This window comes from Dermacentor albipictus, chromosome 1 (genome assembly GCF_038994185.2).
Source record: "Dermacentor albipictus isolate Rhodes 1998 colony chromosome 1, USDA_Dalb.pri_finalv2, whole genome shotgun sequence".
NCBI classification, from domain to species: domain Eukaryota; kingdom Metazoa; phylum Arthropoda; class Arachnida; order Ixodida; family Ixodidae; genus Dermacentor; species Dermacentor albipictus.
Genome location: NC_091821.1, coordinates 109,956,916 through 110,022,145, shown reverse-complemented (window position 1 = coordinate 110,022,145; position 65,230 = coordinate 109,956,916). Strand labels below are relative to the sequence as shown.

At 46.7% G+C, this 65,230-nt stretch overlaps 1 protein-coding gene and 1 long non-coding RNA gene across 2 annotated transcripts; both read left to right on the top strand.

Annotated features, from left to right (window-relative positions):
* Nucleotides 1-8,085: 8,085 nt before the first annotated feature.
* LOC135907715 (zinc finger CCCH-type with G patch domain-containing protein) lies at nt 8,086-47,499 on the top strand. The gene is made up of 12 exons (XM_065439430.1): nt 8,086-8,394; nt 8,455-8,560; nt 8,625-8,719; nt 10,013-10,234; nt 12,287-12,775; nt 14,283-14,326; nt 16,144-16,208; nt 17,131-17,316; nt 26,174-26,268; nt 33,862-33,944; nt 44,331-44,477; nt 47,299-47,499. Exons 1-11 carry the CDS (start codon nt 8,338-8,340, stop codon nt 44,467-44,469), a joined length of 1,581 nt encoding a protein of 526 aa, XP_065295502.1. The 5' UTR covers nt 8,086-8,337; the 3' UTR covers nt 44,470-44,477; nt 47,299-47,499.
* Nucleotides 47,500-48,811: 1,312 nt separating this feature from the next.
* On the top strand, nt 48,812-52,049 carry LOC135907714 (uncharacterized). Its single transcript, XR_010566095.1, has 3 exons — nt 48,812-49,147; nt 49,353-49,442; nt 49,536-52,049. It is a non-coding gene; the product is annotated as an uncharacterized lncRNA (long non-coding RNA).
* Nucleotides 52,050-65,230: the final 13,181 nt, after the last annotated feature.

Below are 65,230 nucleotides of genomic sequence, written 5' to 3'. Positions count from 1 at the left end.
GCCGTTCTCTTCCTGCCCAGCGGTTGTCAGCGCTAGACAGTCGAGATTTTCCGGGCCATGGAGGCGCTGTTAAGAACGGCCAGCTGCAGTGCAAGTTTTGCCACCCAGTTGCGACTATGGCGGCAACATTCCGGGAGCGTCGCCGCACACCTCTAGCCACGGCGTGACTAAGTCGACTGTGTGTGAACAACAATACGTGCGTCCTCGACTCCCCGTCGTTGGAGCCGAGTTTGACGAAGTCGCCATTGTAACTAAACGGGTTCGGCGGACCAACTATTGTTACTGATCGAGCCGCGAGAACTTCAACTGACACCCCTTCCCACGCGCCGACCAAGACGCCAGACAATGGGCGCCCGGCGGGCGTGCTGCAGTTCGGGGAATAAATGCCCCTACGGTGCCTCGTTCTCCCCTACGGTGCCTGGTCAACTCGCCTACGGTGCTTAGACGGCCGTTTCCGTCACCTGGGTATCGGGAGAGGACCGAGTGTTTAAAAACCTCTGTTCTGCGGCTGCTCAGGACACTCTCTCTCAAGCAGTTATGTTAGACTGATGTACTTTCTCGAACAGTCATGTTAGACTGATATAAATACTGTAAATAAACCCATATTCCTCGTTCTCGATGAGAAGCAGTCCTCCCCTTCATCGACGTCCTCAGCGTGGATAAGTTGGACGACGGCATGGGCCAGCTACCTTCTAATTCGTGCCCAACTCTAATCTCGACAACGGATCACGAGCGATGGGATTGAACCCCCAATCATAACACCGCGCACCCGAAATACGAGACAAAAAAAGGAAAGAAAAAGAAAACCACCCAATTACTATTTAAAGGCAAAAAATCAGCAAATAAAAAACAGAAGCAAGCTCAAAGCATGCACAAAAACTTGTGATTTCGTCACCGCCACGGCGCCCCGAAAAGCACGTCCATTCGCCACAAAATCGAAAACACTTTTTTCCGCGAGCGGCGCTCGCAGCGCCCCTGTAGAGGGACCTCATCCTGTAGTTCGTTCTCGGGGCCTAATAGGTTCCAGCACGGAGGAAGAAAACTCAGGAGAGGCCCTGACGTCACTCTTTGTGAAGCTGAAGTGAAGCCGGAAGTTGACGTTGCTCATGGCGTTGCTCCGCCTATCGGGCCAGCTCTCCTCTCTTGTTTACCTTTCTCGCGAAACCACGCCGCGCTCCGCGCTACCGGGCTGCTCGGACGCGCGCGCTCCGCAGCAATACTAAACAAAAGAATCTAATCGCGATGTCTGAATGCATTACCGTTGCCGAAGTCATGTTGAAAGAAGTTCATAATGAACTTCGCAAATTGGGCCGTGAAGTCGAATCGGCTGCTTTTACCGGCTTTTATGAAAATAAACACACTTTATCAGGCCAGCCAAATGAGCGGTTCTCATCAACCGCGGGTACCGGCCGCTGCCAAGTTCTAGCGCGATATTAAAAAAGGTCCCCTTTATCTCTGCCTTCTACTTGCTTTTCTCTGCTTGGACCCCCTGGGGTTCTCAGAGGGTCTTGCGAGCTAGACGTCTGGCGATACGAAAAAAATGTACGCATTCTCGCCGCACTGCGAGAACACACTGGAGACACGTACGACACACCGACCCATTTCCGATCCATTTGGAATTTATGAGCACACACACATTCTCGCTTGAGGAATCGTCATGCTTTATTAAACAAACTTCGGGTGGCCGCGCATCACTGCGACAGAGCGCCGGCGAGGAGGCAGAATATCATTTTTGACTCGCGTTTAGGTTCATTGACTGCGGCCTCAGGCGCCTTCTTCCCATGGTAGGTGAAGCTTCACGGAACCAAAGTTTTGCGATAGCTGACGCACGGTGCAGAACAGTACGCGCGTAGAACCGGCCTACATGCGACCGTGGAACAGCCGTTTGATGTGTTCGCAAGTGTACGTTCTGTGGAGCCTTGTTCACTCTTGCAGCGCATCCGCTAACCTTCACTTCCGTATACGCTTCTCGCGCGCACAGATAAGATACGCCTGTGGTAGGGAGGATTCGTTCCTTAAAGGGACACTAAAGGTTAATATTAAGTCAACGTGGACTGTTGAAATACCATCCCAGAAACCTCGAAACGCTTGTTTCATGCGAAAAACAGACTTATTTTAAGAGAAAATGCGTTCTGAAGCGTCCGCGTACCTCTAGCGCAGTTCAAAAATTAATCGCCCGCCCTCCGATCGAGAAGTGGTGACGTCATGGTCTCATGTGACGTTGCGCCTTCGGTCAGTAAAACGGCGCCCACAGACGGCGCTACGCCTTATCTGCGCAAAACGCAAACGCGCGGCCAGAAACAGAGCCAAGACAGAGCCAACAGCAGCGCAAAAGCGGTGGTGGCTATGGCGGAAGGGAAACGCGCGAAGATAAACTGGTTCTTTATTTTATGACGCCAACTTTGGCGCTCGTTGCAACGGACGACCCCGACAACCGCACATTGGCTCGCGATGCTGGGCTCGACTTCAGCGATTTGAGCACGGATGAACGTGACCTGCTGCTGAGGGCTCGCGCTGACGGCGTCGTTGCGTACTACTGCGACGGAAACTGTATGTCATGGCTGTACATATTCGCACATTTGTAGCTTTTCCTTCGTGAAAACCAAATGCCGCACTCACCGCCCCGTCTTTGACGTGCAGGTGTTTTTGAGCTTCGGAGAATGCAGGCAAGACCGACAGGACAGCGTTACGGGAAAGCCTTGCTTTGAAAGGCACTCCACACGACTTCAGTAAATCGGCGTTGAACTCGTAATCCTCTGGGCGAAAGTGCAGCGAGCACACTATGCGATTTTTCGGTTCTTTTCCAACGCGTTGTGGCAGAGGTACGGCACTTAACCACTTCGAACGGAGAGGTTCACTCGTTGGCACACAGTGATAAGTAGCGTTGGATTCGCTGCTGCAACTGCCCTTGGCCAAATTCCGCGCACCGTTCGCGCATCCCACGACATCACATGGACGTGGCATTCCTGCTGCTTGTTCCGAATGCAAGTTTCACGCGATAACGAAACAACTGAAACTCCAAAGAACGCGCGGCGCAGTGTCGAACGCGCAGAGTGGAGCGAAAACGAAACCTTTCGACCACCCACACTACTGAAGGGTAACGTCAAAATGTTATTCTTTCTAAGAATCAAACAGAAGTAGACAAGTAGCATTTTCTTCCGTCTTATAACCCAATGAAATTATCTTTTTAATACGAGTAGTTGAGTACTAGTGACATGAATTATGATGAGCAGTGCCTTCATCATCGAGCTAGTACCGGGAATGTCGCTGGGAGGTCTCAAATCGTGTCATGCATTTACCTCAATTTCGCGGTTACCAAAGCTCTGTTGGCGATTATATTGACGCCTTAGACGTTCTAGAGCATTATTTTGTCACTTTAACTTGACTTCATTTAATGTCCCTTTAAGCCGCTTCTTTCCCATCTTCAAGGATGAAGCGTCGGCTGGCAGGCGCACGGTGCCGAGGGCAGCAAATTCTGCGTAACGCTCTATCAGCACGTGTATTGAGGTACACCTGTGCAGGCGTGCATGAACCTCGAACGCGCTCTGCTTAAAAGACTTCGTGCTGTCGCGAGTACTGCGAGGAACAAGCAACAGTTAAGCAACATGTGTTTTAATATGCACAAAAGCAAGTTGTTACTGAACACAAACTATGCATTCATAACGTACGTCTACGTGCCGCAAATGCACCATATGCGCTGTCAAAAGAAGGAATCACTGACCTGCAAGGCGTTCATTATACAGATTCTGAAACGCATCGGTTTCGGCCTGCGATGGCAGTTAGCATATGATTCCGCCAAAGAGGGCGAAATTTCCCGCGGATATTCCTTCGTTCATTGCCATTGCCGTGACGCGGTACATTGCGTACAGCGTTGCATGCGCGTTCATTTCACGAACTTTAGTGTCTCCTGTCCCACCTGGCCACAGCAACATCCGGGAGAGCACGGTCCAGATAACGCAACGCAACAAAACACGGAGACCAACGCAAACCTGCCCGCACGGCGTTTTTGCCACGGTACGAAACCTACGGAGCAACACCTAGCTGTGAGCGCACAGAACCAAAACAAAGCCGCCATTGTGGCCCGAAAGGCGTGGCCGCTACGGCAAAGAAATAAAACAAAAAACAGCAAAAAAAAGAACCTACTATGTCATTTTCTCCACACTTTCCTCCTTGAGCGCGGAGGGGGTAGGGCCTCTCCTCAATTTCTTTCATCCATGGGTTCCAGTGACTTTAGTCTTTAGTAAGTAAAAAGAGGAGAACCAACATGTGACTTCTTCCACACTTTTATCGGGGAGAGCTCCACCACTAGGAAGCCTGGCGCTACCGTCGGCGAGACGTGCTATTAGGGATCACGTGAACACAGCGTCCGCGTCGGCTGCTTCGGAAGCGCCGAAGCGAGCTGAAAACGGAAGTTTAAAGACCCACCTGCGCCGCGATTCTGATTAAGTAGTGAGGCTTCACCGCCTTGTGTGTCTGCTTGACAACACTTGAAAGTACTATAATAGGTAGTGGCTGCCTTTGGAGGCGTGCAGCATGGTAGGCTACTGCTCGGTGCCGCAGTGCCGGACGTACGCAACGGAGCCCGGTGTCAGCCTTATTCACAAGTAGCCGCAGGGCAAGGAGCCGCGTGAACCTTGGCTGGCGAAACTTAGAACCGGCAGAGAGCCATCGGCTACAACGTGGGAATGCAGCAAGCACAGACGCGAGGAAGATTTCTGCTACGGCGCAGGGACTGCGCGATGTTCGGTGAGTAGCAGAAAACGCTCACTGAGACGCTCGCCCGCGCCCGCTGCCCGGTTAATGTCATGGCGCTTTATTAGGTATGAACGTGTTAATACTAGATTCTGGCAAGTTCACTGGAATGGAAAGGGAGCGGTAAGAAGCGCATTAAAAAAAGGCGTGGCATATGGTCATGTTTGTGTTATGAATTAATGCACTGGATTACGAAAAAGAAGCAGAGGGAGATCGCACGCTGAGAAGACCGATAAACATACAGTGCGACGCAACTTGAGAAATAATATCGAAATGTCCAAGAATTTAGAAGATAAAAAAGATTGAATCATCGCTACGGCACATCACAGTCGTCGTAGGCGTCGAAGTCTATATATAACGAAATTATTTTGAACAGTTCTGATAGCGTCCACGCAACAATGGTTGCTAGTGTGTTGTCAAATGCTCATATGCTGCGGCGTAAAGCTCATGGCACGGTGCGAAAACCCGCTCACAACGAAAGCAAAATATTGTGCGCGGATATGCATGCGGACGCGCAGTCAGTCGCTGCAAACCTGTGCGATCGCTGCATTGAGGCTTCACTCTGTTATGCCCCATTTGCTTATACAGACAGCCCACTATAAGAACATATTTCACATAGCTTACTCTCAGCCGTTTGCCTACCTTTCACGCAATAAGCCGGTTCGGGAGACTCTATCGCGGCGACTGCGCGCCGTGGCGTTCATTGTACGCATTCGGTAAAGAGATAGCGTCGGTAAACGATTCTGTGCTTTCAGTTTGCCCAAGATTATTATATCGACAGTCAAAAACTTCCTTCGTTTTGAGAGCACCTACATAAATGTCCAGGAGGGCTGCCGCGTGGTGTTTTAAAGCGAGCGCTTTACTGGCCGCGAACTTGCGATTTCGCAGTGCATGGCCGTGCTCCGAGGAGGCACATGACGTCACACCGCGTTCCTAGTCGTTGCGCTCGCCTCCGCTCGCTTCGCCAGCTGCATCGCATGCCTTATAACATGTCGGAGGATTGAAAAGCAGAGCTTGCGTGCGTCGCAACCACAGTTGAGGCGGCAGTATGGACGGCGACAATTCTGATAAGCAGGAGGAGGCCTGGAATCGACATCGGAACGAGATGAAGAGGAAACGAATCGCCCAGGAAACAGACGAACAGTGCGCCGAACGACTGGCTAAACGTCGTAAGATAGCTAGACAACTAGACTAACCTGGACTTGCAAGCAAGATTAAACAAGGCTAACCATGCTATACCTTAGCTTTCGCTACGTATATCCTGGCATAGCAGAGCTAAGCCACTGCTAATTTTTTATTGAGCGCCGTAAGCGAAACCTATGAGGAGCGCGCCGCGTGATCCCTCATACTACGCAAGGGGGGCGCTTCCGACAGATGGCGCCTCCGTAACTCCTCGCCCTCACATAATACAACTCAAGTCTGCAATGAAGCCCCGCCCACGCCCTCATAACCGCCAGCCATTGTTCCGCCGCGAGACTGCAAATAGTTCGTACTTCAAACTTTCCCTATTACCTAAATAAGGCGGTAACCACAAGAATAAAATTATAAGCGCGTAATTTTGTACGTTTTCATTCGTATATTATAGTAGAACGGGGAAAGCATAATTGTTTATTGAACTGAAATAAAAGGCTTGCTTTGCTGCAACTATAATTAGTGTCAAGTTTCACTTCAGTTGGTAGTGAAGTTTCATGGGTAAAACGGGGACAGCAGTGAAATGAACTGCACCGCGGACATTTGAAGAGTGAAATGCTCAGACTCCATACACTTTGTTCATGCCATCCTCCACCGGACCGGAACAGCAACGGAGCCCCTTGCCCTCGATGGGCAACGATCACTCCCGCCTGAGGTCAGAGGCAAGATCAAGGCGAACCCGATACCGAAGCACATGAGTCATGAACTCCATATAGGACGACGCAAGGCTCGCGTCGACAGACAGCGCCGACAATTCAAGGGTGACCCGTACGTAACGTACGTGGACGTGGCGGCGTACCCTGTAGGGGGCCTCTTCGCGGTAGCCGCCGTGAACGGGAGAGACAACTCCTTGACCCTCGCGGCCTCCGTAAGGGCAGAGACCCCAGCTGCGGCTGAGACCATAGCCGCGGCGCTGGTAATAAAGCAAGAAGACAGGGTAGGCAGGGAAGTCCATGTCGTTACCGACTCGCAACAGGCCTGCCGTAACTTTACCAACGGACGAACACCGCTGCTGGCGGCTCAGATTCTAGGCCCGAGGCTGCAAGAATACCATCAAATCACGTGGACGCCGGGCCAAGTGGGTCTGTAGGGGAACGAAAGGGCGAACGCCCTAGCTCGAGCGCTAATCAACCGAGCGGGGCAAGACCAAACGCCTCATCAATCCCCACCCTTTACCTTCATGCCCCTGCCGTCCAGTTACTGCGACCGACTCGAGACCCAGCGACTCAACCGCAGGATTTATCCTCCGCCTCACAGAAAGATCAGCAGTGAAGATGCCGTAGCTCTCCGACTTATTCAGACCAACACATTTCCAAATCTACACAGATACAGTAAAATGTTCCCACACACATATCGCGGCATCTGCCCCTGGTGCGGCGACACACGCCCTACACTCTTTCACATATCGTGGGGGTGCGGGGGCAAACCTCAACACTTAAAGACGCCTAGCACGTCATTTGAGCGGTGGGACGTACAGCTGACCGGCGATGCCCTGGCGGGACAAGAAGTTCTCGTCCAGCAAGTACGTCGAGCAGCCATGGCCAGTGGAGTCCTGGAATGAGGACACCACCCACTCGACCTCAAGAGCAACCACCTCGATGGTCCGGATAAATGTTTTTTTCTCTCTCTCTACGACATGGAGGACTCTACAAGGACAGCAGACGCTCCGGAGCGCTCCGGAGGTATCAAGCATAGAGTTTCATACAATATGGTTATGGTATCAAGTACGACGTTATTTTGAAATAGTCGCATGACGAGAATTTTGTTTGCGTCTATGATTGGCTTGCGCAGTAACAACCTCGTGTAATAACCCCGCTATAGTGTACTAGAATAATGTCTAGTACACTATAAACCCCGCGCCATAGAGTTTCTCACTACAATGTAGTGAGAAACTCTATGCCCCGCGCAAAGTAGAAGTGAGGCGTGCAGACAGGACACAAGAGGAGAGAAGTGGACAACACGTGTTGTCCACTTCTCTCCTCTTGTGTCCTGTCTGCACGCCTCACTTCTATTTTGCATAATGAATCCTTACCAACTAGCTCAGCTTTCTGTCGTTCTATGCCCCGCGCACTCCGTGTGCCTTGGTTGCCAACTGCTGTTTGTAGGGCCCATGGGTAGGGCTTCTCCTCATATGGCTCGTGCAGGTTCATATTATGTCTGAAATTCAAAATTTTGTATTTGGTGAAAATAAGTGTGTGCACCACCGCACAAATAGTTGCTAATTTAGACCGCACCTGCTTCTCGTCTGGGGACATTGTGCGAAAAAAAAAATTAACAAGAAAGTTTCGGTTATGTTTCGGTTGGATTTTGGCTCTTGCCGTGTGAGATGCAGGCGTCGTGTATGTTTAGCTTTTACGTCAGTAGTAATTTTGATGTGGAAACGCAATCTTAGACATGGATTCCGGGGACGAAAACGCTTTGCATGAATCCCTAAAGCAATACGAGCAGCAAGTAAGTGTGTCAAACTTTCTTTCTTGATAATTTTCTAAAGAGTCGTCATTCATTATACAGCTTGAAGCAGTCGAACTCGCTCTATCGTCCAACACTAGTGAATCTCAAGCTGCTGACTTATTGGAATTAAAACAAAACTTGGAAGAAGTCATTAGCCTTACCAAAGGTAAGCGTGACAAACTGCAAGCCGTCGGAAAGCGGATCGTGAATTTCTTTTCCGCATCTTCTAGCGACGCTGCGTGGTGTGGTAGATGAAGACTCGTCCACACATCAAGAGCAAGTTCACGATGACACCGATATCGACGAAGAGTTTGCAAAGTTTCAGGTAAGCACTTCCATTTAATCCACCACAGCGACACGAGAGACACTAGAATCGTGACATCGCTTTAGCGTGGCGTCTAGAACGCAACGCGGGCGGCCGTGTTTCGAGACGGCGTTGTTGGTTATGCGAGCACTGTTAAAAGTTCTCACAGGAACTTTTTACTTGCGTGACTTCAGTGCACTCAAACCTGCTTATAGCTAACTGCAGGATAAATGGATATTTAAATCATATATGCAGTATTTAGATATATTCTAACCCATGTGTTAAGGTTTTGTTATTCGCTGCAGCCAGGTTCGTTGTAAAACAATAGAACGATGGATAAACGCGGTAGTGTCAGCTAAGTTGCTGTTTCTGGGAACTGCGATCAGCTCCTGTTTTTAGAAGAAAAATCTAGGTTGTGCCGCAAATTTTCGAGAAAAGCGATGTATTAATATAGAATATTTTGCTATTTCTAAACGAAGTGCAAGATTAAATTTGCGTAGGGAGGCTTTACGTTATCCTGCATGTAATGCTGTTCACAACTGGACGTACGGTCAACTAAGGAGCTTGTAAATTAGAAACAACCAAAAGGTGATCCAATCGGTGTGCCTTGACAATGACGGCAATAAAACTAAGGAGCATCAAGTCGCCAGATGTACTAAGAGTGCTGTTTTTATTGAAGGAGCCAAGTGTATTACTGCAACATTGTACATCTGTTTACAAGGATGAAAACATGGTGATACATGCTAAATTATAAATTACTTTCCTAAATTGAGACAATAAATTCTGAAAGTTTCTGAATATGAGGCATCCTTATTGAATGACTAGAAATTATTAAGCAGATATTATGTGCCCCTGTGCAACAAGAGGCTGCTCCAACGGCAAAATTATTCACAACAGCTACTTGCATTCATTCTTTCCCTCTTTATAGACTCAAGTAAGTGCTTTTTTCTGATATTCAAACAGAAACAGATATTTGAGAATATTGAATAGTGAATTTTCAAATTGAATACGAATCAAATAACCTGGAATATTCACTTCATATTCAGAATCTTAAATATTCACACACCCTTAAAGATACCCTAAGAACAAAACTTACCCAGAAATGACTTAATTTTTACATTTTAGTCACATAGCTTACAGGGCGGCCTTCTTGTTTCTTTGTTTTCTTTATTGTTATGCATTATTTGAATGGCCTTCTTTAGCTTGTAGTGATAGACGTTAAAAGTTTGCAAAGTTATTTCATTTGCATATGATTGTGCTGATATGAAAGCATGCTTGACAAGAAGGTATCACTAATTGTCCTATCTCATATAGGCAGAGATGGCAAGCCTTGGGGCTTCTTCAGAACACCAAGATCAAGCAGTCACTGCTGTTGAGGACCATTCTAAGGAGCTTGCGGAACTTGTGGACCACCTAGAAGGCTCTAAAGTGCGTGCACCATTTTCAAAAGACTGGGGACAGATGTCATACCACAGCGCCATTGTTCTCTCCGTCGATGCTTCAGACATCACTCATGTTGATGACATTAAAGTCAATGTGAGTATATTATTGTATATTAGTTTGCATTTATCCTAAAAACAAACTGTAGACTGTCATATTTTTATGTTGATACTGATTGAGCGGCTTGTTAAACTGCCAACACAGTCCCTGAATGTTCTTTTCTTTCCTTTTTCTCACTAATCAGCAAACTTCCCCTGAAGTTTCACATAGAGGGAAAGTTCCAGATACAAGCAGAAATTGTCACAAGGGTCTCCACTTTGACAGAAGGCCATAAGCAATCATTCATTAAACCATTTGTTAGAAACTGTAGAAAATATTGTTGTTGCTGAGTAAACCGTTCAGTGGCTTTTGATATAAAGAACTGCATTTTGTAATATCATGTGTGTGTGCATTTCTTTGTTTTATGTTAAGAAATGGTACTTCAGTTTTTGAAAGTTGTGAGAGCTGCACAACTTTATAGGTTAATTTTCAAAATTCCTTTGAGGATGCTTGCAGCACGAAGTCAAGGTAATCAGCATTACCAAGCTTTTTTCAACTGTGTCGGTACACTTGAGACAAGGAAGTCGCCAAGCTTTTGCTAAATTTTGCTGTTAACGTTACTAAAATTGTCACTTATGTTGGTGTTTTCAAATGCTATGGTACAGGCTGATATGGAGTAACACATCTATCGAAATGTTTGACATTTGTCTATTGTCCATGTAGGTGAGGAATTAACAGTGAATTTGTCAGCAGATTGTAGTGAACTTTTACTTCACGAATATTTACAAGACAACAGATGATAGCAGCTAAAATTCTGAATTTGTTTACAGATTGTAAGGGTAGAAATCCATAGAGCATGCACTGTTAAAAAAAAAACAGGTTTTTCTAGAACAAAGCCGCACTTAGTCCACATTATGTCTGTAAATTTTCTACTGCTCAACGGTCATGAAAGGAGAACTCGATTCTGTAGCATGTGCTTGGCCATGTTGCTAACACAGCAATAACAATTATGTGACCTTTATGCAGGTCAAATACTACCTTGCCTCCCTTTGATCCACCCGAGAGCTCTGTGCAGTAATCTCCAAAATCTGAGAAACTGGAGCAGTGGATTCATGTTTCCTTGAACGAGCTCAGGAGCTTTGACATGTGCACCTTTCTACAGTTGATCTGTCTTATTATTCACTTGCCGAATTCCAAGTCTCATCATAAAGCTATTTGCAATAAATTTTGGTACCATAATATACTGCTATGCTTGCGAACGCCCACCATTCGACCTGATATAGTGAAACTGCCAGAGCAGCAGCAACGTTAAGGCCCATTCTAATAGGTTTTATGATGAATTTAAAAAATGCAGTTCATTCTGTGAGCACAATATGAAGCCTGTTCCTGCAGTGCAATTAAATGCACAGTAGGGCCTCCATGAGTAGAGACCATCGTTGCTTCACCATGATGAATGGGGGGTATGGCACCCACTTGATGCACACCCAATTGTGGCTGCCTAATTGTAGCTTTTGAATAATAAGTTTGTTCTAGAAAGCCCACAGCAGCTGCATTTCAATGGGAATGAGATGTAAACATGCTCTAGTAGATTTAGGTGCACATCAGAGAACCCCAGGTGGTCAGAATTATTCCAGAGCCCTCTACTACAGTGCACAGATGATCATTTTTTGCTTTCGGTAGTAGAATGCTAGATTGCAGAAAAATTGTACCAGCTGAAGATTTATTACAAGTGTACTGCCTTAGACATTTCTTGTTCGTTGTTCGAGTTTGGAGGCAGTTGATTATCTCTTGAATGTTGCAGAAGCTTGAACTCCTCATTTTAAAGTAAGCTCTGCTATTTCTGTAATGCTGCTCCGAAGAAGCATTGCATTATCATGTCTATGGGAAAAGAGTAATAATCAGTATGGCTGTGTTTGGCACAAGCGGAATCGTATTTTTTTTTATGTCGTAATATGCTGTAACAGTACTCCAATCATCGCCCCAAACTTTTGAGTTGTTATGCCATTTTATTGCTGTTTTTTGCAACGTTGGCCTTTCTTTTTGCCTTTGTTCAGCACAAACCTTCATTCCTCACTTTGTGTCAATTTCACTATTTTTTGATCATTACAGGTTATGTTCACCCACCCCACTGTATCAGCCATGAAGCCATGTTCATTCTTCCTTGAAGGTCGCTGCAAGTTTAGCCAGGAACGATGTCGCTTCTCTCATGGCCACGCTGTTGCGCTGTCTGAGCTGCGGGAATATTCTGAGCCCAGCTTCAGCACTTTCAAACCTGGCTCACCGTGTCTTGTGAAGAGCGACATAGATGGCCTGTGGCAGCTGGCTGCCTTGGAGTCCATTGGACAACGGCAAGATGAGGTCATGGTTTGTCTTTCCCACTCTGGGAAAACAGTGTCCATTGCAGTTGAGGATGTCTTTCCCTTGGAAGGCAATAGAGAAGTGGAAAGCTCAGACTCTGATGGTGATTCTCAGCCAGCTGCTGATGCTGTGCCAATCACTGGTGGCTGCGACGATGAGCAGGAGGGCGTGCCTGTTGTTGCTTGGTCTCCAAGCACCGCATCTGGTTTGCCTCTAGGAGCTTGGGAGAAGCATACAAAGGTATTAGGCTTCACTTGCTTCAGCATATTCTAAATTTGCAGTGGCAGTGAGGGATATGTCAAGGCTCTGTGACATATACACATGTACAGTCTGTGGAAAAATAAAAATCGAAGAGAAAACTTAAATTGAGAAGTGAAAAATCTGTATGTTGTGCTTAAGGTATGAGTCATACTGGTGTGGCTGGTTTGGTTTAAGCGTTTCTTTGCTGGGGAAACTGATCTTGTTTTGCATGTATAAGCAATATTTTTCCAGTTTGTTTATGTTTGTGTTTGAATTGTCCTGTTTTTCATTTGCAACTGACCATACATAAGTGCCCACGAAGTGGCAAAGGAAAGTTACTGCTGCCACTCAAATTAGTAAAGCAGGGTGCATGGTATGCAGCAGGTTGTGGGTTCAGATGCTGCTGGTGTGTTGTTATTTGACTAGGTGAGAATTTCCAAACATTACACAATCATCACTGCTGTAACAAAAAAAAAAAGTTTTTTCATAAGTGCGGCATGGGACGGGGCAGCTCGTACTGTGCAAGCTATAACTTTCACTGAAGGCAGACACCTGAACTATTCTGCAGCTGGAGAGGCCATCAGCAGTTGGAGTTACCAAGTGAGCTCACTCCCGAAGACTGACCAAGCTTAATAGTGCTTAGTTTCAGTAATATGACAAAAATAAGGACTACGACAAAAAGAATTTAGTTTGACATGGCCAATGGCCTTTGCATTAACCCATTCTGCCTAGTCAAAATGCATGAAACCCAAGCCGAAATATGCCAGACAACTCGAAAGCAGCCCTCCTGGTAAAATATCTTTCAATTTATCACCCTTTTGCTTTATCATGAATAGTGTAGGACAAAAAAAAAGACAGAATCAATGCTCCCCTGCTGTTATAACACTTCAGTTCCTTGAGGCTTTCCTTGGCTTTACTGGCTATTGTAATCAGGGGTTTGACGAAAGTTCGTCTGGTCAGGCATGGAAATGAAGGGGATCACGGTCACTGACCAAGTCCGATGAATAATCCGGCGTTTTGGAACCGCATATGGGTTCCTTGTTCATTGAGTTGGACAGGAAATCGTCGTCACTTACATAGCCAGCACGTGAGATAACGAACATGCATAAATGGCAGGCATAGCCCCTGGTGTCCGGTTCATCGTAGCTGGCATCGATTCAATGATGGCAGCTACGTCGTCTATTGACGGCGCCAGCTATGATGAACCGGACACCAGAAAATATGCCTGCCATTTACACACGTTTGTTACGTGACGTGCTGGCTATATAAGTGACGACGATTTCCTGTCCAACTCAGTACAGGAACCCGTACACGGTTCCGTAACGTCGGATTATTCATTAGACTTGGTCAGTGACCGTGATCCTCTTCATTACTGGCTGTTGGGTATTGTGGTAGTTACTTCTTCCCATGAACTCCCTCTTTCCATCCTATTATTCTTGCATACTGCTCCTGCATGCAGCCTACTCAATTCTGGTAGATTCTTGAATTCGTTTTACGTTGCTTTCAGGGTATTGGTTCCAAGCTGATGGAAAAAATGGGCTATGTCTGGGGGTAAGTCGACATAAGTGTTTGCTTTGGCTTCTCTTGTACTATCCCCCCCCCCCCCCATAGCGAATAGCCCAGATCTTTATCAGAATTCCAGTAACACTGCATCTGTTATGTTTAACGTGTGCTTATTGAAATGTGAATACTTGAACCTTCTAAGGTTTCTACGTAGAGGTTGCAGTTCACCTCACCTTATATGAATTTTAATATGTGCCGTTTTACAAGACTTACGAGATATTCACTGTTTGCCATATATGGACTTTTGTCTAAAATTAATATGGTACCAAAGAAAAGTAAAAGTGGCAAAAAAAGTGATGGTTTGGCAATCACAGTTGGAATCCCTCTGCATTCTCTTTTTGAGCAGCCACTCTCGTTTCTATTTTAACCAGAAGTTTGTCCTTTCTGCACGCTTTGTCGTAGCACCTCATCATCTGTCATGGAACAAGCCTTATACTAAAAAGGGGAATAAAAACTCCAGAAGTCTTATCTGTCACATTAAAAAAAAAGTTTACCTTTTTTATTATATATTTTACCTTTTCATTCAATTTGCAGTTGGTTCCAGTCACTTAAAGAATTTGTTGAGTCTCCTGTGGGACCCTTGCCTAAAAATAGAGACATTGTTCATACTCTCGTTCAAGATTAAAATAAAAACGAGCACTTCTGACCTGCTTTCAAGAAAATTGAACTTAAATGTGCAGAACAAAAAGCTATCTGTAAATCAAAGCGTGCAACATTGCTTTAGCAATCTGGATTAGATCCCCATTGCTCACACCACAGGAACAGCATCTTATGCCAGGAACATCTAGGCGTTTAGGTGGCAAACTGTTTTTTCACGTTTATGCCCACTTGGTAAACAAAATGTATTTCCATTATTTGAACATTTAAATTGCAGCTCTCAATTTGTAATGCAAAGGTTCTTTTTTTGGTCACAGGGGCTCAAGTAATGCCTTGTAGCACCATGAGGAGTTGTAGAGAGACAAAAGAAAGGACAGGGTGGTTAACCAGTTCTGCAGAAAGCCTGCACTACAAAGCCATCACTATCAAAGCCACAGTGCTATCTATGGCAGATGACATGGTTGTCATCAGTCAATGATACAGTCGATCAAGGAAAATAATTGCATTATGCTGAAATTTTGGTAATTTATATTAAAGGAAAACAAAAATGTAACAAATAGCAGTGTAGCAAACAAGCTAGCATTTCTGTCATTTTTGTATTTAACTTGTGGACTACTTGCTAAGTGCTGCAATATTTTATTATTCCCACCATATACCACATATACTTGTGTAAGGGCCACACCCCCCACTTCGGAGGGTTAAATTTTCGAAAAAAAAAAATTCACAACATTCTGTCGTAAAGCAAAGTTAGTTCCATTTCCGCTAGATGACACTAACTGCTTTTCTGTCAATGCCGCTCATGCCAATGCCACCGCACCATTATTTCTTTGTGTGGCGCTTTGTCTCGGCTGTGTTTCCAGTAAGATTGGCGGCATTTCACCTCTAGAGAACGGAGCCCTGTTTGGACCAGCGCTGCTCAAGGACGATGTGCCAGCATCTGAGGTCGTTTACTGCAGCATTATGTCATTTGCGCCTCTCTTACCCTCTGTTGCTGTTGCAGAAACAGTACAAACCTTTAATGAGCCACCATCGGCCTGATTCCTGTAAGGGCTGCATGCAGCCAAGATTTTATAAAACAAGTGCGGCCTTTACACGAATATATACGGTCGCTGTTTCTTGTTGCTGTAAAGAAATCGAGCAAGTGTAAAGGGTTGACCTTTTCACTTCATTTTTCTTATCTAATCGTTGCATCCTTTTTGCATTCTCAGACAAGGACTTGGCATTAGGGGTAATGGTAGAACTGAGCCAGTTGAGGCTGTTGTGCTACCTGCAGGTAAGATGCAACTCACTTTTTTCTGACAAAGAAAGCATTGTAACACTTACCAGCACCAAAATAACATAACTAAGTAATATAACTGTACTTTTTACTGATTGTATTTCGACTGTATTTTTTGCATCTTTGTTCAAATCATTGAAATTAACAAGTCTTTATGTATCCCCTTATGTAATGCCTTTGGGCCTTTAAGGAGAAATAAATGAAGTAAGGGCTACAATGCAGAATACCTTGCATGCAGTATCATGAATTATCTGCCTGGCAAAATTAGCTGCTTGGGGTAATTCTGTCAACCCTGTGTACAGCATAAGTGGAGAGTAATTAAAATTATTCAAGGCTCTCTTGGACTTCGAAATACTTGATTACTACTGTTTATTACTGCTTATTATCATATATTTTATATCCATAGCTTCTAGTACCTACTTGGTCAGATAACGCATAAACATAGATTACATAGCTTTCTAGGGATTGTTCTGAGTCAGAGCACTGAAATATTTTGTTGATGCTTTTTTACTGAGCACTGTGAACTGAATTCACTGCCTTGACATTTTATTCAGTGCACAGTGGAAGTTGAAACTGTTTCATTCTGCTTCTTCCAGCCTCATTGTATCCAATGTACAGTGCTCACGGAATGAAACGCGACAACGAGTATTTGGTAGAACCCAGCATATGTGCAGAGAACTCGAGAGTACCATGTCATGTCGCTATGAATCTGGTCACTAAAGGTGACTCTGACTCCGCTCTAAGTGTACACACCAAAGTTACGTCGATGTGACACGAACTGCAGCAGGTACAAACGAAAGTCTGGGCATTAGTTAGCCCTAAATTGACGCGTTTCATTCCGTGAGCACTGTACATTAATGACAAAGGAAGCACAGCTGCACTAAAGTAATTGTGTTGTTCTTGTCATGTTATGTTCCAGGAAAGTCACTAGACAAGTGCATGGAGCTGAAGGAACTGGGCATGACACAAGATTCAGCCAAAGTGCAAAGAAAGATGCTGCTTAAAATGAAGAGAGAGGAAGAGAAGATTGAAAGGCGTTATCACAAGGCAGCACAACCTGAATCAGTGTTTGATTTTTTGAATGGTCAGATATTCTCAAAAAAGGGTGAGTACGCTTATTTGAGCCTAATCAAAGACATGTTTCATTGCTTGATAGCATATTTTTTATGGAGGCCTCAGAAAGGGCTCATATCATTGTTAGTGTATTTGCACAAACACACCACAATGTCTTTTCTTTTTTTTGTGATGTCTAGTTTAACATTGTACCTTGCTTTAGATTCAGGATCATAAATATGATACAGTAGCTTTCTTATTGTCCTATTCACTGGGCTTTACTGCAAGATACTTTTTAAGAGGAAGCCCAGCCTTAAACCTTATGTGATAAATGAATAATTGAGATAATTTGTAAGTGTTCTTCCTTACACACTGATACTCCAAAGTGGCGCACAAATAGTGGTGCTTGAAATATCACACTGCAATAGCAGCAATGAGACAAAGTTGGGGAGAACTTGACTACTTCAATAGGTTATGCCCCTTATAGGCAGTATGGATACAACTGATAAAATGAGCACCTTGCAGGCACCAGTTTACAAGTACTTGTGTAAATTTTTTAATATGTCGACATTAGAATGGTGATGCTACCCGTCGTGGTTGCTTAGTGGCTATAATTGAATCCCGGCCATAGCGGCCGTGTTTTCATGGAGGCGAAATGCGAGAACGCCCGTGTACTTAGATTTGGGTGCGCATTAAAGAAGTCCTGGTGGTTCAAATTATTTTGGAGTCCCCCACTATGGCGTGGCTCATAAATCGTGGTTTTGGCACGTAAAACCCCGTAATTTAGGACAGTCATGCAATGAAAACACGGCTGTCAGCTTGTGTACGGCCAAGGAGGGGAGAGGGGTGGAGAGAAGGCCGTTGCAGGTGAAAGGGCAGGAAGCACATGAAGGAGGCGGCATGCGCAGTGCACTGGAATGTGCACAGTTGGCACTCAGTCCTCAGCTGATGCACTTCACTCGTGGACAAGTCAGAACACTTGACCCATGTTTTGGTAGTTGCGTTAGTGGCTGTGTTTGTGTTCGGTGGGCATTACAGTTAAAAGTAGCGATGGACACCTTCTCTGGAGAAAACTAATGCTCACACATTACTGTCACATAAGTCCCATTGATCGCCATCATTTCTTGTGCATGTATGTAGTGTCTAGTCACATAGAAAACTGCAGTAGTGTTAGTACTTATAGGGTCCCTGAAACGGTTTGGACAAATTTTGTTGGCTCGTAGGGTATAGATAAGTAAAACATTAGCACCACAATTTAAGTAAAGCATCTCACATTAAGAGACCTACAAACAATTACAAGTTGCCCTCCTTTCTTGCCATGCTTTTTCTCCTCAACTCGTTTGCCCTGCAATCGGGGCTATGCTTCGCCTTCACTGGCTCCGAGTCGGGATATGACATCGTGTCGTCTACTTCCTGTTGCCTTGGAGCCAGCGTTCAAAGCCGTCGATCCCCTGCGAGAACTATCCAAGCAGCGTGCATTGCGAGCATTCTGTTGCAACACCAAGCATATTTGGTATTCTGGTAACCGCAGGTGAGCTGGGTGCTTTCGCAAATGGGCCGAGGCGTAAACTAAGGCCCCTCCATATTACTACGACTGTGATGAAAGGGCTTTAGCGTAAACGTGAGTAGCCTGAGCAGCCTGCATGGTGCAGCCAAGTGGGTAAGTGCAGCCAAGTGTTGGTGCTGACCTTAACCAGCCAAACACAGAGCTCACTATTGCTGTAACCAAGTGTAAAACATTTTAAACATTTAAAAAGACAACGTGCTCACAATTACACTCCTGCTGAAAAATTTAGACCAGCAGCAAAGCAAAATACACTTAGTTACTGCTATATTAGCTGTGTGTTTGTCTGGTTGAGCTCCGTGTCACCAGATGGCTCTACCATGCAGGCCGTTCACGTTTGCACCTCTGCTCATCCCGTAAAACACCCAGTCCGCTTGTGCTTGCTTTTACCCGAATACTCGATACGCTAAAACTATATTGTCGTAATCTTCCGACATGAAGTGAATGAAGGCTGTAATCGCGTAGATACTGGTGCCGATTGGATTGTTCTTCCTACCGTGAAAGAAGCCCGTGAATGCACGCAAAGGGCCTCGAGTGGCACGTCACGCGGCAATTTTGCATGTACTTGTGGGCTTCTTTCACGCTCGGAAGAGCACTTTTATGTAGCACATATTGAGAAACAGAAAGCTGTATCGGGAGTTTTTGATGTCACCGTACAATTTTCTCATTGACACTTTTTATCTAATTATAATATTTGAGAAGTTGATTAATTAAGACAAATTATGTAATCAGGCAGAATGCAAAAAATAATCTGAGCATCTCCAAACGACAGCAAAAAGCATTACCTTGGTTCTGTCCAGCTACATGGCATTTGCATATTTTTTACATCTTGGTGCATGATAGTTGGGACACCCTGTATAATGCAATACAGTGTGTCCCAGCTATCATGCATCAAATTTTTTAATAGGATGGGCCATTCTACGCAAAAATAACCAAGTGCGTATTATCGGTCGAGCAGAGCAGCCGCTAGTAATCTTTTTGTTCATGCAATTGAGTTCATTAATTAATTGCAATTTTCCACTTGTTTAATCACTGCTCTGAATGGCGTGCTGTCGATGTAGAATTTGTAGAAAATTGAAAGAAACTTCATACTGGCATGTTTTCAGCCAGTTAATTTTTGCCTGTTTATTTTTTCCAGCTGACGAAACCCCGTGAAAAATGAACAATACAGTCGAATCTCGTTAATTCGAACACACTTAATTCGAACTGATGCTGTGGTCTCATCAAAATTATGTGTATTCCAATGGACGAAAATGCCCGGTAATTTGAACGCACAAGCATTTTCGACAGTTAATTCGAACATACGGCGCTCCGACAATGCTCTCAGCAGCGCGCCGAATCACGCGGTGGCGCCTCCAGCCAGCATTCCTCTGACCTCGCCATAAAAGAAAAGCATGGGAGAGACTCCTCAATGCCACAGTCAAAAAAAAAAAAATTGTGACTGAAATTTGTGTGTAGGTGCGCATTACCGATTACTTCTGTTCGTGATGGGTTAGTGACTTCTGTTAGTGTGTTAGTGTCGCGGCACCGCCACGTACCCCATAGAGTTAATGTATAAGAACGTCTGAAATTTTGGTCACAAAAGAACCTTCGCTGTCTGACTTTCCGGATTTCCTGCCATGACCGCAGGTCCGAAACGGAGTCACCACTACCACCATTTTGATTATGCGTGCCTCCTCAAGCTGGTGCTCTCGCACGCAGATCCTCTTGCAGCCGTAGCCACAATGGGGCGATGCTAATCCTAGCTACTTTGACGTTTGCTATCAGGCTGCTTGCTGTTCTGTGCTGTGTCTTTCATTGAAACAATTCGCCACTGTTAACAATGGTGCCGAACTCTGCCTTTGTAATCCTCGCCAGTGGCTTCGGAGCGCGGAAAGCACGGCGCTCCGAAGCAAAGAATACCAAAAATTTGAAGTGGCAATTGTCATGGTACATGGTATGCTTCTTTCCATTGTATACCCGTGCACCCACCATCTCCTATCATAGTACGAGCACCAATATGCCTAATAACTGACTGTAATTTCTAAATACGTGTGAGTAAATCTTGTGGAACTTCCCCCTCGTGTGTTAGCTCAATGCACATGCGCCAACTGCAGCTAAGTCCTCCATTCAAGTAGCTTACTTTAATTCGAACAAATTTTCAGAACCCTTCGAGTTTGAATGATCGAGATTCGACTATATCATGTGACTAACTGTTGGCCCGGATCATAAAGCAGCGCCCTCAAACATGGTCCACAGGAGTGATCGCAGTCTTTCCATGTCGCAACAACCATGAGTTATCAGCACTCTTTGCTTATCAGCAGCAAGGCACCGCGGTGTTGCAGGGGGGGCGCGACAGGTAAAGCACCAGTTCTGCCACTACTGTTATGGAGCTCGTCTGAGGGCGCTGCTATTTGATGCGGGCGAACGGTTAGTCACGCAATGCTTCTCATTTCTTGCGGGCTTTCTTTATCAGCCGAAAAAAATAAGCAGGCAGAAAGTGCCTTGCCAAAAATATGGCAGTTTTAAGTTTTTCAATTTCCCACAAATTCTTCATTGATGGCACGGCATTCAGAGCAGGAATTTAAAATTTAGTTAATTGCAGTTAATTATTAAATTCAATGGCATCAACAAAATAATTGCTGGCTGCTACTCTACTTGACTGTGAACAATGTGCACTTGGGCATCTTTGTGTAGAATGGCCTGTCTTTTTTAAAAAAATCCGATCCATGATAGCTAGGATGCCCGGTATATGCATTACAGTCGAAACCTGCGGTAACGAAATCCTAAGGGAACGAAATTCTCGCCGCAACGAAATATTTTCGGATCCCTGGCAAACAACCATAGGAGTCAATGCATTTCCTATCTCGCGACAACGAAACTTTTTTCTATAGCAATCCCTCATCAACAAAATTTTCTGAAACGACAGTCTGCAAATGATCTACTCATGTAACACTAGTTGTGTCCGGAAACTGCTCAAATGCATTCGTTATGCGCTTAAATTGCATTAACCACCGCCACAGTACACTTGCGTGGCCGCCGCCATCATTGTTTACAATAAAAAAAGCCTCGCACCACCTCTCGTGACAGGGGACAGCGATGATGATGATGGTGGTCGTTCGCCCGTTGCAACGGGTGACTGCACAGTGTCCGGGCCAAAAATGCAATTAGCATTTAAATGATACAAGTAAAAAAAGACAAGAACTGTAGGCGATCTCGCAGTGAGCACATTTTATTTAATCCTGTGTGCCATTACAGCTTGTGCTAAATGCGGAGCGAAACGCCTGCGTGTGTGGCAGCCAAATCGACATCTACTACACGTGAAGGCTCCGATAACCCGGATGACGCTTTAGTATCAGTGGGCTTTGTGTACCGCCGCACATGGTCGTGTGCTCAGTGTCATTGGTGCTAGAGTGCGTCAATTGTGTGTCTCTGTGCCAATTGGACCATTTGCTTTGACAGCCTGCTAAGATGCCGCCTCCAGCCAAAAAGAGGAAATTTATGACACTGCAGGATAAGGCTGCAATTATTGCCCAAGCTGAAAAGGGCAGGAAGAAAATGGATATCGCCGAAGAATTTGGAATTGCGTGCAGTTCGATATCGACGATTCTGAAAAACAAGGCCTCCATTCTCGGCGCGCTCGGAAATGGTGGGAGTGTGAAAAACAAAACGGTGAGCGCTGCGGCTTTTCCAGACGTTGACAAGGCAGTGTTTGCATGGTTTTGTGAACAGCGTGCCAACAAAGTGCCGCTGTCTCGCGGAGTTCTTCAGCAGAAAGCGCTGGACTTCGCATGCATTCTCGGGCACGCTGATTTTAAGGCTAGCCCTGACTGGTTGAGCCGTTTCAAAGCCCACCACGACATAGTGGCCAAAGTCATTTCCGGGGGGGGGGAGGGGGGGGCAGCAGCCGTCGACCCTTTGACAACGTCGTCATGGCTGCTGACCAACAAAGAAGTATTGGACCAGTACAAGCCCTCGGACATTTACAACGCAGATGAGATGGCCTTATTCTGCGAGATGCTGCCACCGAAGACCCTGGACTTAAAAGGCCAGAAATGCCACGGGGGGAAACACAGCAAGCGGCGTGTAACAGTATTGTTGTGCACTAACATGGACGGCACAGATAAACGGCCACTGCTTGTAATCGGCAGAAGTAAGAAGCCCCGCTGCTTCAAGAGAAATCGTCGGCTGCCCGTACAGTACACCGCGAACCTGAAGGCATGGATAACCCGGGCCGTATTTGGCAGCTGGCTCGAGGCCTTCGATGCAGGCAGAGTTCTGACTGGTGTGGTTTAAACCTGTTGCCAGCTTTGCGGGTCAATGTTGCCAGACTGCCTGCCAAATTTGACGGAAAAAAACACCGTCAAATGTAGCGAATGCAACGACGCCGTTTTCTAAGCACACAGAGTTACCAGATCACACGCGCGCAGGCTCCCAGCTCCCGACAGTACCGGAAAGCTGCTGCATAACCCGCGCGCTTTCGAATCGCTTGCTTGTTGTGGGCCCTGTTCTCCGACGGTACGAAGCGCTTTTTTTCGCTGCACACGCTGTGGCTGGTCCGCGCGGGACGAGGCTTTCGCTGGATCTGAAACAGAAACGCGTCGCATAACGATATATCGCTGCGCGCTCTCGCTACAACGTTAGAAAAGGGTTGGATCGCCTTGATTTGCAACAGGCAGTGTCCTGACGATTGCGCTGCTCGCAATACACTGTTCGTAAACGGAGACGCGTCGCATAACTCTTGGTGCACGATATATCGCTGCGCGCTCTCGCTACAACGTTAGAAAAGGGTTGGATCGCCTTGATTTGCATAGGCAGTGAGTGTCCTGACGATTACGCTGCTCGCAATAAAGACTTTTCTGAAACTGACATGTGTCGCATAACTCTTGGGGCGGTTCAATTCGCTGCGCGCGATCGCTGCAACGGGGCAAATTAAGTGTTTGCTGTGCCTTTATCTGCGTAAAGAATTTTTCTGAAACGCGACGCAAAACCCCCGGGGCTTTTATTCTGGCTACGCGCGCGGTTTCCGCTGCAAGTGCGTCGCGCGCCGGCGCGGATCTATCACTACGTACCTGCAAGTTATTTTTACCTGCATTTTTTTGCTTCTTGTCTGTCACCACGCAAGGGCTGCAGCCCATACGCTTTCAGAACTTCCAGTCGTTACAGCTGCGTAATGTTTTTAAATATTCTGTGCATCCGGTTGAACGCTGCAGTGAATGCAAGTATTGCAGCTCGAGGTATTTCTCTATGCAAATCAAGGCGATCCAACCCTTTTCTAACGTTGTAGCGAGAGCGCGCAGCGATATATCGTGCACCAAGAGTTATGCGACGTGTCTCCGTTTCCGAACGGTGTATTGCGAGCAGCGTAATCGTCAGGAGACTGCCTGTTGCAAATCAAGGTGATGCAACCCTTTTCTAACGTTGTAGCGAGAGCGCGCAGCGATATATCGTGCACCAAGAGTTATGCGACGCGTCTCCATTTCCGAACAGTGTATTGCGAGCAGCGTAATCGTCAGGAGACTGCCTGTTGCAAATCAAGGTGATGCAACCCTTTTCTAACGTTGTAGCGACAGCGCGCAGCGATATATCTTGCACCAAGAGTTATGCGACGCGTCTCCGTTTCCGAACAGTGTATTGCGAGCAGCGTAATCGTCAGGAGACTGCCTATGCAAATCAAGGTGATCCAACCCTTTTCTAACGTTGTAGCGAGAGCGTGCAGCGATATATCGTGCACCAAGAGTTATGCGATGCGTCTCCATTTCCGAACAGTGTATTGCGAGCAGCGCAATCGTCAGGACACTGCCTGTTGCAAATCAAGGCGATCCAACCCTTTTCTAACGTTGTAGCGAGAGCGCGCAGTGATATATCGTTATGCGACGCGTTTCTGTTTCAGATCCAGCGAAAGCCTCGTCCCGCGCGGACCAGCCACAGCGTGTGCAGCGAAAGAAAGCGCTTCGTACTGTCGGAGAACAGGGCCCACAACAAGCAAGCGATTCGAAAGCGCGCGGGTTATGCAGCAGCTTTCCGGTACTGTCGGGAGATGGGAGCCTGCGCGTGTGTGATCTGGTAATTCTGTGCACTTCGAAAACGGCGTCGTTGCATTCGCTACATTTGACGGTGTTTTTTTCCGTCAAATTTGGCAGGCAGTCTGGCAACATTGACTCCGCAAAGCTGGCAACAGGTTTAAACCACACCAGTCAGAACTCTGCCTCGATACGGACATGCGGAAGGCAGGCAGATCAGTCTGCCTTTTTTTGGACAATTGCAGTGCCCATCATGTCGATGATGTGGAACTGGGAAACGTGCGCTTGGTTTTTTTTCCACCGAACTGCACTTCCGTGCTGTAGCCGCTTGATCAAGGCGTCATTCGTAGCGTCAAGTGCGCCTACAAGGAGAGGCTGATTCAGCGTCTGCTGCTGAACCTCCAGTTGAAGCGTCCCACAGTAGTGGACACGTTCATGGCACTTGAAATGATGGCCGCCGCATGGGTTGCGACGGCGCCAGCCGTGATAGCTAATTGTTTTAATCATGCCGGCTTCATTGCCACTCGGCAAGCATCATGCGCTGATCCAGTGGCATCGCAAGAAGATTCGCCTGAAGGTGCACTAGTTGACAGTGCTGACGGCGCAGTGCCGCCATCGCTGGCGCACGCATAGGATGAACTTTCTGACATGACAGATGGTGTTCCGGATGGCCTCAGCATCGATGAGTTCGTTCGTGTGGATGAAGGTGTTGTCGTCCATGAAGAGATGACTGATGAGGTCATCATAAGTAGCGTTTGCCAAGGTGCCAACGACGCCGACGACCACCAGACAACAAATTAAGAGAGGACTGTGAACCCGCGGGATGTGTTGAATGCCTTCGATGTAATTCGATCATTTTTCGGTGAGCATGGTGACGATGTGGCAATGGACCACTTCTTGCAGTGCGAGTCGAGAGCAGTAAAATTGCTGCAAGGCAAGGCTCGGCAAAGTAAGCTGACTGACTTTTGGCAATAATTTTTTTTTTTTGCAAGCCAATTTCCTTCCCTGTCTTTTCTGCCTCATTCTCGCGCTAATAAAATTCCTGCAAAAGCAAAATGTTTTGCTTTCCCCGGCGATTTCGTTATTGCGGGTTTCGACTGTATGTATATAAAAGCATGCACGCTGGCACGACCAATATGTGCGTTTTTTCTTTTTTTCAGTTGTACAAGAAAACGTGAATGGCAGCATTAGCAGCCGTATCCCAGCATGACATCTGGGACATACTGCACGATTGTATTAGTAGCACCAATGAAAAAATTTTTAGGGAAATTGCAATACACCGAAAAGTGCGGTACATTGTTTGTAACTTCTGCAGTGCATTGTCGTCTTTTGCTTACCTACAGATTCTAAAAATGCTGGTGAACAGTATAACATCCATAAGGAAGCAAATAGCAGTCAGGATCTGAAATCGGTTTCACTGAGGGGCCTGGGTATTGAGGTAAGTTCCCTTGACTCAGGCAATTATTTAACCGTTATGCCTTATGTGTCCTACATTCAAATCCACTTGTCATGAGCACTAACATGGGAAATGTAACAAGACAGCACATTAGAACTACAGTGCTGCATTTCAGATAACAAGTCCATGAACTTGGGACGCTACTATGTGTTATCAAGTTGTCACATATTCATGCACGGTGCAGTGAATTATGTGTGGTAGTTGTGACCTCCAGCAGTTGGCGTGAAGAATGATAGCTAATAGTGGATAGACAAAAAAAAGGGGGAAGAAAGAAAAAAAGAAGTTCACTCTGCAGCTTGAGGGTTACCTTTATTTATGGTAGGCAGGTCGCGTGGCGGCTGGGTGTGCCTATAGTGAATTTTTCATGGCAAGCAAAAGAAAGTACTGACGTTGCAATGTGAGTGCTCCAGCCGAGGTGAATGGTCTTGCTCCTGTTCAAACACATCCAGGAGCACTGCGCCCAGTATTCTGCAATTTCCCGCTGTCAGGATTGGGGGCTCAATCCCATCGTCCGTGGTCCTTTGCCAAGATTGGAGTACGGCATGAATTCGAAGGTAGCTGGCCCATGCCGTCGTCCAACTTATTTACGCTGAGATCGTTGATGAAGTGAAGAACTGCTTCTCATCGAGAACGAGGAAAAAGGGTTTATTTACAGAAATTAAATCAGTCTAACATGACTGCTTGAGAAAAAGAGTATTAGTCCAACAGGACTGCATGAGAGAAGTGACTCAGTCTAACATGACTGCTCAAGAGAAGTGTCCTCAGCATTCGCACAACCACAGTTTTTATACACTCGATGCGCCGGTCCTACGACGCGGCGACTGTTCGTTTACTCATCACCAACTCGCCGCTGCTCTGCAGACCAGTTTACGTACACAAAGGCAACCGCGCTCTGTACACAGAGGCAACCGCGCGGGGTGCCGTTCCGGGAAACTATCGGCGCCGATCGAGGGTCGCTCGTTGTTCCGTGCTAGGCCGAAGCGTGAGACGCTCCAAAAATACGTTGTCCCCACGGCAGCTTGTCCATGCGTGTCAAATCAGCTCCGCGTTGGGGAACTCCGGAATCATTGTTCACACACCGAACTAGTTCCGTCACAATGTCGAAGGGGCTGGAGTAAGGCGGCGGATTCCAGCGCAAAGGCCGCTTCTTTGAACGCCTCCCAGCTGCAGCGACGGAGAGGGAGAGGTGCGCGTCGTGTCGCCCTGTCGTAACTGTGTGGCAATCTTCTTTCACAGCCCGCCATTCTTGACAGTGCCTCCAGGGCCCGGAAAGTCTCGACTGTCTAGCGCTGACAACCGCTAGGCAGGAAGAGAACGGCTGCTGGTCAGGGGGGGATTGATGTCTTGGCTCGCAGCGACCACTTGTGCATTGATGTCACCGCCCCAAAACATCCAACAAGGACAGGCAACTGCAAAATGAATCCCACAACACGGCTCTGCGCCGAGATGACGCGCATTGGCTCTCACTTTAGACTCGCTAGGCTTCAAAAAAAACAACAACAACATAAGTGCAGAAACAAAAATAAATGCTACATTTCACTATGCCAATTTCTGAAGCAAATTCCTGCTGACAAATTCAGCAATTAATGGAGGGAATTCTGCTGAATGAGAGGGGATTTTCTTCGCCTAAAGAAAAGCTAACACTAGTAACCCCAAAATTTAGGCGGGACCCTCAAACGCAGAATTCAAATTAGCCTGCTCAAACCATCCGCACTGCTATGCAACTTTCCCTTCTTATATCTAACGGAGAAGTTGTACTCTTGGAGAGTGAGGCTCCATCGGAGCAAGCGGCCGTTTTTGTGTGACATTTGATTGAGCCACGTCAGAGGACAGTGGTCGGTCTCGAAGATGAACTTCGCTCCGTACAAGTAACACGACAACTTCTGGGCGGCCCAAACCAAACAAGCGCATTCCTTCTCTGAAGCGCTGTAGGCTTCCTCTCTTACATTTAGTTTACGGCTGGCGTAGAGGATAGGATGCTCCTCGTTATCGTCGCGACCTGACTAAGTACCACGCCCATACCTCTGTCGCTTGCGTCGCATTGAACTATGAATTCCTTTGTGTAGTCTGGCGCGCGAAGCACAGGGCGAGAAACCAATAGCGTTTTCAAACTTTTAAAAGCGTTCTCTTTGTCCTTATCCCAGTGTACGTTACTCGGTGCTCCCTTTCGGAGGGCGTCTGTTAATGGACTTGCCAATTGCGAGTAATTCGGAATGTACCGTTGATAGTACCCCACAAGTCCCAAAAATGAACGAAGGTCCGTTTTCGTGCGCGGCTGAGAAAAATCTCCAATCGTCGCTATTTTCAGCTCAGCCGGCCTTCTCATGCCCTGACCGACAACATGGCCCAGATAAGTAACCTGCGAACAACCAAACCTACACTTTTCCGCTTTCATCGTTAAGCCGGCTTCCCTCAACCGTGAGAACACCTGTTTGAGGTGCGATACGTGTTGTTCCCAGCTGTCGGAAAAAATGGCCACATCATCAAGATAAGGTAAGGCGAACTCCTGCAAGTCCTTTAGGACAATATCCATTAACTTAGAGAAGCTAAACGGCGCGTTCTTCAGCCCGAAGCTGAGTGCGAGAGGGCGAAAAGTGCCTGCAGGCGAGATGAATGCGGCATAGCGGCTGGCACTTTCTGAAAGGGGAACTTGCCAGTACCCCCGCACGAGATCTATAGTTGAAATGTATTTAGCAGCGCTAACTCTTTCAATTCGTTCCTCAATGTTGGGTATCGGGTACAGCTGATCCCTAGTGATCGCATTTAACTTCCTGTAGTCAACACACGGACGAGGGTCCTTGTTAGGGGTTTCTACGAGTATTAGCGGTGACGTGTAGTCACTCTCAGCGGGCTCAATAACTCCCAACTCTAGCATGCGCTGTATCTCTGCCTCCATAATCTCTCTCTGTCTTGGAGACACCCTGTAAGGTTTTGATCTTACTGGTTCGGCAGAGGTCAGCTCAATTTCATGCGTTATCAGTTCGGTTCTACCCGGCCGATCGCTGAATCTGTCGAGATATTCCCCTAACACCCCTTTTAGCTCATCTAGCTGCTCGGGTTTTAGAGCGTGCGAGCTTACCGAGTGTTCTACTACTTCTTCTAGGCCGATTTCAGAGTTGGAGGTCGCCCTATATTCGTCAAACTTGGTACTAGTGCCATCCGGCTCTTTGACGGTATAGTTAACGACTCCGCTCCGCTCTACATACGGCTTCATCAAATTACAGTGATATATCCTCACTTCCTTCCTGCGACCGGGCATTCTCAAAGCATAGTTAGTATCTGAAAGTTTGTGCAACACTTTAACGGGCCCGTCCCAGTGAACTTCAAGCTTGTTCTTTCTTGAAGGTTTGAGGATCATTACCTGGTCTCCGGCGTTAAACGTACGAAGCCTCGCATTCTTGTCATAATAGAATTTGGCGTTCTTTTGAGCTAGTGCCATGTTCTTTCCGACTAGTTCTTGGGTTGCGCTTAGCCGCTCCGGTAAATTTAGCACGTATTCAACCACGGTTGGACTCTCCCCTCTTTCCTCCCACATCTCTCTTAACATTCTCAGTGGAGACCGGAGTGTCCTCCCATACACTAGTTTTGCTTGTGAGAACCCTGTCGCCTCATGTGGAACCGTTCGCAAAGCAAACAAAGTTGCCGGCAGACAGTTCTCCCAGTCCTCCTTGTGCTCGTAACAGAGCGCACGCAAAACTCGCTTAAGCACCGAATGCCACCTCTCTACACTGTTTGACTGAGGGTGATAGACAAAACTGTGTATTAACTTTACCCCACACTTTTGCAAGAATGTGGAAGTCAGTGCGCTCGTGAATACTGACCCTTGATCTGCCTGAATTTCGGCTGGAAACCCAACTCGTGCAAACACTGTCAAAAGCGCGTCTACTACTTCGGTGGAGCTGAGCTCTTTCAAAGGGATTGCTTCTGGAAACTTGGTAGCCAGACACAGCATGGTAAACAAGTACCTGTAGCCTGATTTTGTTTTTGGAAGAGGCCCTACCGTGTCTATTACCAGTCGTCTGAAAGGCTCTGTTATTAAGGGCACTACCTTCAGTGGAGCTCTCCAAGTCTCTCCTGGTTTACCAGAACGCTGGCAGGCGTCGCATGATCTTACAAAGTTTTCTACATCTTTGAAACAGCCAGGCCAGTAGTATTCCATAAGCAATCTTTCCTTTGATTTGTTTATGCCTAGGTGGCCGGACCACCCATTTCCATGACAAAGACTCAAAAGGTCCTCCCGATACTTAGTAGGTATGACTAACTGATCTAAAATCCTACCCTTTCGATCTCTGTAATGCCGATACAACAATCCTCCTCTCTCATGTATTGTTACGTTGCGCCTAGCAATGCCTTCTTTAGCGGTGTCATGTAATTTTGCTAAGCTCTCATCATTCTTTTGCTCAGCTGCCAGTGACTCTCTATCCACGTGTAAGAGTTGATCAAAGTTCTTTGAGGCCGGTGATAATAACGACCCTGTCTCGCTTGTGAGCGCGTCTGCTTGCTCTTCCTGCAGGCTAGAACTCTGACACTCTAGTGCTACGCTCTCATTGAGCTGGTCAACTGGCAGGCTCTCCTCAACTGTTCTTTTGTCCCTCGGGCCTAGCTCGGATTCGGGTATTGAAGCTATCCCCTTTTCTGCTTCAGCTGGAGGAGCTTGAGCATTTTCAGCCGAAAGCGCCGCGATCTTACGAGCTTGGCCTCGGGTCAATGCCTGTACTATGCCCTCTCCCAGTTTGAGCCCTCTGTCACGCAGTAACTGATTCGAGCGATTCGAAAAGATGTAGGGATACTGCAGTGACAAAAATTTGGAAACTGCAGCCTCAGTCTCTAGCTCCCCGAATGGTCCACTGATTTTGACTTTGGCCATGGGCAGACACACGCTGTGTTCTTCTACAACCTGTTTTATCCATGCTACTTCTCCGGTGAAGTCATCTACCATCACGTAAGACGGATGGACAATGTCCAGCGTGGCGGCACTGTCTCTTAGCACTCGGCATGGTTTTCCATTAACTTGCAGGTCGTGGAGATATGGACTTAAAAGTTCCATATTCTCATCTTTTTCCTCCACGTAGGAAAAAACTACGCTAGACTTCTCGCAGTTTACAGCTATATGTCCCAGTTTGTGGCATTTGTAACAGCGAATTGGTCTAACAGATTCGAATTTTCTTTTCTGTTCTTTTTGTGCGGTTTCTCCGTTAAGTTTCTCCTCGCTCTTTTCTGCGGGCTTTTCCGCCATGTCTACAGGCTCGGATCGTCTAGTTTGCGCACCCTTTTTGAACGGAAATGGTTTCCGCGGTCCATTTCGACCGTCCCAGTTTCCCTCCTCGGCGTTCAACTTTCTACGGGTTGCGTACTCTTCGGCTAATTCAGCCGCCCTTTCCACAGTGTTTACATTACCTCTGTCTTGCACCCACAGTTTCACAGCTTGGGGGATGGTTTTGTAAAACTGCTCTAGACACATGCATTCAATGATCATGTCCCTGCTGTCGTACGCTTCCGCGCTTTTAAGCCACTCGACTAGGTTGGCCTTTAAGCTATATGCAAACTCCGGATAGCCCTCGCTATCTTTCTTGCCTGTGCTCCTAAACCTTTGCCGAAAAGCTTCGGCTGAAAGGCGGTATTTCTTCAGGAGACTAGCCTTAACTTTTGCATAATCATATGCATCCTGCACACTCAATCTGGCGATTACTTCCGCCGCCTCACACGGCAACATAGACAGCAACCGCTGTGGCCATGTACTCGGGCCGAAGTTCATCTTCTCGCAAGTCCTTTCAAAATTGCTTAGGAACAAGCCTATGTCGGTCCCGACCTCAAATGGCTTTAATAGCCTGTCCATGCGGTACGATTCTGCCTCACTTGATCGACCCAGAGCGCCTTCACTTCCTTGAGGCAACTCCAAACGTTTGCTTTCAAGTTCAAGTTGCATTTTCCTTAACTGAAACTCGCGATCTTTATCGCGTTCCTCTCTCTCTCGGTTTTCTCTGTCCCGTTCTTCTCTTTCTTTTTCCCGTTTCTCTCTCTTTTTGAGAAGTTCCAATCCCATTTCAATATCTTGCTCACTGGCCTGATTGGAAATTAGCTCCAATAATTCTGATTTGAGCATTTCCTTGCGTACATCTAGGCCCAGTTCCTCACCAACAATCAACAACTCGTCTCTCAGCAGTGTCCTTAACTCCATGACTGCTGCTTTACTGCCTTGATTCTGCTCTCTAAATCTAGCTAGTAAAACACAACCTAGCTAACACACAACAATCTAGCTTCCCTACTGTTCTAAACAGAACAACCACAAAATGAAGCCTAGAGAGTCAAAGCAAAAACCAAGCACTCACCGCAGATACAGCACCATGTCGCAAAGTCCATCTCACCGCTGTCAGCCAGTTGTCAGGATTGGGGGCTCAATCCCATCGTCCCTGGTCCTTTGCCAAGATTGGAGTACGGCATGAATTCGAAGGTAGCTGGCCCATGCCGTCGTCCAACTTATTTACGCTGAGATCGTTGATGAAGTGAAGAACTGCTTCTCATCGAGAACGAGGAAAAAGGGTTTATTTACAGAAATTAAATCAGTCTAACATGACTGCTTGAGAAAAAGAGTATTAGTCCAACAGGACTGCATGAGAGAAGTGACTCAGTCTAACATGACTGCTCAAGAGAAGTGTCCTCAGCATTCGCACAACCACAGTTTTTATACACTCGATGCGCCGTTCCTACGACGCGGCGACTGTTCGTTTACTCATCACCAACTCGCCGCTGCTCTGCAGACCAGTTTACGTACACAAAGGCAACCGCGCTCTGTACACAGAGGCAACCGCGCGGGGTGCCGTTCCGGGAAACTATCGGCGCCGATCGAGGGTCGCTCGTTGTTCCGTGCTAGGCCGAAGCGTGAGACGCTCCAAAAATACGTCGTCCCCACGGCAGCTTGTCCATGCGTGTCAAATCAGCTCCGCGTTGGGGAACTCCGGAATCATTGTTCACACACCGAACTAGTTCCGTCACAATGTCGAAGGGGCTGGAGTAAGGCGGCGGATTCCAGCGCAAAGGCCGCTTCTTTGAACGCCTCCCAGCTGCAGCGACGGAGAGGGAGAGGTGCGCGTCGTGTCGCCTTGTCGTAACTGTGTGGCAATCTTCTTTCACAGCCCGCCACTCTTGACACCGCCTAGAGTTGCGCCACAGCTTTTGCCATTGACCTTTTTGACTATGATTTCGGGACTTCCGTCAGCACAGCTTTTGAAGACTAGTTTTGTCTGGCAAGTCAACCAACTGTTCTTATTTTGTTTGGCATATCGTTGCATTTTTTTTAGAGGTTAGCTAGGAAAGCAATGAACAGTATAGAGTTTAGTTGCATACGAAAATGTCTCGTTGCCTACAATAAACGTGTGCATAGCTTCAGTTTTCCTGTAGCTGCTGCTGGTCACCAGTCATTAAAGGCAGTAGGGCTACATTAACTAGTATTGACTTCTGCAGGTAACAAACCCGTGTTGCATGTTGATCATCTTTGTCCTAAATGGGCTTGGCTGTAGTATTTCTGTTGTCTTCATTTTTTATCCTTTGTGCAAATATTTGTGTCATTGTTTTCAGGCACTACAAGTCACAGAAGCAATAAAAAGAGCAGAACGTGAAATTGTAAGGCTGGGACATTCTTCTGCCAGGAATAAAGACAGGTGGGAAAAATGTGTAAATGCAAAAAATTTATCTTTAGTTTAATTTCATGAACATAGCACTGTGGTGTGCATGCACGTTGTGAAAGTAAAGCCATCTTTGTGGTGAGTTTTAAAGCTGCAACATTTAGCAGTATCTGACATGAACTGTTTTGCTACAATGTTGTGAGGAACAACAATTGATGCATGATGCTTTTGACACGTCACAGAGAATGCAGTTTGGTGCATTTGGATAAGGAGGCACCACCTAGTGTGAATAGTTTGAAAATTTTGCTTGATTTCAGTTAACTTTAGCTGCTATACAAGTCTTGAGTAAGGAAGCTACCCGTCATGGTAGCTCAGTGGTTATGGCCTTTTGCTGCTGAACACAAGGCTGTGGGCTTGGTTCTGGTTGTGGTGGCCATGTTATGAGGGCGGCAGAACGCAGAAATTATGTATTTCTATTGACGTGCATGATAAAAATCTCCCAACTGGTCAAAATGAATCTACATCACTCCATTGCGGCATACTTCATAGCCTACTGTGCAACTTAGGACGTTAAACACAATTCAATTTTTTTTAAAAGTATTGGCAAATAGTGTTAAATTTAGTGTCAAGTTCATTAATGTTGAGTAATGTTGTGGTGTAATTATATATAGGAGGAAGCCTAGAAGTGTAGACCAGAATCTGTTCAATAAGTAAACAAAACGGTATTTTACATACCTTGATGCAGAAAACCTGCTAGCACTTCAAGGAGGAAGCATTATTGATTAATTAACTGTGAGGTATCATGCAAAAGTAATTCACTGATCCACTAGCTCGCAAGCCTCTGACTTTCCACAGCAACAATGCATTGTGAGCCTTAATGTTCTGGAGAAGTGATTGAGTGCAGGAAGGGTTAAGTATTTCTGGTTAAATCAGGTCATCTGAAGTCATTTTAAGGGGCTTTGCAAAATTCATTTTTCATGTAGGTTCAAATATAATTCTGATACTGTATATTTGGCTGGTAATGAATATTTCTTGATTTCAATTAATAAATTATTAAATTTAACTTTACTCCAATAACAGATTTTGATAATAAATGCTTTAAATATTTGCATGTCTCTAGCCATAAGCCCCCTAAACAATATCAAGGGATCGGCGCAACTTTCAGCAGCTACAGCTTATAGATAGCAAACAGCATTCATGCCACAGGCGGCACTGGTGGCACATTGGAATTGACATTGAAATTGCCATTGAAATAGGCTGGGTCAGCAACATTATGCAAGCCTGGACTACTATCACGAGGTGTTGTTCTTCACTGCTCTTCCATGACAACTGTGGCTGTACTAGACTTCTTTTGCTTGCCTTCTGTCACCTTGTTGATGGTTTAAGTCTCGCATGAACCACAATGGGTGCCCCATTAGTCATTGCTGCGTTTAGTGCTTACAAATGCATTGTTATCGCGGTGCAGTTGGCTGGATCAGAAAGTTTCATAGTTGAGTCTCACGGTCAAAACTGGTTGTGGTTAATTCTTTGAACTTCTGTATTTAATTTTGTCATCATCATTCTCATCATGAATGTAATGACGATCATTTGTTGATGTGGACAGGATGCAACATAACAGCTATGTTGCGCAATGTGGCATGAACAGCTTTTTGGAAATGAGCTTCATCACCATGGCAGCATGAGGATAACTGTTTCTTACAGACTGTTTCCGTTTTGGAATGGGACATGGCTGGGTAGCTGTAGCATTAACAGCTATTCGTTGTAACAGGCTGAACAGTAGCATCTGTACGGTCTGGTGCATGGGCATGAGAATAGAGTACAAAGTGGGCATTGCATGATGCGTGAATATACATAATTCCCACCGGTGACTACCGTAAGAAACCGCATATAATATGAGGTTTTTTCCTATTATTAGCATCCCAAATTTTCACTTCGTACTGTATGCAGATCCGAAAAAATTTGTCAGAAATCTGGACTAGAAGTTCTGGTTTCGTTATTGCTGCGTGGCTATGGCTTGACTTCGTTATTGCTGTGTGGCTACGGCTTGGCTTCATTATTGCTGTGTGGCTATGGCTTGGTTTCGTTATTGCTGCGTGAGTACTGCATCATTTCTTTATTGTTGAGTGTGCACCTTGGCAGCACACGTGCAAACCACGCTTCGCGAAGTGCATCTTTTTTATTCCGCATTGAAGGACCAAGATGTCCGGGCCATGAAAACAGTACTCGGCTGCTATCAAGGAAAAGGTTATTTTAGCCGCACAGGACATCGGCAACAGTGCAGCCGGGAGGCAGTTTGGCGTCAACGAGGGAAGCATTCGCAGATGGCATCAACAGAAGGAAGCCCTTTTTGCGTGCAGCGGAACACGCAGAAGCTTTCGCGTCCTGAAGAGCGGGACATTCCTGGAAATCGAACTCGCCCTGACAGAGTTCGTGCGCCAGCAGCGAGCCGAGCAACTAGCTGTTAGCGTGGAGCTTCTGCAGGCAAGAGCTAAGGATCTTGTAAGAGAAAAAGGGCTACTGAGCTCCGCCTTCAAAGCGAGCAAGCACTGGATTTATCGCTATATGTGCCGTGCTGGATTTTCCTTACGCCGCCGAACTTTGATTTCGCAAAAGCTGCCCGAATTGTTCAAAGACGTGCATATGGCTTTCCAGTGCCATGTTATTTTGCTGCACAAGTCCAAGAACTTCCAGCTAGGGCAAATCGGCAATGCTGACCAAACGCCAGTTTATCTGGACATGCCATTACCCCTCACTGTGCACAAAAAGGGCTCTAAACAAGTTTATGTCCGGTCCACTGGCAACGAGAAAACGCAAGTTGCCGCCGCCATGTTGTCGGGCACGGCAGACGGACGCAAGCTCCCGCCCTATGTCATCTTCAAGCGCAAGACAGTGCCTAAAGGTGAGGAGCTGCCAAAAAATGTGGTTGTGAGATGCCATGAGAAAGGCTAGATGAACGAGAATCTTGTTCTCGTCTTGATGAAGTCCGTCAGGTGTAGGTGGCCCGGCACACTGTTGTTCCCGTCCAACCTCGTGCTGGACGCATTTCATTGCCATTTGGCCGACTCAGTGAAAAGGCTGTTGCGCGAATCCGGCACTGAACTCGTCATTATCCCGGGTGGAATGATGTCTCAGCTGCAGCCTTTAGATGTTTGCGTGAACAACCCGTTCAAGGACGCGGTCAAGCAGTGTTATGCAGATTGGATGCGCTCAGGTGAGCCTGCAGTGACGCCGATCGGGCGGCTGAAGTGGGCTTCGCCAGCCACACTGCAAGTGGATTGTGGACGCATGGGCCAGCATATCAGAGGACCTTGTGCGTCGCGCATTCAAGAAGTGCGGCATCTCGAATGCACTCAATGGTACAGAGGATGAGTACCTCTGGAAAGATGTGTCCAAGAAGGAACTACAGTTGCCGACCGATTTTCCGGACTCCAAAAATTCGGACATGCCCGATTATTCGGTCAGCTTCGCGGCACCGCCATTCTCCCCATAGACCATAATGTATAACAACTGCCGAAAGTTCGGACACCTTGCAACCTCTCGTCTGATTTTTCGGACACTCCTTGAGCCAACTCGATCGAGAGCACCATGCACCGACTCTGACCGGCGCATGGTTCGACTTGCTGAACGCCATTTTTGTTTTGAACGGAGCCTCCTTGCTGCCCCACGAAGTGGCGCTACTGGAAATCCCCGCTCATCATCATCGTTTCTACTGGTTCGATAGAGTGGCTCTACAACAGTTCCGGTTTCAGCTTAGTAAGCCATGTCAAAACAATCCAGCAGCTGATTTGTTTCTTCGTGTACGACGCTGCCAAGGTCGATTCAAATAGGTCGCGAAGCTTCGGGCGAAAAGCGGTTCAGTACAGATTGTCACCGACATCAGCATGGGGGGTTATGGGAGCAGCGATTGAAGCGCGACTATGTTTGGAGGGAACAAACATTGGGAAAGAAAAACGCGTTCTTTAATTCAAACGAGACACAGTTAGATTCATTCAACGAAAATAAAATTCCTAGTCAATTTTATATATTCGTGATGAGTTAAGAAAATACGTTTAATTTTATTATTATTAATAAATGCATTTATTGTCAGCGCCCATCGCTACAGGGGGCGTTGACGCCACTATCACTCGCTGTGCAATGCACGTCTTGAAATGGGCAGAAAGGCGCACTCGTATCACCTGTTGAAATACGCCCCCCTCACAATTTGTGCTTTCTTGCTTGTCGAAGTTTGTCTGAATTTGGTGACGCGGGTAGTTTCATTGCTTCTTAATCTGTTCAGTCAAAAGTAGTGAGTTACGACCGCCAGATAATTGTGTGGTTGTTTTCATGCGACTGCGCTGGCCGACGGGCTTGGCATCCGACAATAGGATCAGCACTCTACATCTAAAGCTTTCGTCGGCCTCCAAAGGAAGTATGTTCTGTGCAGGGATGCGATTTCGACAATCGTACGGCTGGCCTTTTCCTGCATCGCTTTCCACGCTGAAAGCTCGAAACGCCCATCAAGTCGAATGGCGGGGCATTTGAATATATAGCTCCAAAGGAAGAACAACAAAACAAATTTCGCGCCTTCGAAAACAAAAGGATGTCACTTCTGCTTTTAACGGACATGGCGTCACGTTATTTTTTTTTCCGCCGGAAGTGTTCCCACCACATACAGATGGCGCTAAGCCCCATGAACCGGCGATGGACCGCCATGTTTTGAACGTATGGGCTCCTATGGAAGCTTCGCTACCAGGTATATTTACCTTGACGCTGCGAGCAGGCCGCGTTTTTCGTTTGTGCGACTGGTGTCGGCACGGTGGTGTTTGCTTTGTGCGCTGTGCCGAGGTTTGGGTGATCCAACGCGACATACGGAAACATCGCGTCAAGTGTCTAATGGCGCTGACAGTGTCCGCGCAGACTGCGCTGGGGAATGCCGGCGAACGGGTGCCGGGAGGCCTGAGATTTGTCGCCTTCCGATGTGCTCCCTACTGACGCGGAAAATGTTCTGCTGAGACCTGCGCAGTAGTTGCATTGCGACTCCGGACACCGTCTCATTTGACAGTTACACAGGTGCCGACACTGCTGTACTGACGTGCGCAGAACTCGACGACGGCGAGATCATTCGTCAAATTTCTGCTGCACCACTGGACGATGACTCTTGAGTCGGAAGATGACGCACCATGTGCTACGCTGCCGTCGCATGCGGAGCGTGTACAAGCAGTGACTACCCTCTCCGAGATCAGGCTTATCTGATTGCGCGTAAATGGAAAAAACGGCGTGCAATAGCGCATTCACGATTTCTTCAAGCCTACTGCCGAGCCCGAATAAGTGCGTGGAAATAAAGGATTTTATTTTTTTTTCCTAATCTGCTTTTTCGGACACCTGTTTATTCGGACATTTTCGCATTCCCCGTGAAGTCCGAATAAACGGTCGGCGACTGTATCCGAAGAGAGCGCCGCTGAAGAAGACGGCGATTGAAGTGCGGAGTGCAATTTAAATAAATGTTTTCGTCGAGTTTTCCTAACTTGTATTATATGCGGATAAAACTTTTTTTTTTCTATTTCGCGTCCCGAAAGTTTCACCTCATACTATATGCGGGTTCCATTATATGCGGGTTCTTACGGTATTTCTCCATGTAAGACAGGCATCCCCATGGCAGCCTCTGCAGGCCCCTCACACAAAGGCAAATTTTTCGGCTGTATTATGTCTTAACTGCAACAGTCAATGCATTGTCTATGTCACAAATTTTGCACATCCTTTGGCTTTTTCCAGTGGATGAACAGAAGCACATAGAAATGCCAAAAGGTTTCACGAAATCCCTGCCAAAATTTCAGTACCCCATTATTTCACAGTGATCATCGCTGCATGTTAGGTCATATTTTTACAGCTTTGGTGTGAACACCTCTCAAGTTCCTCACTTACCATATCTCCCTTTGGCACTAACAAAAATGGACTAGTTAATAACAAGGCATGCTTTGCTATTGCTATTAAGGGTTTGCTTTGCTAAGCAAACCCTTAATGCAATGAACACGGAAATAACAAATTATTAGATATCTTTCTCGTTGATTATAGCATGTAACAAATATTGGCGGCGAGGAGTTACGGAGTCGCCATCTGTCAGAAGCGCCTCCCTTGCGTAGTATGAGGGATCATGCGCCGCGCTCCTCATAGGTTTCGCTTACAGCGCTCAGTAAAAGCACCATGCTGCAGCCCTCCTCGACATTTATGTAGATACTCTCAAAACGAGGGAAGTTTTTTACTGCTGATGTAATAATCTTGGGCAAACTGAAAGCACAGACTCATTTACAGACGCTATATCTTTGCCGAATACATACAGCGAACGCCACTGCGCGCGGTCGTCACGATGGAGTCTCCCGAACCGGCTTCTTGCGTGAAAGGTAGCCAAAAGCTGAGAGCAAACTGTCAAATATGTTCTTATAGTGGGCTGCCTGTATAACCAAATGGGGCATAACAGAATGAAGCCTCAATGCAGCGATCGTACGGGTTCGCAGCGACCGACTGCGCGTCTGCATGCATGTCTGCGCACAATGTTTTACTTTCGGTGTGAGCGCGTGTGAGCGCCATGCCGTGAGCTTTAGGTCGCATTATATGAGCATTTGACAGTACGCTAGCAACCATTGTTGCATGGACGCTATCAGAGCGGTTCAAAAATAATTTCGTTATGGAGACGTCGACGCCTACGGCAACTGCGATGTGCCGTCACGATGATTCAATCTTTTTTTGTCTTCTAAGTTCTTGGACATTTCAATATTATTTCTCAAGTAGTGTCGCACTGTATGTTTATCGGTCTTCTCAGCGTGCGATTTCCCTCTGCTTCTTTTTCGTAATCCAGTGCATTAATTCATAACACAAACATGACCATATGCCATGCCTTTTCCTAATGTGCATCTTACCACTCCCTTCCCGTTCCAGTGAACTTGCCAGTATATATAGCATCAACAAGTTCATAGACCAAACTGTCATGACATTAGCCGGGCAGCGGGTGCGGACGAGCGTCTCAGTGCGGGTTTTCTGCTACTCACCGAACATTGTGCAGTCCCAGCGCCGTAGCAGAAATGTTCTTCGCATCTGTGTTTGCTGTATACCCGAGTTGTAGCTGATGGCTGTCTGCCGGTTCTAAGTTTCGCCAGCCAAGCTTCACGCAGCTCCTTGCCCTGTGGCTACGTGTGAATAAGGCTGACACCGGGCTCCGTTGCGTACGTCCGGCACTGCGCACCGAGCAGTAGCCTACCATGTTGCGCGCCGTCAAAGGCAGCCACTACCTATTGTAGTGCTTTCAAGCATTGTAAAGGAGACACTCGGAGCGAGAAAATCTCCCTACGAAATGAGGACCTCAGTGTACGAGGGAATTTAAACTCTCGTTTTCAGCTCGCTTCAGCGCTCCCGAAGCAGCCGACGCGGCCGCTATGTCCATGTGATCTCTAATAGCACGTCACGGCGACGGTGGCGCCAGCTTTTCCAGTGGTGGAGCTCGAGGCCAATATGCCTATGATGAATATTGGATACAGTCGATCCCGGATATATCAAACTCGGATATGTTGAATTATTGTCTATATCGAATAATTCTAAGATACCCTTGAAAACCTCGTGCAAAAGTGTAGCGATGTGCTATGTTACATCGAGCTCCCGTTCACCGCCACATTCGATATATCAAACACTGCACAGCACCTTGCCACGCCCCTGTAAGCACACTTCTCCTAAGGGAAAGATAGCCACTTCTCACATTGTTAGAAATATTTAATGCGGACGAATTTGAAATGGCACTGTTTTGACAGATGCTTTCAAAGAAGAAACAGTCGAACCTCAATATATCGAACAGTGCAGGGATTGCGAAAAAGTTTGATATACCCAAAATTCTATATATAAAATTACGTAAAAAACATGTCAAAACTTCTGCAAATCAATCAATGAACCAAGGGCATGATTGGGGATCGTTGTTCGGAGCGCGTGTTCGGTTGCGCCGCATGCAATTGGCCTAGGTCGCGACGACTTCGTCAGCCGTGAGTGCGCGGTCGATTGTGCTGCACGCAATTAGCCTAGGCAGGCCAAACGCACGCGGCGCAACCTAGGCAGGCTTAGGCAGCCTAGGCAGATCAAATGCGCGCTTTGAACAACGATCCCCGATCGCGCCCTAATCTAGGTGCAGGTAATACGCACTTGAAGCTTCACACAAAGTATTTATTTATTTGGCTGAAAGTACTACAGCAGTGTAGCCTGCTTATTGGCAACTGCATGCTTAAACACAAAGTCCTCAACGTAGTCTAAACGATCCACAAGTGATAGGCCGATGCCCTTTATTGCACCACAGTAGCGGTGTAGACCGGCGTAGCCTCAGTTGAAGTCGGGAGCGGGGCGACATCGGCGCTTGCGGGATCAACCTTGACAGCATCTTCGTTTGGCTGCTACTTCTGCTGCGATCTCCAAGTCCGTCAATCGAAGCAGTTTGAAACATTGTCAGTGACAAAGTATTAAGTGGCATCTGCCAAGGCGTCTATGAGTGAGCCCAGTGATGCAAACCCCCAGTCCTCAGGAGGTGCGGCAGATGCAGAGAGTGGCACCAAGGAGGAGTCAGTGCGACAAATGCAATGCGTCATTGATGTTGAACTAGCCAAGCCGCTGTATGTGTATGCTGCTACATTCACATGGCGTCCTCGGTGCAATCGCAGCAGTCGGGAATGCCTATCGTGCCACCGCTATTTTCGAGGGTGTGGGAAAGCTCACCGCCTGTCAACGGAGTGCATGTGGTCTGGGGTGGCGGAGTATATCGGTTTTACTTCCGAGCCCGTTTGAAATAAAAAATTTAAATTTCATGCGATTTTCCAGGTGATATAGAAAGTGTTTGATATGCGCAAGAATTCGATATATCGAGGTTTGACTGTAATAAATATGAAGGGCAGTACATGCCATGGAGTAAAAATGAGCAGAGTGCTCTCAGTTTTTCTCGCTGTGCATGTGGAAGCATGGCTCACGCAAACTGTATCCGTTCATTATTGGTAAGAGCAGATAGCCGCTCTGCTTCAAGAACGCAAAAGCCTCCCGGTCCGATATGCCTCCCAAAAGAAAACGTGGATGACATTCTAAGTTTTCACCGAGTGGTGTCGGGCTTGGGATGCCGAAGTAGAGATGCTGCACTGCTGGATTTGTTTCTTGTAAACAAAGGCTTTCTGCGAATGGTGTTTTAGAATTTTAGATGGATCTTTATGTTACAGTTTGAAGTTAATAAAACCGCCACATGCCACATCCACACTTCATGGAAAGACCATTGCGCAACAGTGCACAAGACTGCCGTGCGATTCTCGGGTGCTGAATGCATTCACTTCATGCCCGCATAGTTATACGTGAGTGGGAATGGACTCTGATGTTAACAAAGTTGAAAGCTACTCATGGAACTAACAGCATGTGTATAGTGTCGGCAGTCACTGACGCAGGGACAAGAGGGGAAAGGCCAAGAATGAAGGAACGTATGCTGGGCGGCGAGGCATCGGAGCACTAAGCGGCACGCAGGAGGCGCACAGACTTTAGGGTGGTCAAGAAGCATGCGCGACTGGTTCCAACTAGAAGTTGGTTCTGAAATCTGACACGATTCACATGACTCGTTGCCCACGTATAAAGACCGGCCATTAAACAGCTTATTGTAATGGACTTGCAGCTGGACATGTTCATGAGTGATTCACAGTACAAGTGTGCTGATGGCGGCACAGTGCGTACCCAGCAGGCTAGTTTACTTCTACAGTGCATCCACTTCCATTTTGAATAAAAACGCCCAACAAGCACTTCAACGCATGCATGGTGTACCGCAGTCTCATGTCCAGGCAACCCAGGCTTTTAGGGCTAGCATTGCAAAGACCATTCTGCAGCGTGAGTGACTTGCAGCGTTTGTGAACAAAAAATATGTAAGCTTTTGTGCATTTAACTTGGGGCTCTGGCAAATCGGTAAGTCCAACTTTTCACAATCTCGGGAAACTGCCCAAGACATGCAGAGATCTCGGTCTAGGTTCAGGTAGTTACATTTTATATTTTGAATCGTCAATATATTGAACTGTTTCACAATCCTCTTCGAGTTCGATATATCTGGGATTGACTGCATAATAAAGGTATTTCTGTGTCAAATTTGACTTTGTGTTAATGAGGTTCGACCGTGTTACACTTTGTTATGAATAGCATTTGTTGGAGCAAACAGGAGCTGAATTGAAAAGTATTTTGTGTGTGATGTGGTAATGAGGAAAGCATTAACTGCTTAATTTACGTTAGGAAAATAGTATAGATCACATTCTACTAAGCTTTGATTCATATGTGTTGTAGAGACTTTATTATTTCTTCTCCAATTTTGTTGCATCTGTGTGCAAGTTCATGTGCGCTAGACCGGAGTACATATATTCTTAAGCTGTTGGCTTTTTTTTGGACTGTTTTTGTTGTTTACAGAGACAAAGTAATGCACGCACAGGTGGAAAAGAAGATAGAAGAGCAGAGGCAGTTGATTCGTCAGTTGCAGTCTAAAGAACGATCTATTGCTGCTGAGCAGCAGCATCGGAAAGGCAATGACAAGTTGAGGATCTTTTGATGAAAAGAGTGAGCTACTTTTCGTCCTTATTTGTTGAGTATACAGTTAAACTGATATAACAAAGGCAATCAAATTGACAGTTTGCTTCAGTGTAGTTGTTAAATTTTGTTATATTGAAATTCACACTTTTATGCAAGTACAGTTGCCGATGAATTGTTCTTACATTGAAGGGAGGCGCAAGTTTGAGCTAATTATCTGGGAAATAAAAGAAAAATAAATTGAATTAGCAAAAAATTATTCTGTTGAATTTGAGAGTTGGCGACGAAAGATACGGTTTCATGCCGAGTAATGGTATCTTCACATCGGCAGTACAGTGTGAAGCCTGCCACGCTTTCGCATCCACTCTGCCCCCATGGCTGATAATGTTGCCTGCAATGGGATTACATTATCATGAAAAGTGCCGGCAGTAGGCAGCGAATGCTTGGCCTTCCTTTCCCTTCAATGTATGTCTGAAACTTTAGATTACACGACCTCTAGTACTAAACGTGCGGGAATACTGTGCGCATGATGCCATGCAATCTCGGCCTGCCCGCTCTTCGCACACATGGCAGATTGCCTCTAAAACAAGTTCATGGGTTGCATATCCGCTTAGCTGCACCGAGAGCCATGCGCAGCCACGGCAGCTCTAAAAAGAAAGTGATGCACGCCAACCTGCCCCCTCCCTCCCCTTTCTCACGCATGCTTGATTGGACTACCTCAAGTTCACTCCGCTCTCCCTCTTTCTCCTTGCTCGTGTGGGAACACCGCACTCGCCATTCTTGGCTCACCCTCGCACGCTTTCACTCGCACCCAAAGCACACAGCCAATGCCTCCTAGATAGCATAATGCCAGTGCACTTCAGTTCATGATGTCATGTTACCTTGCTCGACAGCCGTAGGACCTAATGGGGATGCTCCTGAGTAAGCCGCTGTGAATTTGATGTCACCGCTTTGTTCATGGCAGTGGCAATGGAATAGAATGGTAATCGAAATTTTAGTCCAAGTAGCATGACATCATAAAGCAGAGTGCACAGGCATGCCATCTTAGTCGAGAACAAAAAGAGGCAGGAGAGGCCCTGCCCAGATGACCGAAGCTAAAGAAATAGTCCCGCTAATGGACTCGGCTCAGTTGAAGTGCAGACTGCCACGTTCTCCGTCGGCACAGTCACCGGCCGTCCAGCTCATAATGTCAGTCTAGAGTACATTCCCATTGGTGGAAGCTCGTGTGCATCCATCTTTCAAGGGCAAATACCACTACCTTCTAAAGTTGTACTCCGCTGTAGGAGGCGTTGATGTAGCCTGTGGGGGTGCGATAGGATTTAAACGGAACAAGACACTGCTTCACTTCAGCAGCTGCTCTTGGTTGCACAGCGCACCATTTGAGAGGCACATTTGCAGGCAGCTGCTTGTAATTTTAAATTTGACCATATGCGTTCATGGAAGTTCCCATTTATTGTCTCGATGTACCGTCATGGCGGCAGTGAAATTTCGTGATATTGAAATCATGTATAAACACACTTCATTATATTGCAGGTCTAAATACAGTAGAACCTCGTATGTTTCAGAAAAAAACGGTAGAAAAAAAAGTACCAACTGAAAAAATGTACGATCCGTAGTAACTAAAAACATTTGGCAGACTCAACTTGGCGTCTACGTAATACGAAGCATCACACAGATTGTTGCGGCACAAGATGCCGATGCGTGTTGAGCTGGTGATGCTCCGGTGGCCCCAGACATGTTTTGTTGTTATCCTATTGCGCGGTGTTTTAGGAGGGCGATGGGAAACTCAAACAAAATGTGATTACCACATCGCGCCGCCTGCAGCAGGGAACGCTGGCCCGTTTGGATTATCGCCTACTAGTAGCGGGCAGTATGCTACCAATGGGACTACGCACCACGCGCTGTAAAACAGATAGGTGAAGATGCTTATCACAATAGGTTTGGCAGCGATAGCTGTGAATGCGATGTGTAGCAACTCCGTTGGAGATTTTCTGCTACTGGAATAAGAAACTGTGCGCGCCGTTGTTTTCACATCAGGCGGGTGGCTATATATTGCTCTTGATCGCGTGCGCCTTGCGCCTTTTCTTGTTCACATGGGATCTAGAGGCCGGAAAACGTATACGATCGTAGTCTGCAGCAGGGAACAGCGGTGCGTTTTGGTTATCGCCTATTAAAAGCATGCGCTACAGCTACGCTTCCGACGGCACCGTGCACTGTGAAACAAATAGGCAAAGATGCTTATCACAATAGGATTGGCAGTGGTAGCTGTGAATGCCGCATGTGACGACCCCAGAGAAGATTTGGTGGCACTGAAATGAAAAACTGAGTGTGTGCCGGCGTTTTCATGTGAGAAGGGTGGGCAGTTATATACTCTTCTCAATCGCGCATGCATTGCACCTTTTTTTGTTTACATGAGATCTAGTGATTGGAAAACGTATCATGCGATCGCAGTTTGGCGATGCACTGAATGTTGGTGCCGAAGAATTGTGTTTTCCAGGAATGTATGAACCAGTAAAAACTGAGTAACTCTACTGGGTCATTTTGTGTGTTCTCGGGTGTGAACGCTAGCGCCAGGGAAATTTACGTATCTGGAACGTATCAACAAGGTTCTACTGTAAATGGTCTTTATGGGCAAGCAATTATGAAAAATTAAAAGCTTTGTTATGTTGAGAATTTTGTTATATTGAAGTCTGTTATATCAAGGTTTCAATGTATTAGCTCCCTTCTCATTTTCTTGCACAAGACACTTAAAATACTGTGCTGCCATTGTCAGTTTTGAAAGAAGTTTGGAGCTCATTTATTATACCTTAAGTATAGATTTTACAGAATTGCTTTTCCTTGTTCTTTCCAGACCCTTTGTGACTGGCTTGTCTTCGTGTGCGTGCGTGTGTGTGTGTGTGTGTGTGTGTGTGTTTGTGTGTGTTTGCACGCGCCTGCGCTCCACTGACAATGGGTGAACATCTTGTTTGAACTCATTTGAAGACAAGTGAGGATGCAAATGGCAATTTGTAAATAAAGCAAGGGCAGAGCCCTTTTTGGAAAAAATTTTCAATCTCGAGGCCTGTGTGTGTTTCCTATGCCCCCGATGGCATGTTAATATCAGTGAACTGTGAGCAGAGTGCTGGTGATATTTATTACTATTCTAGGTTTCCACAAGCAATGAACCAAGTGTGTCTGGTGACCATATTGTTAGGAAAAATTTTCCTTCCCTCAAAAAATTTGAGTGCCATCTCAACCAGGAGCACTCTCTATGGATTGCACCAAAATTATATTTTGAGTGCTACGAAAGAAGTGATGTGACTGTGGTTCTGAAAATAACTGCCGAGAGATTGAGTGAGTGGCATTGCACCAAGAAGACAAGTTCGCAGGAAGATGGAGGCTTGAAGTGACGAGCAGTGATAGAACAAGGAACGTTGCTGAAGCCAACATTTTGACAAGGGGACTTGTCTTCATCAGGGCAGCAACTGATTTCTTTAGCGGCAGCCTTTTTATGTATGCAGACCTTACTCTACCACACCCTCAGTGGTGGAAGAGGAGGAGGAAAAGCCGGTGCATGCTGGGGGGGGGGGTAGGTAATGTCAAAGTACAAAGGTAAAAGAAAAATATGGAACAGAGGAGGGACGGGGGATGATAGAAAAGAGCAAACAATGGCGGTACTGGTGTGGGGTTCTTTAAAAAAATGACTCTCACGCGTCCCCTGATACGTTGTTTGCCCGCATAGCTCCCGTCTCCTGCAATCCGGCTTCGCCCCGTGGCCTGCGTGATGCCCGCGGCAGTCGGTCTGGTTGAGGCGCAGTACGAGAGATGGCGCGAGTGTTTTGACGCTAATAGGCACGGAGGAAGGAAACTAAGGAGAGGCCCTACCCCCTCCGCGCGCTAGGAGAAAAGTGTGGCGGAAATGACGTATAAGTTCTCATTTTTTTGCTGCTTTTTTATTTTTTTTGCTGCATGGCCCCGCCTTTTGGGCCACAATGGCGGCATTGTTCTGATTTTTTGAGCGCTCACACGTGTTGCTCTGGTAGGTTTCGTGCCGTGGCAAAGGCGCTGTGTGGGCGGGTTTGCGTTAGTCACAGTGTCTTGTTGCGCTGTGTTACCTGCACCGTGCTCTGCCGGATGTTGCGCGAGCGCGCGCGCTCCGCGCGCGATACCACGCGCAGCGCGGCGTGGTTTCGCGAAAGATGTAAACAAGAGAGGAGGGTGGCACAAAAGGCGGAGCATCGCCATGAGCAACGCCAACTTCCGGCTTCACTTTTGCTTCGCAAAGAGTGACATCAGGGCCTCCTTAGTTTCCTTCCTCCGTGCCTCGATGTCAGCGCCGCCTCCCGCTGGACAGGGTGGTGACAACTTTTGACCAGGCTTGCTGCCGCGCCGCCGCCATATTGTGTCGGAGCAGTTGACCCGGACGCACGTGTGCGCACCTTGTGTTGTCGCGTTGTGTAGTGTTTGCAGTTTCCACGAGGCTGCGGTCATATTTGCTGGGGTGACTTGTACGGTTCGGTATGTGCAGTGAAGCGTATGTCGCAGTTTAATAGCCAGCAAACTCTACCATGCCAGGCTGCTGCGTACCTTTGTGCACCAGCGCAACAGAGAAGGGTCATAGGTGCCTTTGGTTTCCCCGTGACTCGAAACGCAGAAAAAAGTGGGAAATTCAAGTGAAATGCGACTGTTGGAAAGCCACGGACAATTCAAGAATTTGCGAGGTGAGTGTCTTGCTTTCTATTTATGTATTGGATCCGCGCTTTAAGTGGCCTTCATGCTTACCTTTAATTTTATCGTGAAGTTAGGCAACTTGACAACCTAAGCGGGATAAAAATGGGTTGCAGTTTGCCTCATGTACCTTCAGTGCAATCCTTCCGCACCTACATTCTCATGACTCAAACATTCAAAACACTTTTTTTCTTTTAGCGTTGCTTTGATGACCAGTTCGAGGGGAGGCGGCAAGATGGTCGTCGGCTTCTTAAATCAAGCGCTCTGCTACACTCTTCAACTTGAGGCGTAAGTGCTATAGCGCCAGAGGCCATCTCTTTTTGTATGAAGTTTAAAGTGCCGCGTCTAGCATCTGACAGTCTGTTTTTTGGTCTTGCACAGCGGTACCCACGCAGAGAAAAGCCAGCACCTCGACTTCCCTTGGCTGGTGTTAAAATTCAAGGGAATGAAACCACATCACCACTTCACTCAACAGGAGAACCAGATGCTCAGATGTTTTCTACGGAGAGCAGTGAAGAGTGGTCCTCCCAAGAAAATATGCACGAGCTCTGCAGCTTTAGAAAAAATATCTCCTTTATGTCCGCAAGTGAACGGCGTAAAGCACTTCATGACGCTGAAAGAAAAAACAACGAACTGAAAGCCTGACGCAGGCGAGTAGGAAGTTGAAGGCGAGTTAAAAAAAAGCGAGGAAGCTGGAGGAGAACCTTTCTTCATTGACTGCGAACCTTAAATTTCTTAATGATGATCAGAAAGCCGCTTTACAAAAAACTAATGGGAAAGGTTGTGTCTGGAACAGTGAGACCATGAAGAAGGCACTGCAACTAAAGTTTGCATGTGGTTCAACTGGGTATGACTTGCTGTTGGAACAAAGCAACCCAATACCTTCACGACGAACGCTGTGCAGACGAGTACAGCATTTTTCTTTCAAGCCTGGCGTCCTCACTGAAATCCTTAGTGTCATGGAGACCAAACCGTCAGCAATGACCGACATTGAAAAGGACTGCGTTCTTTTCATGGATGAGATGGAAATTAGAAACGATGTGGAGCTTGATCGCTGCTGTGACTCCTTCCTTGGCAAGATAACCCTCCCTGAGTGTGATCAGCCTGCCAACCATGCAATCGTTTTTGTGGTTGGTGGCGTCAATTCGCGTTGGAAGCATGTGATTGCATACCATTATACTGGCTCATTTGTCAATGAAGACAAGCTTAAAGACTTTGTTCTTCATTTACTGAAGCTTTGTGCGGACATTTCCTTGCGTGTGCTTTGTGTCACTTGTGATATGGGCAGCTCTAATTGTGCAATGTGGAGGAGTCTGAACTTGTCATCTTCTCGTGATTCTGTCACAGTATGCAGTATGCCTCATCCGCAGAACAGCAGCAAGTCAGTTTTTTATGCCAGACCCATCCCATGTTCTTAAAAACATCAGAGGCCACCTTGTGTGCAAAGATGTTATGCATCTGAGTGAACAAATCATTTAAGAATTCTGTTTGCCCAGTAGCGAGGTCACCATAGATCATTTAGAAACTGTTCTCAAGTTGGACACAGAACAGCTGCGAGTGGTTCCAAATCTGAATAGTGCGCATCTGTCGAATGGACATTTCACAAAAATAAAAGTAGGAATCGCAGTGCAGTTTTTCCGAGAAGCCCCATCAGCCATAAGATATTTTATCAAGACTGGAAAGCTACCATTGGAAGCAGAAACTACTGCCTGGTTTTTCGAGCTCATATTTAAATGGTACACTCTGATGACATCTCGCCACCCAGTTGTCGCTTAGAGTTTTACAAATAAGAGTAAATATGAAGAAGCCATTGAAACACTTCGACTCACAGTAAGAGTAATGGAAGGTTTGGGAATTGGGGTCAAAAAAGTGTGGAAGCCATGTCAAGCTGGCTTAATAATGGCAACAACAGTGGTGCTGAAACTACACTCTGTCCTACTGCTTGAATGTGGCTACAAGTTTTTTTTTACAGGAAGGTTGACACAGGACTGACTAGAAAACTTCTTTTCAGTTGTAAGAATGGTTTCACCTGTCCCAATACGACTTGAAAAATGCTCTATAAATAGTGTCGGTCAGCCAGTTTCTGAAGGTTTCACATAATTCAAGCTATGAAATTGACGATAGCAGCTACTTGGTAGATTTCTTTGCTAAAGAAATCAAGGAGGTACAAAGCGAAATAGCAGACTCAGTAGCGAGCCATGACATTGGTGAAAAAGGACCTTTGAGTGAAGCTGAAAGCGACATCGTGGCCCACTTGGCAGGCTTTTTGGTTCGTCATTTTGTAAAGACACCAAAGGCTTGCCGTTCGTGTGTGGATATCTTCACAACTGATGACATTTCCAAGGAGCATGCTCTTGTTAGCATGAAAGAATATGTGAAAGATGGCAAGAACCTTGTATACGTAAGCCATGTTGTGTTAAACTTTGTGTCTTCATGTGAAGCTGTGTCCAAAAATTTTTGCGAAGAAAAAAACATTTGCCGTCTAACACAGCCAATCAAGACACTAAGATGCCTGCTTGTGCACAATGTTTCAACACCATCGGTTGTATGCGCTGAACATCCAAATGTCATGAAAACTCCGGGAGAATTTTGTGACGTGGCTCCGCATTTATTTGCACTGGCTGAGCCAACCAAATAGCAATGATGAGGATGGGTATGACAGCAAGACAGTTGCAGGTGTTAACTTGAACTGAAATTATTTCATCTCTTAAGCAGCACATAAATTTACTCCTGTTGAGTCTATGCACCCAACGTTTGTATGCATGTGGCTGATGAGGCTTCAGGCAGATGAAAGCTTTGGAGAGCTGTATTTAGGATGTCATTTTATATATTCTCTGGCTGTCTTCCTGTGGTTTTGTGCAGTTATGCATTGGTAATAAACCTTTCCTTTCCTTTCTTTTTGAGATATATGTCAGTGTTGCTCTTGTTCATTTTGGAGTGTCACAGTATTTAAGTGTGCTTTCGAGCAAAATATTCTGCACTGCTCGGCGTTCGCGCAGGAAGTAATCACAAGCCGAGCGCCTGAGTCTGTTTAAGAAACCCAAGAATTATCCTAGATGGCTGCATTGATATTAATTTGTCAGTGTGTAAGAAAGTACACTACACCTTGCATTTATAGCGCACATGCTCTTTTGCGTTGGTACATTTCGCACGCGCGATGTCTCCCTCCACACACACACACACACAAAACAGTTATCGCTAACGCTGCCGTGTCTTTTTTTGCCTTGTTTGCTGATATTGCAATTCACGACCTATGTGATCTACAACGTAGTTGAAAACGTCTTCTTGCGGTGATTACGTCCTTCTGCGCCTGTATTTTGAATGGTAGCTCCATGAACGTTCGGTTTGGGCCACAAGTGCGAACTTTATTTCGAAACATTTCGTAAGATAAGCGAAGACGCACCGAAAACAATTCGCGGTCTTCGAGGCTCGAAGCTTAAACTCTGGCGCTGCAGTCGTTGTCCTACCATGGGAATGATGGGAAGTACATGGATTTGTCTGATCTCCGTGCTTGTGGATTCAGACGTTCTTGTGGCTTTGTATATTACGCTATATAAATCTTATTGTCGTTTACTTCAGCGCAATCTATATTCCTCGAAGTGCAGAAGACGCCGAGAACGCGTACAATTGCTATTAATTGCAACGATTGAGCTTGTCCAGGTGGCCAAATCGAAACGCGCCAAGCGTCTCAAGGCACTGGCATGCCCGCGATAAATTCACAAAGGCGTTTCATTCGCTTGTCGATACATGCGTCCGTTGCTTAATGGTTTCAATATCAGGCTTCTTTGCTAGAGTCCCTGTGTTCGAATCCTGCCGTAGTGCAATTTTAATGGTCTTTATTTAATTATTTATTACGCAATACACTTGAAAATGATGGGTTTACAAAGTCACAAAGCCGTTTGAAACGAAAAGAACGAAGTTTAGGCAAATTCATGTACTTCCCATAATTCCCATGGTGGGACAACCGCTCCCATTGCAGTTCCGATTGACACTAGCGCCAGAGTTCCCTCTAGTAATTTTTGTAGAAAACTCTATGGCCGTGGTACGGAGTAGCGCGGATCGAAGCACCATAGATGCTAACGGCGCCTACCGGCCGCGTTACTTGGGCGCGGAAAGGCACCTCTGGCTGCAGGTCGGCGAACGCCGCGGCCGTCACGCGCGTGCACCGATCCATGCTTCTGCGCGACCGTCTCGCGTGGCCTCCTTCGAACGCGCCACCGTTCGCGTGACTGTACGCCCGAACGACCAGGCGTTGGGATCCAGCATGGGGCGAACATATTCGCTCGTTATCCGGTCGCGGCGAGTCGGACTTCTAGATTTGTCGCGCGCCCATCGGCATGTTTTGTGGATAGCAACTCGGCTAGCAGGCATTGATCTATGAAAGGTGCAATAAATGCCCTTGTGATTGTTTGCACTACTCTGTTGTCGTTCCTTTGCCCCAAGAGCACGGGTGAGAATCCGACAAGGTAAGAAGAAACACCGTGACGAAGGCAAGTCCCGTTGTCAATATGTTGGCTTTAGTGGCGATCTTTATTCTAGACTACTGCTCATTGCACCAAAGGTAATTTCATGAATAGTCAGCAGCTGGATTTTCTGTTTTTTATACGAAAATTACAGGTCTGGACTCTGACAGGTTAGTGCTACAACATACAGTTATCGTTAAAGTGTAGTTGGCCGGAGCTCGGAAAAAGTATATTAAGCAAAATAGCGTGAGATCGCCCACTTACCTGTCAAAAGCGGAACTTGGAGAGAGTGCGATGAAAGGGCAAAAAAAAAACGCAGTATTCATTTTGCACAAAAAAAGTATGTTATTTTCGTTTGATGCCGTGGCGGCCTAACAACTACGACAGCGGCCTCAAACTCCCTTAAGCTGCGAGCCAGCTTTGCCACCAGCCCCCTCTTCTCGGCGAACACCCACATAAGGCTGACGTAACGCGCATCTTCTGCCACTATCGGGCCTGAATCACCCGCCGTGTCGCTTTCCGTGTCGTCCTCAGCACTGTCGTTAGGCGACACTTCGGCAATAACAGAGACAACGATGGCGAAAAATTTAACCTCGAAATGTTGAACATCATAGCCGACATATTTTTGCAGTCCCAGCAGCACTGCTGAGCATCTCCTTTGCGTTCCAAATGCCACACACAGTAGTCGGCGGTAGATCCTTCTCGAGTGCCAGTGCAAACTTTGTGTCCCGTTCGATAGCACGAATGATGTCCAATTTTTGTTTCGTGCTGAGCACCCAGTTTTTGTTCAAGCTTCGGCATGGCGCGAGTCCTAATTTGCACGACGCCACAACGCAGGCCAGCCACAACATCCTCTGGCTTGGCATTGAAATGATGTTAATGTGGCTTCACCCTTTTAAGCGCCCTCTGTGTTTGTACTTGGGGGCTGTTCTGATCTCTAATGCTTGTTCTTTTGCATGGGTGACCTACTGCCGTGATTGCGCTACGAAAAGTGCAGACACTATGTGTGAATCGATACGTACACAATAAGCTCGTACAGTTTATGCGGATACAAAACACAGTATGTTCAATGGCCACTGAGTCGGGTATTTGACTTTACTATGAAAACGAAACTACTGTTTCGGGTATGGTTTAACGACGTTTTACTGTACATCCAGAATTGAAATTTGCTCAGTGTCTCTTAAGTAGTACCCCAGCAGAGCTTTCGAATATTGCATGAAAACCAGTGCATATTAAAGGGACATGAAAAACACTAAGCTAGAATAATAAATCTCACTTTTAGAATGCTAAGTCAGGACAGTATGCAAGAAAGCGACCTAGATCGTATTTGCGAATGGTGCTCAAAGTGGAAAATGAATTTGAATACCGGAAAGTGCGTCCATGTGCGGTTTACTAAGAAGAAAAAAGTAATCGATGCCAGCTACAGTCTAATGAATAATATATTAAGTACTAAATCCAAGACTAAATATTTGGGCGTAATGCTGTCGGGCGACTGCTCTTGGCGGGCACACGTGGACTATGCAGTTGGCAAAGCGGCAGTTGCTCCGAATTACATTCAAAGAAATTTAAAATGCGCAAATTCCAACCTTAGAAGCACGGCGTACCTAACTTGTATACGACCTATTTTGGAATATGCTTGTACCTTATGGGACCCGTCACAGATATGTCTGATAAATAAACTAGAAAAAATACAAAACAGAGCAGCCAGGTTCGTCTTGAGTAGGTACGGGAGGAGGCACAGTTGCACAGCAGTGAAAACAGAGCTCAACTGGGAGTCCCTGTCGTCTCGCCGAAAGAGGCTGCGGCTAAAGCTTCTGTATGAAATCTATCATAACAAAACTGGAATTGATAGGGAAATGTACTTAAAACCGCCAAACTATATATCGGCACGCACTGACCACCAGTGCAAAATTAGAGAATACCGGGCTAGGACGGGCCTGTGTGCCAACTCTTTCTTTGTAAAAACTATCGCTCAGTGGAATAGACTGTCATGTGAACAGGTGTGCAGTGAGAATCAAGATGTATTCTTTTCATGCTTGTAACCCCCCTGCTGTAACGCTTTCGGGCTAAGCGGGGATATGTCTGAATAAAGAATAAAAAAAGCAATGTAGCATCACTAGAACAGTGGCCAATACCATCTTCAAATACCTGCACCTTTTCTCTGTAATGTCGCCGATTGTGGCATGTGCGGCCAAGGTTATCAATTTATTAAAAAAAAAGAAAAATACACTTTTGTAGGTGTTCTTGCTACACTATGCATCTTGAACCATAGCAAATGTTTAGGATTCCTTCATATAAGGTCTGCTTTGCCCCTGTTCTTTTATGTGTTCTAGTTTTTCTGAACTCTTGTGGTCATAAGTGAGTCACCCATTCTGGGTCTCCAGTTCATACCTAGCTTTTGGCTACGTCTTTTATTTTTTGCTTCAGATTTTCCCCAAAAATGTACAGATGCAGTTTGTGTACCTGACAAACTCTTGATAGAAGTCTCCCCTGCTTTGAAAGCACATGAGGTCGCCCAACACTTCTAACTGTACTGTTGTAAGGAAAGGGGAACAGCCTACAATGAATTCAGAAATGAAATATCTAGTTGATTTCTTGGTGTTACGTTGACATTTGCTGTCACAATAAATGCTGCATAAATGTTGTATGATGTCTGCTCTTGAGCTCAAGGTTGCCCATAGGTAAGCTTCCATTTATGCTTTTGAATCTGTGGGATTTGGTGCTGCGAAATTCCACTCAGATTCAGTATCTTTGCTACTGCCTGGTATTAAAGGGTAAGTGCTATACAGTACTATACATTAGCACCTGGTGTTTCTAGGCTAACTTACAAACTATGAAGTGGACGTAGGCCATGCGCTAGCTATCTGGTGTTTTTAGGCAAACTGGCGAACGAAGAAGAGGACTTGCCACATATGCCACCTGTAGACTGGGTCTTCATGTTGAGTAGCCCTCAAAGTAAAGCCATTTTGCTCTGGTGCGCTACAAAACTGGTGGAAGTGCCGGGGTAAACATAAGCACCAAACCCCTCCGAGCAGCAGGAGCTCCAGCCCTGTACCAGTGGTTACATCGATTCATCGCACCAGCAGAAGGATCAGTGGACTAGCTCCTGAGCTTGGACTGCTTTCTGAGGGAATGCCAGCTCCGACTGTTCCAACTGGTATGGAAGGGACAACGCCGATTCATTGTATGCTGCACAATCCGCGAACGCCGAATTCTTTTCACGGCGATATAATTGAAATGTCGAGGATTGGCTTGTCCACTATGAACGCGTTGCTACGATCAATGAGTGGGACGATGTAGCCAAACTGAGGCACGTCTATTTTAGTCTGGAGGGCAGCGCACGTATTTCGTACGAGAACCGTGTTGATTTCCTGACACCATGGGAAGAGTTCCGAAGGCAGCATCTTGAGACGTATGCGATTCCGATCGCCGAGAAAAAGCTGAACGTGCTCTTCAATCAAGCGTACAGATGGCCAACGAGAGTGCCGCAGTGTATGTCTGGGACATGATGCGGCTTTTCTGTCGAGCCGACCCCAACCTGTCGGAAGAAAAGGTGTGGCACCTCATGCATGGGGTAAAAGAGCATTTATTTGGCGGTCTCCTGCGTAGTCTGCCTAAGAGTAGTTTCTGGCCGAGGCTACGTCGCCGCTGATAAGACTCTTCGGCGGCAACGGTCCCACTCGTACAAACGCCACGTGTACACTGCCTCAACTATGGGCTTCTTGGGAGCTTTCGGTGTCCATGTCAATTTATAATGACAACTAATGCATTCCGTAATCCGTGAATAACTACAGAAGCTGTCAGGCCCTTCACCTACAATCAGCTCTTTGTCAAGCGCTCTTCATGACGAGGTCCAGCAAGCGCCAAGAGAACCCCTTAGTACAGAGGCACAACCATTAACACGCGAGTTTCATCGCTTTGAGGCTGCCTATTCCTAAAACCGCTCAATAAAAAACAAAAGTAGCGCCATCCTTTGAAGATTGCCGTCATCCTCCTCCTCTGCGCTTTCTCTCGACGCTCGGCCCTCCCATTGGCCGAGCGCCGTCACGCGCTTTTATTTTTGCTTGTTTTTATTTCCACCGGCATTGCGGTGCCAAACATTGCGAATGGCGTACGCAGACGTCACGTTTACTGCCTCCTTTCTGCTTTTGTAGCGTAGTTCCGTGTTGTTGTGCCTTCGGATGCACCACACGTGAAACTGACGGTAAGCGACTCTTCCGGATTCCACCTGCGAAGCGAGACGCGCGCGGAGGAAGGTTTGGCTTCAAAGAATCAGCCGGGCTGATTCCCGGCTCTGCGAGGTAAGCGAGCGATTTACTTCGTTAGTTTTCGCCCTGCTAAGTGCCGCATGTTAGCGCTGCGTCTATTTGCAACTTTCGCGGCCGACTTCAATCAAGTCGTCGTCAAACACACGTGCTTTTTGTCGACTGAGTCATACATACCATGGCGTTGTTTAGCCTTAATTTGTGCGAACAACACCTTTTTGAGTGTATCGCCCTACGTTACGAAGCGGTGATGGTGCGGCGACCGTACATTGAAAGCGATCTGCGTTGACAACAAAGAGTGACGACGGCTGATATATAGCTTAGAGCTTTGTGTTCTCGACGCTTACTTTGCTTACTTAGCGTTGAAGAGAGACACGCAGGCCTTTATCTTCAAAAGATATCTGCTAAAGTGGCTGAGTGCGGTGTTGCTGAGACGCTGCTGAAACGCTGTTCTCGCCGCTTCGTTGGCGCTGAAGCGAGAGAGGCAGCACGAATAAGTAGAGCCAACCAAGCCCAACGACATTCAATCGCCGTCTCTTGATGTTTCGGTAACCAGTAACGACATAATGTAAAAAGAAAAAAATCCGATAGAGATACAGCCTCAAAAGCGCGAGCGTTTGATTTGGAGAGCGTCTGCTAGTTCGGCTCCGCGTAGGGGGAGCCAACGCCAGCGCAGGAGGAGAGAGGATATGACGCTACCTTTATTTTATTTAGGGGCATTACTTATTCCTCCTCCAGCTCCATATCACACCCCGTCTCCCGTCACACTGCAGTCGATCCAAGCAGCCCCATATTCCGCCGACCAGTTGAACGGAAATCAGACGTGTGGCATGCACTGGACGTCCCTTCTGTCACCACTGTGACGAGGCTGAGCACTTCTACCGACAGCGGCCATACCGAATTCTCGGACTGCCTAGGTTTTCTACAAACGGCTACACGACCCCGGTTCGGCCAGCAACGGCCAGAAATAGAATATGTCGCTCAGCAGCGCGCATCCTCGCCATCTCGGCACCAGTCACGCGCTCCATCGCGGCGGCGCTTTTCACCTACCCGCCGTACATAGTCGAGCATACTGCAGGGACATTCGCCCAACCCGCACCGCCGCTGATGTTTCGTACCTTGCAGCAAAATTCCCATTCCTATATATGCACGAAAATTCCCTGTTTGCGACACTTTTCGCTGCATTATCCCAAAAAAATATCCCGCAAGTTCCCGCCCCCATATATTGTAACGATGTTAATAAAACAACGATATTTATTAAGGGCGAACTTGTGCCCACAAGCAAGTCACTGCGGTCCTGAAGAAATCCCTGGCAGTCGCGTTCTCAAAACTGGTCTCGAACCGTCTTCCTCTTTCTTCTCGCGTGACACCTCGTGCGCGTGGCGCATGCGAGCCGGGTCCAACCGGCTGCCCGTGCCATGAAGATCGCTGCGTGTTGTTGCTGAACAACACCACGGTACGGCGCGCACAGTGTCCAATACGAAGGGCGCGCAACTTGAATGTCACCAAGTTTATCGCGGCATCATATCCCCATAACCCGCCGTGGTTGCTCAGTGGCTATGGTGTTAGGCTGCTGAGCACGAGATCGCGGGATCGAATCCCGGCCACGGCGGCCGCATTTCGCTGCGGGCGAAATGCGAAAACACCCGTGTACTTAGATTTAGGTGCTCGTTAAAGAACCCCAGGTGGTCGAAATTTCCGGAGTCCCCCCACTACGGCGTGCCTCATAATCAGAAAGTGGTTTTGGCACGTAAAACCCCATAATTTTTTTTACCGCATCGGCCCGATGCGTGAGAGGAAGTAGGGGTTCCTTTGTGCTCTCACTTTTTTTTTGTTCATGACCCCTCCTGATAGGGTTTCATGTGGACAACATGCACTACTTCCGTGGAGTTGCGCCTTCTTGGGCTCTCGTGTCCAGCGGATTTCACTGACGTCGCTTATACGACGAAGTATTTCGTAAGGGCCGAAGTATCGGCACAGAAGCTTTTCAGACAGTCCACGGCGTCGCACTGGGGTCCATACCCACAACTTGTCACCGGGCTGGTAATGAGCTTCACTACGGCGCTGATTGTACCGGCTGGAGTCGATGCGTTGTTGGCGGCGTATGCGGTACCTTGCCATCTGTCGTGCCTCCTCGGCTCTTTGCAAGAAATCATCTAGGTCAGATGAGTTATTGTTTTCTTCGTCGAAGGGCAACATAGAATCCAAAGGTGTGGTTACTGTTCGGCCGAATACATGTTCAAACGGGGCGACTCGTGTTGTTTCTTGAACGGCCGTATTATATGCGAAGGTGATCTACGGCAAAATTTCGTCCCACAGCCTATGTTCAACGTTGACATACACCGAAAGCATGTCAGTCAATGTTCTGTTGAGGCGTTCAGTTAAACCGTTTATCTGAGGGTGGTACGCCGTAGTTCTCCTATGATCAGTATGCGTCATTTGCAGCAAGCATTTCATTTGGTCCGCCGTAAAGGCCGTTCCACGATCGGTAATAACAACAGTGGGAGCACCATACCTGAGCACGATATTGCGGACAAAGAATTTTGCAACTTTGACAGCCGTTGCACTGTACAGGGAATCAGTTTCTGCGTAACGGGTCAGATAGTCCGTGGCCACAACTATCCACTTTTTGCCTAAAGATGATGTTGGAAAGGGTCCAAGGAACAGGGGCGTAGCCAGGGGGGGGGTCTTATGGGGCTTCAGCACCCCCCCCCCCCCCCCCCCCGACGAAATTTTTTCGTGCTGTCCATGCGCCGCCGGCCAAAACAACCCCCGGCGCCGGAAATCATGCTCAATTTTGCCTAGAATGACCTTTTCACGCTCGAAAAATAATTTTAGCGCGAACATTGCGAAATCGGGCTGGATTTCGCGGCAACGCCCATGCACCAGGAGTCACATATCGTAACGCAAAGAGCTCCATCCGAGCACAAAGTTCTAAAGGCGTGGCGGGCGGGCTCGTCGCGGCATCTCGCTGAGGCTGCGGAATCGGGAGCGCTTGGATTTCAATTCTGACACTTTATGGGTATAAAGTTCTAATAAACTTTTGATGCGAAAGGTGCATTGATATTTCCAAAGTCGTGCTTTAAATTTTCAATTTCGGAACTTTGTGGGCCTGATGTTGTTGTAAACATTTGACGTCAATGATGCATTGACTTTTCTAAAGTCTTAGATAGGAACATACAACGAGACAAGCCAGATCAACACACTATCATAAAAGTTGACAAAACACGCAGCGAGATACGATGAGACGAAGCGTTGTGGTGGTATATCATTTGTGCCGTAATGTCGCATAAAAATATCAACATTTTTTTTCCATCTACGCCAAAGCATCCATGTCAAGACACGAAAGCTAGCCAGGGTAACTACGTTCTTATTTATTTTTTCTACTTTGACTTTTATTCGTGAGGACACATTGAGCCTCTTAATTTTTTTTATTCTCGCTACCCTGCCCGCGGGCTGCCAGAGCCAGCCAGAGCGCATGCGTTTTTCTTGTGTTGCCCCGAAACCACCGCGCGGCGTACTTCGGTGCGCGTGTGGTTTTCTCTGGCCGAGTGAATTTTCGGCTGGCAGAATTTTGGACGCATGACTAGCAGACGTGAAAAAGAAACACTGTTCGCTCGCCGCCATCACTGCGTAGACTTGACGGATTACACCGTGTTCGCTTGAGCGCAACCTCCCCGGAAAGTCTTGTCTCGCCGGTGTAAAATACAAAGCACTATGCGTATGGTTCTCGGTGGACCAAGCGTCTCACGTTTTCTTCGATATTCATTCGGTAGCCACATTAGGTGCCCAAAGTAGGCATTGGATTGTGGCCAACATACTCTCCTTTGCGTTTTTTTTTTCGTTTCGGTGCCCCCGCCCCATAAAAAGGAAAAAAAAAATAAGATACATTGTTGCGGCGCAGCGAATTGTTGCATGGTGACAGTTTGTTACTTCCTTTGCGGAAAACAATTGGCCACGGCACGCTTCGGTTGCCGGATACTATTATTATATTATTGTGATAGCAATTATATGAAGACTCCAGGCGCATTCCTGCTCGCCGTCGCGCTCATGATTCGTATGATGACTCAGGGCAATAACGTCGTGACCGCGCGCCGCATGCTGTATGTGCGAGTGAAAGAGTAGCGGGGTGGAATGGGTGACCCGACGATGGTGGCTGTCTTGCGTGCGCAAAGGAGAAAAGCGGGGAGCAAGCGCGCCGCCTTCCGTCGCACGCGATACATCGGATGGAGTGGATGGAATGGGGGCGGGATCTAGGATTCAATCTGTGATTGCGCTGCATGTTTATTTGCCTTGTTTGACGCATTATATACTGTGACTTTTTCTTAGATACGTAGATTTATTGGAGACTTATACGTATATTTAAATATCTTGTTGCGAGGTTTATGAGAGTGGCTTGTTGGGCTAGTTGGTACATGGTTATGCTAGGAGAATGCCAGCAAACTTGAGAGTAGGAAAAAAAATCGAGAGGCTGACATAGACAAAGAGACAGGAAGGTGGCTGGACTAACAACTGAACTTTATTCATGAAAACGACGTCCCCCAAGTCCGTACCGAACATGCGCAGGCACAACCAAACAAAAACACGGTCAACACCTTATCTATACACGTCTACAGTTATCAAGAAATAAAGGCTCTTTCTTGGTTAGGAACACAGATGGCGCGCTTACACACTTCTCGGGGCCAAGTTTATAGATGCGATAGGCTTCAATCAGTTCTCTTTCCTGCTGAGTCTTAGCCTTCGCCAAGATTGAAACGTCATTGAAGATAGGATTACAACCGCACTCCTTGCAATGCAGCGGAAGATTACCTCCTGTGCCTGTGGGTATTAGATTTGCATGCTCACGCATGCGATCATTGACACAGCGACCGGTTTGTCCTATATAATCTCTACCACATGGCAAAGGGATACTGTACACTACACATGTGTCGCACGTGCGGTGCTTCACGACATGCTTCGTATTGCACGTACTCTTTCGCGAACTGTGCTGTGAGACCCTATACTGCAAAGTTTTGCAAGCTTACGAGGCGCAGAACAAACCAAACTGACGTCGTTTCTTGCCGCAACCTTTTTCAATCTATGAGAAATGCCATGTACATACGGCATGACTACCAAGTTCTTTTTTGTTTTGTCTCGCACTTCGCGATCCTCCCTGTTATTCTTTTTCAAACGCTTGCACACAGATTCAGCCACTGCAGTGATCAAAGTGATCGAGGTTTGTGTATATGTGCAGTTAACTTTCTTTCCAGTGGCACTCTGCCTTTTATCGAGCATTTGTATATTCCATTGTATCTTCGCATTTCTAATGAACGAGGCCGCGTTAAATGAAAGTGAGCCTACCCACCCCGCGCAATAATGGTTCGGTTCATTATCTGCGAGGCATGCGCGTCGCGCACAGGCTTCTTTCATTTACAAAAGTGACACGCAGATGTGAGGGTAAATGTTCTTTAATGCTCTCATACACTGGATTGAACATGGTTGCGTGACGTAATGGACACTTCAGAAGTTGAGCAGCGGGGTGCCGTGAATGTTTTCACGGTTGAATGAAGGTGTTTCCCAAAAGGAAATTATTCGCCGTATGGCTGCCGTGTACGTTGAACATTGCATTTCACTGGCCAGTGAAGCATTGGAGCAAACGGTTGAAAAAGGACGTGAAAGTTGCCAAGACGATCCAAGACCGGGCCAAAGCCATTGTGCAATCACCCCCAACACAAGTGGAAAAGTTGATGAGCTGATGAGACAAGAACGGAGGATAAACATCGATGAACTGACAGAGCGTGTGAACATCAGTCGCGGCTCGGTTCACACCATAATTCATGAACATCTCGGTCATCGGCTTTTGTGTGCGCAATGGATGCCCAAGATTTTGAACCACCGCCAGAAGAAGGTTCTGCGCTGCCTTGACTCATCTGATCCGGTATCACAATGAGGGTGACGACTCCTTGTCTGCAATTGTGATCGGGGACGAACCATGGTGCCACTACTACGAGCCTGAAACACGACGGCAAAGCTTACAGTGAAACATTTGAATTCACCGCTCCAAAAGAAAGCAAAGGCCGTCATTTCCGCCGGAAAGGTGTTGTTTACTACTTTTTTTCGATCGTCAGGGGCCATTACTGATAGAATTTTCTAAAGCCGGAGAGACTATCAATCGTTTCTGATATTGTGAAACGCCGGATCGGCTGCGTGTCGCAATCAAGAACAAACGACGTGGAAAATTGACGAATGGGGTCATCTTGTTCCACGACCTGGCTATGGTGTTGGGCTGCTGAGCACGAGGTCGCGGAATCGAATCCCTGCCACGGCAGCCGCATTTCGATGGGGGCGAAATACGAAAACACCCGTGTACTTAGATTTAGGTGCACGTTAAAGAACCCAAGGTTTTCAAGATTTCCGGAGTTCTCCACTATGGCTTGCCTCATAATCAGAAAGTGGTTTTGACATGTAAAACCCCATAATTTAATTTTTAATTTTTCCACAATGCCCGTCCCCACGTCGCTAATGTGGTTAATACAAAACTGGCAAAGTTCAAGTGGGAAACGCTGCAACATCCGCCATACAGCTATGACCTGTCGCCTTACGACTTCCACATTTTGGGGCAAATGAATAAAAAGAAAAACAGCTTAAGGGAAACAGATTCCTGTCGGACGATGACATGAAAGAGTCAGTTGCAGATTTGTTGAGCAGCAACCTAAGGAGTTTTATGAGACGGGAATCACCTGACTCGTTAGTTAATGGGATAAATGTCTAAATGCTCATGAAGACTACTTTTAAATTAAGTACCCCGTTTGTCATATATTGAATTGAATTGGATTGAATAACTTTAATGAAAGGCCCTGCGAGCTACGGGACGCAAGGTCCCATAGAGCGGGCTACTCCCACGTTGGGACCGGGAGTTTAACTCCCTGGCCGCATTGTGGGCTCGCTGGACGGCCCAGAGCTGGTCCGCCAGGTCCGTGCTGCGTAATGCTTCTTGTAGCCTCACTTTCATTTGACTTGCCCTCGTATATTTTGCAGAACGGCTTTATACAGGTGCTCTCTGTTGGGACAATAATTTCGGTGCAATTACTCACGATACACGACAGGTGACAGCTGCTCCTGCGTAATACATTGGAATAAATGACAGCGTCATTGAGATTTTTCACTGGCCGTTGCATATGTACAAACATGTGAACAAGGTTGTTGAATGACAAAGTTTCATTAACATATTTGTCCTCAGCTTGTTCATTTCATGTCCTTTACATTTTTCATATCAGTGGCATGCACTGCTTTGCTGGTTTCGAACTGGTATAGTTCTAAGGATCGCGTGATATTTTCTTTACCTATTAAATAGACAAAAACATGGAAG

Coding starts and splice junctions, on each gene's coding strand:
- LOC135907715 (XM_065439430.1), top strand. CDS start 8,338: ATGGATTCCGGGGACGAAAACGCTTTGCATGAATCCCTAAAGCAATAC. Junction 10,235..12,286: donor TTGATGACATTAAAGTCAAT/GTGAGTATATTA, acceptor TGATCATTACAG/GTTATGTTCACCCACCCCAC. Junction 14,327..16,143: donor AAAATGGGCTATGTCTGGGG/GTAAGTCGACAT, acceptor TTGCATTCTCAG/ACAAGGACTTGGCATTAGGG.